Source organism: Oryza glaberrima, chromosome 8 (genome assembly GCF_000147395.1).
Source record: "Oryza glaberrima chromosome 8, OglaRS2, whole genome shotgun sequence".
Classification (NCBI taxonomy): Eukaryota; Viridiplantae; Streptophyta; class Magnoliopsida; order Poales; family Poaceae; genus Oryza; species Oryza glaberrima.
Genome location: NC_068333.1, coordinates 17,251,816 through 17,312,763, shown reverse-complemented (window position 1 = coordinate 17,312,763; position 60,948 = coordinate 17,251,816). Strand labels below are relative to the sequence as shown.

Below are 60,948 nucleotides of genomic sequence, written 5' to 3'. Positions count from 1 at the left end.
GCTCTGCCTCAGCCGACCGCCGCCCGGGCGAGCTTCGCTTCCGCCCCGACCGCCTGGTCCGTCCCCGCCGGCAACTCCGACTCCACCTCCATCGCCGCCGCCGCCGCCGCCTTGAGGTGCTTCCCCTTCCCAATGCTGTTCACGGGGATAGCTACAGCAGTGCCGTCTCGAGGTGCTTCCCCTTCCCGATGCTGTTCACGGGGATAGCGGCAACACACAAGTCGACCAGGCTGTTCCAGACACTCCCCACCATCGTCAACGCTGCGGGCGGCTGACTCCTCGCGCATTCCCCTTCCTCACCGCCATGACCACCCCCCCAACGGCAGAGAGCTTGCACTCATGCTCCGCCTGGACCACCGCCGCCGCAGCGGCCTCACGCTACCGTCCGGTTCCCCCTCCTCGTCTCACGCCGCGTGCCGCCATGCGTGTCTCCGCCCACGAGAGAGAGAGAGATAAGGAAGAGGTGAAAAGGAGGTATGACAGGTGAGTCCCACTAATTTTTTAAAAGAAAATACTGACTATATTGCCACAGGTACGCCATATAGGACAAAACTACACTAGATTGGGTCGAGGGGGGTAATTCGTCCGATATTAAAAGTTCAGGGTGAACGATATCTGGTTTTCGGGTTTGGGGGGTAATTCGATTGACCACGATAATTCAAGGGGTAATTCATACTTTTTCCTAGTTAAAAAAATCGAAATAACATATTTATAATAAAACAATATTTACAAATAGATTCTCGGTGCCAATGACATTGGCACTGAGGACATTTTGTAAATATTTTATTATTATAAATAAATCCGTTTTCTAAAATGTTTTTATAAATAGATCATCGGTGTCAATGACATTAGTGACGCTCCATTTATATAAGGACTTATCTTCCATGGGGAGACTAGGGGGATAAGCCGAAATTGGCACCGTTATATTGGACCATGGTGCTTTGCCGCCGTGAAAAGAATTCATTCCCGAAATAAGTTTTATCACCGATCTATTTGTAAAATAAATTTTCAAATGGAAAAAAAAGAGAAAAAAATCCAGTCGTTTTGTAAACCTTGCACACACACCTAGGCTGTGTTTAGTTACTGAAAAAAGTTAGAAGTTTGGGGAAAGTTAGAAGTTTAAAAAAAAGTTAAAAGCCTATGTGTGTAAAAAATTTTAGATGTGGTGTGATGTGGTAGAAAATTGAAAGTTGGGGGTAGTTTGGGTGAACTAGACACAGCCACGGCCCTAGTCCCTACTTACCGGAGCCCCTCTCTCTCTCTCTCTCTCTCACGGACAACACAGTTGGACGAGACGCGTGTCGGCGTGGTTGCAACTTTCGCGGACACGCATTCGCATCATTGCTTCGAGGCGGGGACCAACCGGGTCGATCGATTAATCGAGCCGGGCCAAACGAGGGTTTGGGATGAGGAGCTCGTGCAAATGTGCAAGTGCAACGCGGTGGGTGGGTTGGGCAAGTCACACACACAGCCAATGCCGCCAATATGCCATTGCCAATTTGCTATTGCCACTGCCATGCCATGCCATGCAAGCCATGGAAAAGGTGACCTCGAGCCAACCCATTTATGCATCATCAAGTGATCAGTCCCAGCCCCATGTCAATAATTCATACGAGTGTTAATAAATAATTCAGATTAGCGATGTTGACGTCTTTAAGCCTGTTGGGTTTGATGAGCTGGGGGTTTAAGAGACATGAAACTATTACTCCTGAGCTTCAGAGTTAATTTAGGGTTATTCATCATTTATTTCCCGAGCTTTCGTTTTTAAGACCGCCAAGAAAAGTCTTACCTTCAAAATATTTTCTTGATGTGTTTGATTACGTGTGTCTTCGGTTTATAAGCCACAGTCATATAAAAAAACATTTGAAACAAGCCCTTTGTTAATTGTTGTTCAATTGATCTGATGATGCTTCTTTGTTCATCATCATTGAGCGTCAGCAGTACTGCCATGGTGTTTATTGGTATGCAGAAGTAGCAGTGATAGTAAATTGTGGGGGTGATCCACTGATGGCTTGTAAAGTGCAGCAAATGCGACTCAACCAAACCAAATCTGGCGAGGTACAACTAGGAGTAATACCAGACAGCCAGGCATGGATGCAGACATATATGTTTCAAGGCTAGGCTTCCATCTTGAAGAAGCCAGTCAACAACTGTTGGGCATTGCTTGCCTGCCTGCCTTTCGTCAACACGGCGATTTCAGTTTCAGTTTCGGTTTCAGTTCAGCCACCATTTTGTAGCTCCGGAGATGTGCCTACCCTTTCTTTAACCCATCTATCTGATCAGTTAGTGCGATATCATCTGTTTTTGACTTTTTTCCTTTCTGGTTTCTCACCAGAAAATAAGAACATTGTTCAGTTAGGTTTTCAAGAAAGGCAGGGTTATGTGATATGTCAATGTATGAGTATGTGTATTTACAGTTGCTGTAATTTTGAGTGCAGTTATTTTGTCCTGATTACTAGCACTGGTTCTTTTATTCAGGAGTACTCCACTACTATAGGGCACGCTTGCAAACAGAGGCCACCAACTCTGGGATGGGGTCCAAGGCCTCTCCTCTCCAATTGCTCACTGTATCTCACTCACAGCTGCTTAAGTAAATCTGCCAGGCCATAAAACATCCATGAATGATTGCTGCCGAAGCTTCACGGTGCTCACCATGGATGTGTTGGAATCAGAACATCATTACAAAAACACTTCCTGAATTGCTGAATGCAAGATACTATTGGTCAAAGTTAAAAAAGAAGAGGCAAAATTAACAGAAAATTAGCTAGTTTCTTATCAGTTAGCTGTGTGGAATATAATGCTGATACGCTTTTCTGCATTTGCCAGTTATGCAGAAGCAGAACAGCAAGCTGATGCTGATCAAGGGGCATCAGAACAAGCTAGGCTAGCTATCCCCAAGGATCTCGTGATACTTTTGTGAAAGCAGAGGTCTTTTCCAGCCGAGAAGTACAAATCCTCTTTAATTCCCCAAACAACAACAGCTCACCAAATTCCCATACTATCATTAATCCCCATTACACCCACTCCTCTTTCTCCATTAATTTCCTAAATTCCATGCAAACAGAGTAACAATATCACTCGGATTATGCATATCAGCATGTGAACTGAAGACCATTTTCTTCAGAAGTGAACACCTCAATTTTTCAACAAAATTCTAGTACATTAGCACGCTGCCTCGGGAGATTTTTCTCCTCCGGGCACCACAATTTCTTGATCCTTATGTAATAATATCTCGTGAATAATAATAACTTATCCCTTATTTTGCCACCATTGTGGCAATTTATCCCTCTGTACTAAAACCAATCAATATGAAAAAGGAAAACATAATAATGCTAGTGCAAGGGAGAAAAAAAAAGAAAAATGGCAGTTTTTTTTTCATCTTGTTTTCCTTTTCTGAATATTTGTTTCCACCAATCCTAAATCTTCTTACAACCATGCCCTTCGGCTTCCACCAAATTGCGAAATTTGCAGATGAGACCCTGAAGTTTGTGTGTATTTTGCTCAGCTCTTCTTCCACTCCTCGGCGCCGCCGTCGGTGCCGCCGGCGAGGTAGGCTTTCTTCCTCCTCTCGGCGCGCGCGCACGCGCAGACGACGACGAAGCAAGCGGCGTACACGGCGTACACGCGCCAATTCGCGCGGGGGGCCTCGCCGGCCGCGGCGCGGTGGAACACGGCGGCGTAGTAGTGCAGGCCGACGGCGAGGCCGACGACCATCTGCGCCAGGCCGAGCGCCTTGGTGGCGTCCCCGTTGCCGTCCTCCTCCGGCGAGGCGGCGCCGGAGAAGACGGCGACGAGGTCCACCATCTGGAGCATGAGGTAGCCCATGAAGCCGAGCGACTGCGCGGCCTGCGTCCAGGCGTACGCCGCCGGCGAGGCGGCGTGGAAGAAGCGGAGCGGCTCGAGCCCCGTGGCGGCGGCGGCGAGCGCGAGCGTGGCGAAGTAGATGGCGAGGTACGCCTGCGCGAGCAGCAGCGCGCGGTGGAGGAGCGGCAGGTACGGGGCCATGCGCCGCACCAGCGCCGTGAGCATGAACAGCGGCAGGAGCAGCAGCGCAATGGAGGCCGCCGACGCGGCGGCCGCCGCCCACCGGCCCCCCAGGATCGGCCGCACGCCGTCGGCGATCCCGGCGTTCGCCGCGGACAGGTACAGCTTGGAGGAGTGCGACAGCCGCGCCAGGTCCGGCATGAGCGTCTCCTGCAGCCGCGCCGGGAGGCCCTTGAACTCGGAGATGAGGTCGTCCGTCCCCTCCGCCGCCTCCGCGAACACCACATCCTCTTCCACCTCCGCCGCCTCATTGCTCGCGGTGGCATTCACCTTGCCACCACTCGCTTCCCCATCAACCACCGCCTGCGCCGCCTTCTTGCTCGATTTGGCCTGCTTGGCACCACCATCCACGGTCGAATTGGACGCTTTCTTCGCCTTGGCGGCGACACCGGACTCAGATTTCGCCGTCTTCACCGGCTTCACCGGCTTCACCGCCTTGGCACTCCCCGCCTTCGCCACCTTCGCCGGCTTCGCGGTGTCGGTTCCCTTGGACTTCGCCGTCGCCGCCTTATCCGTCTTCGGGACCTTCGCCTTAACAACGGCCGCATCCGCAGAAGCTTTCGCCGCCGCCGCCGCCGACAACTTCTTGGTCGCCTTCACCGCACCAGCGGGCTCCGATTTCTTGCCCTTCACAACCTTGGTCTGGTTCTTGCCGTCCACCCCGACGACCTTCTTCTTGATCTTCCCCACCGCAGCCGCGGCACCCTTCGCCTTCTTCACCGGCGGCGGCACCACCACCACCTCCTCCTCCTCCCCACCATCATCAGCCAGCAGCGCCTTCCGCCCCCCGACACCCTTCCCCTTGGGCTTCCCCGACGCCGCGGCGGAGGAGCAGAGCGCAATGTGGGAGAGGAGCAGCACGGCGACGAGCAGCAGCAGCAGCGCTGGCCTCGGCCACCGCGCCATCGATCTCCGGCAGCCGCAAGCACTCAAGATCCGGTGGGGTGTTTTGTGCGTTGGCGGTGTAGATCCGGTGGAGTGAGGGAGGGGCAAGGTATTTTTGGGGGCGTTTTATATATAGAAATCGCGGTGGAGAGAAAGGCGGCGTCGCGGCGACGACGACGAGGAGGAGGAGGATAGTGTGTGTGGGTGTGTGAGTGAGTGGGAAGCGAACCCACACCACCAGCAGCAGCAGTGCGGAGTCGGGGACGAAACGGCTGAGGCGGGGGGGTTTGACGACGCGGGGAAGGGGGGAGAAACGGGGGAGAGACGAGACCGACGCGGGATGGAGGTGGACGACCTGGGGCGTGGGGTTTGGTACAGTGGGTGGGGATGGTCACATGGGCAAACGTCAAACGGCCAAACACCCTACGACTACGAGCAAGAGCAAGCACCGCTCTAGCTCTACTGCTGCTGGTCTAGTGATCTGCCATTCCGCTACTAAAAAGAAGTGCTCTGACGTAAGAGAGGGTTGTGTTTGTGTCTGTGCTGAATGTTTGTTTAGGAGTTGGATTGGGTAATTAGGCAGGCTGAAGACTTCCTTGCGGAGATCCTTGTTATGATCAGTCTTGTTAACATTCTGTATTCTGTGGGTCCTTTACGAAAGCCCAAACTCCGGCCACCAGGGAAGAGAATAATCCACAGGCGCTGTCAAAGTGTCAAATGTCAACCTGGATCGGACCGTCTTAGGTTCATCCCATGTATAACTCTGAGCCCAGCATGTTATTTGGTCTGTGACTGTAGAATGGCGTGGCATCCTCGTGTCTGCCTTAACCAATGGAAAATTTTAATTTCTCGCGACAGATGCATCGTCTAGGTTCACAATTGGACATATGGTCTTGGACAGCCTGATCAAGCAAATGAAGATCATCAAACTTGAGCTGATCAAGCTCAAGGTGAGACTACAAACAGTTTCTGTAATTTCATTAAAATGATACCATTGGTGTCATTTGATAAAAGCACTTTTTATAACAAAGATTTTTTTTAGAAGTTCATTGTATATTGTATATGACTGCATCCTTGTTTGTATAGTTATATCTTCTACCTATGCACTTAAAAATTAAGAATTATATACACAACCAAACTCGTACAAATTTCTATGCCTAGGCTCATTTAGTTTATTTATCAATAAACTCGTACTTTGTTGACAAATATTACAAGTCTCTATGTCTAGGCTCATTTAGTTTTGATACCAATACTCGGGAATATTAGGGATATTCGATAGGTAAGCCTACGACTGCAACGGCTACAGCCTGTTGCTTGCCACACTATTCATGTTGGTTGTGGCTAAGCCGCAATCCCAGGCAACCGACTATAAACAACCCTAAGTACTAGAATCTTGACAAGAGGATCTTGTTACGCGTTATATTTTAGTGCCAAAGCGATGGTTTGAAGGGTAAAAGATATGTCATCAATTATAGCGAGTTTGTATGCCTTAACAAAAGTGAAAGTGTGAAACACAATGGTAGGATTGATTTATAGGGACGTCTTGTGGCTACAATATAGGAGTAGTTAGGAGGGGAGAATAAGAAAACTTTTTTCTCCATAGGAAAAATAAAGAGAGCTAGAGGAAGAAAAAGACCATGAGCGCTAGTTGGAGTGGGTCCTTTTGGGTCATGGTGGTGCCTCTATAACCAACTGTCTTGAGCTATTCATGATGGCTCAGATTGATTACTATTAAAGTTGCATTTGCTATAGCCGCTACAGTTAATCCTTTGTTCTAAAGATTTTATACCCATTTCTTTGGACTATTAGCTAGATGTTAATCCGAAAACTAACCCATTGAAAGATGCATTTGTGCCTAACATTTTTTTTTCTAAATTCGTAGTTGGCCATGGTTTTGGCCTCACTTTTGGTTTTCAAGCATACCCTGAACTTCCTGTCCATACACATTACACCGTTCTGCATCAAGGGTCAAACTTGAAGGACAGCAGTGTCACGAACTCACGATCCATTGGGTCCAACGCAATAGGCCAATTTTAAGACAGTACGTGAATTGCAGATAAAATTGGCTACACAAACACAAGTACGATTTGCAATCGTGAATTAAATAGGTTTAAATTTACATGGGTAGACTTGAATTGAGTAATCTTGAATAAAAGATTGTGCTGAAATTGACTTCAAACATGGAAAAGTTAATCTATATAGAGATATTGATATTATTAATTACAAACTAGTAACCCTCCCCATCAATGATTGTCCGATACACTTGTATGTTAGAAATGAAATGCATTACACTTGATCAATCGTGATAAATTTAATATTTCATTTTAGTTTGATATCTCAAATACCCTTTCAGCAACACATAGCATGAATGAAGGGAGAGATAGATGCGGCAAAGTTGTTTATAACTCATGAAACATAAAATTAGGTTTTTTTAAGGGAAACTATAGCGGGTGTCAGACGCCAGCCTGAACTTTTATTGATTTGAAGAAATCATATATAGGAGAAGGGTTAAGGGGGTGAGAGAGAGGATTAATTAAGAGCTAATTACAAAGAGTTGCGAGGCCCAATTACGAAGCTGCTGTTTGCCCTCAACATTGTGACATCGGTGGGACCACAAGTCGATGTCGCTAGTATAACACCGGAGAACTGACGGTGCAGAGTCATCTAGGGAATTGAAGACCTTGTTGTTGCGCCGTTTCCAAATATTCCAAATTGCAGCGAGAAGGATGGTGCACCAGACTCGAGGAGTGATGAAGTGTTCGTGTGGAGGGATGTCCCAGACGTCTTCGAGTCGTGGTAGGGAGGCGCTGGTGTTCGTCTAGGCCGAAGGCGTGCTAGATGGCTGCTACACCGGGACAACGTAGGAGAAGAGGTGCTCCACATCTTCATCAAAGGTGCATAAAGGGCAGCATGCGGAAGTTGCTAATCCATGTCGAGCTCGCCTTTCATTGGTGAAGATGTGGAGCCATTGCCTCTTTCTCCTTTAACTTCATCCTTTCATGTAATTTCCATCTATACCCCGACCCTCCAGCTTCAAATTATTTTGCTTTGTTACTTACAGACTGCAAATGCTAATCAACAACTTGAGTGCGATAAGCGATCACGATTAAATAGCTGCATGCCACCGAAACTGTTACGGAATATTATTATCTCCCAGGGAGATAAGATCCTTTCTTGTGTACCAATTCGAACCGAAGTAAAAATAAGATCTATCTCCTCCTAAGACACTTATATATGTACAGAGTCATGGTGAAACATCTAAGGTTGGCTTATACTACACATCAGATCTATAATAAAGAGAGAGCTCCACACTATATCTGTGTTCATTGTCTACTTCTGTAATGTTCTTGAGGGCAAAAGGAAGGGTGCGGGTGTTCTACATTATCTCACGCCTCTACTACTATGGGAGGGACAGGTAACAGATCCGCTGATTCACTAATAGGTTGGTTTACAACAGAAACAACCTGATGTGTGTTGGTATTTCTTAACGACATTACTAGAAATATAATTCCTAGCAATGACGCAGAAATATTCCTGGTATATTATGGTTACGGAGTTTATCCGCAAGTGCACGTATGTACCATTGTAGTATTTCACCTGAGAGTATTTCAAGGGTATCGTATTTGTTTAATCCTGTGGGAAGATTATAGTAGAGAGAACCGTACTAATAATTTATATAATTTATATGTTACTTGTAATAATCATAGTCTAAGCAGGGGTTAATATAATTCATAGGGTAGGATGACACATAAGCATAAGACTTCTCATTCTCATATTAAACTATCTAAGATAAGTGGAAAGAAAATAGAAAAGAATATATTCCTATACTTCTAGTGTACATATTATACATACACCCTAGTTATAAGATTAACTGGCTAATACCCTCTTTCCGATGCCCTCCTGGTACTTCAAGAAGCCACCCCTGACTGCCGAGTTCCTTACGACAGTTCGTCATGACCATACAACCAGGGCTAAATACGGAGGAGTACCCTCCCCAGGAAATTAACTTAGGACTATATACACGTGCAAAGGATTACCCGTACTACTGAGCTGTCACCATTAGCGGCCCACCTCTCTTCTGCAGCATATAACCCCAAATAATGATACCCAGTAATCTAGACACCACGCCTAAACTACCAGATACTACTCTAATATCATCGTCATGACATAGAGTAATTGCATAAGCAAACATTACACCCGTACCTATGCATCTCCCAGATAAGCTAGCAGTATAATCAATATAACTTGAATATAAAGTAAAGTTGGCATTCATATACTTAGAAAGTATTTCAATACCAGAATTGTATAAAGAAGAATATTCTAAATAAAGTACAAGTCTTACAAAAGAAGAAATGAGAGCTACTAGAGCTATACCCGAACTCTTCCGAAGATCTCCGGACTCTGATTTCTATTCTATTCCTACTCCACTAGCTTGAGACTACTAAACTAAGCTTGAGAGAATATGAGAGAACTTTGCTTGAAGTGTGTAGAGGAAGTGAGAAGATGAGCTCCTTAATAGGCTGCCAATGACGGTTGTGGCAGTTGGAATGGTCGGAATTTCCCTCCAACCGTCATTGGGGAGTGATCCACGCCGTCCAGCCAAAACCTGGATCCAACGACGACCAGGGTGGTTCGGCCGAACTCTGGGCTGGCCCAACCGGCCCAAGCTCTAGCAGGTGGCCCCCACTATTGTTCTTCTCTGCAGACTTGTGAATTTTGGCCCAATTCGTTGTATCATTTCTGAGTTCTTGGCCCATTCATGCATAAGTCTGATTCTCGATATCGTCCGATTGATTGATCGTCTGGTTTGATGTCGATTCTCCTCTATTTTGTGTTCATTCTCTGCAAGAGGTTAGTAATCCTAATACTAGTGGAATATTATTATTCTAACACAAATATGCATTGCAAGCATAACTAGTTCTCCTTTATTTTAGTAGTATTGACGGTCGAAACTGATCGCTAACGACCGTCAACAATGTGTTAGTTCCTTAAGTCATTCATCTAGCCAAATGGATATAATTAACACGACTTTATACCTAGTTACCACTTACCAGCCCCTCCACATGGTGAACCATGCAACAATGAGCCTTGAGCCAAAGCTTCCGCCTCCAGCGAACGCCGTCGAGTGCAGCACGCGTCGTCCGCGCAAGCTCACCCTCCCTCCCTCCGCTCCTCCTCCGCCTCGGCCTCCGCGCTAGCGACCTCGCCAGCCTCCCGCGCGAGTGGCGCCTCCTCATCGGGGAATGGCAGTGGCAGGCCGGGAGCGCCGTTCGTTGCATCTTGTCACCGCGTCACGTATTCTAGCTGTGGGTTAAGTGAAAGAGGTGGGCCGAAATTTGGAATGAGTTCATTTTAAGTCCCTCAACTTGTCGTCGAGTCTTAAATTCTTCCCTGGACCGCAAAACTGGATGCAACGTATCCCCAACTTAAAAAACTAGTGCAAACGAGGTCTCTTGGCAGTATTGTTTTTGGTTTTGGCTAACGTGGCGCCTAGGTGGCTCATTGACTAGGTTTTCGTCCCACGTAACATTGATGTGGCGTTTACGTGATAGTTTGATCTAGAAAAAACAATCTGGTCTCCACCCTCTGCTCTCCCCATGGCCATGGTGGCTCCTCCTCGCCTTGGCCACCGCCTTCTCCTCTAAGCTCGTCAGTCTCGCTGCAAAGACCGCCGCATATGGTCTTGATTCCTCCATTCCCTTTCCGCCGCCGCGCTCCTCTCCCGGCGGCAACGACCACCGTACTCGATCCCCACCTCCCATGGAGGAGGGGCCCTCCTCCTCCTCCTTCCTCCACATCGTCGTCGTCATGGTGGCGGCGCAAGCGCCTGGTGCTCCACAACGTGCACTAGGGGTAGCATGACGCGGCCACCATTGCAGAGAAAACGAATAGTATGCTATATGTGGGGTTTCGATGAAATGCCACTCAATAAAATGCATCAGATAAAATACCACTTAATACATTGCCTACCGGATGAAATGCCACTTTGGAAAGTTTTTATCATTTTTATGCCCGAAATACCCCTGGCTGTGGCTGTGAAGAGAGGGGGAAAGGGGAGCATCTAGGGTGGACTGGTGGGCGGTGCCGGAGGCCTCGCCAGGAGGCGGTGGCGGAAGGAGGACAAGGTGGCGAACGGGCGGGTGAGCAGCGGTGGGGATGATGGACCAGAGGAAGAGGCGACGACGCGGGAAAAGGAGGACGGGGCATGCAGCGAGCGCGTATTGTCCGATAGGCCGATACATTTTACCGAGTAGCATTTCATCCAGTAAGCATCATATAGAATGGCATATTGTCCGTTTTCTCCACCATCGCGTGGCAGCAGCAGGAGCACGCCGCCATGACTGTCTTGCAGTCGCTCTTGAGCACACGCACTTGCCCCCGAGCTTCCACATCGCGAACAGCACCGCATGATCATATCGAGTTGGGATTGTATCAAATCATCGATACATCAAACACGCTGCTAGCTGGCTAGAGCAAATTAAGGACAATACTGCCGAGAGCTCTTTTGTACTAAGTTTTGTAAGTGGGGATGAATTGTATCTGGCTTTGCGGTCTAGGGTTGAATTTCGGACTCGGCGACAAATTAAGGGACCTGAAGTAAACTTATTCCTCGAACTTTAGGTGGGCCGAACTCTTTCCTCCGGTAGCCCAAGTACCCAACCCAACACGGTGGCCTCTGGACTGGATACGTCCAATGGATTCGGCCCGCACCACTCCGCTCAGATATCATCTCGCTCGCTGCGCAAAGGAGCGACGGTTCGTGGCCACTGTGTTTGTTCGTCGGCCACAGCCTCCCGTTCGTGGGCATCGTGGGAGCCCCGCGCGCCGCACACCCCTCCTCCCGCTCCTACGATCTCCAGACCTTCGCCTTCGCCTCCTCCTCCGCCGCGGCGCTTCGGCTCCCGGTCGCCGGCGATGTGGTCGCGCTGCTCCGCAGGCTCCGCCGTGGCGCTCTGCGGCGGCCGCGGCGGGCACCGCCTGCTGTCCTGCGCCGCGGCGCCGGCGCAGCGGCGCGCGCCTGGAGCGTCCGCCTCCGCGAAGGGCATCCCGCGCTCGGCCCTGCGCGCCAGCGTCACCCCCGAATTCGTCACCGCCGCCCCCGACGAGGCCGTCGAGGTGAGCGTGCCCTCTGACGCATTCCGTCGAACGGGTGGCGGGCTCGACACTCGCGCGCGCGTGCTCCTCGGATTACGCGCTCTGCGCGTGTCCCAGGAGCTGGAGACGGGACGCGAAATTTCGCTGCAATATATGTTTAACTGCAGATTATGAATGAACGATTGATTGCGCAGGAATCTTCGGTGGAGCGTGAACCGGCGGCAGAGAACAAGCTCAGAAAGCTGGCATGCCCAATCTGCTACTACCCCCTCATAAGCTCGAGCGATCAGTCCGCGTAAGTGGTATTTTTCCATTTTCACATCAGCAGCATATCGAGGCATGCTAATCGCTTCGCTTCCCCGTTTGATAGTTAATTTGTTGAATCTTTTCAGGCCGGTCAGTGCTGCTTCTAGTTCTAGTCTTGAGTGTTCTACCTGCAAGAAATTTTATCCCAATAGAGGGGATTACTGGGATATGACTGTAGCAGTTGGTTCTACTGAGTACTCTGAATCCACGACAGTGACAACTGAAGTTTTCAGGTAACAGATTCTTCTGAAGTTTGTTAAGCTGGTGAACTTAGATGAACAGATCACATTACGAGAGGAACCAAACCTATCGTGCTTAAATTGACGTATTCCTGACTTATGAATTGTTGGCAGAATGTAGCTAAGCATCTCGCATTAGTTGTTTGAGAGTAATTACAATTAACTGCCAAAATCATGCTTTGTGGTCTGTGGCTGTAGCCTGTAGTTATGTAGTGAAAGAAACCTCTGCACCTCTATGAAACCTTGAAAATGTTCGACCATCTGGGAGATGTGGTATGAAATATGCCTGTCTTTCACATAGGTATACTTGTTTATAGATTATTTCTCTTTAGACTATTTATTTCCTGTTGATTATGGAACAGGACTCCGCTGGTATCATTTCTTTATGAGAGGGGATGGCGCCAAAATTTCATTTGGAGTGGTTTCCCAGGCCTAGAGAGAGAGGTCATGCCACTCACTATTTTGTATGCTTCAGGATTTTATTGCATTTGTAAAACAGCTATCTTGCGACCATCATTATTAAATGTGCTGCATAGCTTCTTTCTTGCTTTTTAGAAATACATAGCTATAACTAATCAAAACACTTGTGTGGTAAATATTAAGAGGGATATGATCAACATATATGCGCAAATGTTCACACAACCATTTTCGTTAAGGCAAGCCAGAAAAGTCCTATTTGCATCCAAACTGGGTCTAGCTCAATCAGGTGGTTGGGTTAACTGATGGACTGGGAACCAGCCCGTTTTTTCAACACTAGAAACTAAATAAGTAAGCCACCAGCTGAGTTTAGGAGATGATGTACTCAAAACTCTCTACCTATAATATCAATCTTGGTGCTGAACACAACTTGTAGCCATGGTTAATTTATTAGGTTCAATTTTCTTTGGTATAATTAAAGCATTTATGTATCATCTTGTGCATGCAAGCATAATTTCTTCACTTTCTGAAAAATATTGCAACGCGACTGCAGTTTGAAATGGCTCAAACTTATTTGAAACCGACAACTGGAGGGATTATAGTTGATGCAAGTTGTGGAAGTGGCCTGTTTTCAAGATTATTTGTTAAGAGTGAACTATATTCTCTTGTTGTGGCACTAGATTTCTCAGAGAACATGTTGAAGCAGTGCAATGAATATGTCAAGCAGGAAAACATTTCAGATAAGTATGGTCCTCAGTTCCCCAATCACCAACATTTGTATGTAATTCCTTTGTCATGCTTAATTCATTAAGTCGCAATACTCATTTGTGTCCTTCGCATTGTCTTTTATGCTTCATAGCATTTTTTCGTCATTATTGATTTCTTCTAATGTTGAATGCTATACTTGATGCTAACGTTGAATGCTATTTATTACTTCTGTTTCAGGACATTAGCCTTGGTGAGAGCTGATATATCCCGACTCCCTTTTGTGAGCGGTTCAATTGATGCTGTCCATGCAGCTGCTGCGATCCATTGTTGGCCATCCCCAGCTTGTGCTGTAAGATTTCTACTTGAATAACAATTTTATGTCTGTAAAAACTCTTACGACCTTACTGTGTCTTTCAGTATTGTTGAGTTCTACAAGCTGCTTGAGTTGTTTCCTATATTATGCATTTGCTGACTTTGTCTTTCTCAGAAGAAAAAAAACAGAAAACCATACTCATTTCCTCAGTGATGTTCTTCTATGCACTCAAATACACGTGGATGGCATATTCTCTTTTGTCTAATTCCATCTGTAGAGCCCATTGAAATTGCACATAGTGCTAGAACAAGAAAATGCTCATACTTGTTTGGTTCCAACCTTCCCATAGCCACATGTATGTGATTACACAAGCACTAACCATAGGATAAACATGAACCACCACTAGGATACATGAAAACTTACTCAGGGTACTTATTACACATGTATTAAGGTTCACTTGATAACTTACTGAAGAACAAGGAATCATGTTTTTATGAAAAATCACAGTACATTATTTGTGGCTTTTCTGTGTGTAGAATGTACAATATGTAGACTTCTCCAGCAACAAATACTTTTTAGCAAGTTGTCAATCGATACCTTGTGAGGAAGCGTAACATTATTATTTTCTTCTTTCTTTTCAGGTTGCAGAAATTAGTCGAGTCCTTAGACCTGGGGGCGTTTTCGTTGCTTCCACTTTCGTTGCAGATATTCTTCCACCAGCTGTACCGGTATTGAGGATAGGACGCCCGGTAATACTGGAACCTAATTATCCACGACTGATGATTCGTTTTAAGAAGTTAAATTAATTTGCTTCCTAATGATGGTAGTTATTTAAAATTGGAGTGAACCTTTAATGCTTGAACATGTAGATATTAGCATATTTAAGTTAACCTATGGAGTATCTGGTCCTGCTATCTGTAGTATCACCTTTTGGAATCTGTTTTGTTTCACACAATCACACTTTTCTCATGAAATTATCTTGCAGTACATCAGCCAATTTACCGGCAGTAATATCTTCTTATCAGAAGCGGAGTTCAAAGATCTTTGCAGAGCGTGTGGGCTTATTGATTTCAAGTTTGTCAGAAATGGATTCTATATAATGTTCTCAGCTACTAAAGCAAGCTAATTGATCAACTGGACAGTCCTCTCAACCTTGTCCTGAAAATCATTGATTATGCACTGTAAGTGAACACACTGCATTCTAATTGAATCTTGTGAAGTTCACTACATTTTATCAAGTCTAATCCTTTACTGAATGTTAAAATATATTGTTACAGGATTCTCCGCGCCCTTTCTAGTTGGACTAATAGTTTTACCTGAGGGAAATGTGGTATAGAATAGTGAGTACATACATATATTTTGCTTTACCTAACCATTTTGGTTGCTTGTACCTCAATTTTTTTGTGTATAGGACTCGGCGACTCGGCTCTTGCAATCCTGTAACTTTTGTGTATCGACTCATGCTGCTACTAGTAGTATATACAGAGCATAAACAAATTTATTGTGTTCACTATTTATTTAGGTCCCCTTTGATTCAAAGGAAATTCATAGGAATTTTAAAGGATTTCATTCCTATAGGAATTTATCCTATATAGCCCTTTGAAACAAAGGAATGGATCTTATGGAATCCTATGAAATTCCTATGGAATGCCTAATGCCATGCAAGTTTTGAAGGAATTCTAACATGAGATAGAACCTCGTGGAAACTTTCCTTTGAGTCTTTATCTCTCTTCTAATTTCTGCGTTTTTCCTGCGGTCCAATCAAACGGCCATTCCTGTGTTTTGCAATCCTCTGTTTTACACTTACATTCCTATCAAAATCCTACGTTTTTTCTATTCCTACGTTTTCTCATTCCTGCGATAGTGTAGGGTCCTTTTGAATCGTAGGAATGGAAAAACAGAGGAATAGGAAAAATACATGATTCTGATAGGAATGTAGGTGTAAAACAGAGGATTGGAAAATACAGGAAAAACATAGGAATGACCATTTGATTGGATCATAGGAAAAACGCAGGAATCAGATGAGAGAGATAGACTCAAAGGAATTTTTCCAAGAGGTTGGACCTCTTGCTAACTTTCCTCCAAAATGTGCATAGGTTACCTATTCCATAGGAATTTTTAAACATGTATTAATTATTCCTCGTAAACAAGCGATTCATTAATATTTACATTTTTCGATGCTCATGTAGCCAATCTTGTGTGGAAGAATAGAGAGTCACGCATTAAATTCAAAGAAAACCATTAAGATGATAAGTTGTTGGATTGAAATATGCCTATCAAAAATAAATTTTTTCAGATTTGGAAATATGACTATCAAAAGTAGATGGAGGAAGTACTAAAATGGCTTCTTGGTTCCCATCAACAATTTAATTTAACATATAATGACTATAAATAGGACTTAGACTTTTGGAAAAAACCAAAGAATAAAATAAGTCTTAGACTTTCGGAGGGAGGGATTATTAAGATTTCAAGGACGAGATTACATACACCGAAAACCTAAGAAGATTAAGGCGATGTCCCGCGAAACAGAGGAAAATGACCGACGCCATCGGTGCAGTATAAGCTAACGCACTCACTGTCACGCCAGCCAAACTCCATTGTTTTGCTGCTTCTGCGATCTCCGCAAAACGCTAGGGACAGGATTTTGTACCACGTTTAGAGAAGTTCTTCACTGATCTCGCAAATGTTAGATGCCAACAGCACTACAATCGATACAAGTAAGTTTTCCTCCTAGATGAGGTTAGCTATTTTCATATTTCTTTCAGGCTTAGCGGCAAAAATGTCATTATTTGCTCATGTCAGGCAAGTTGATGAAACAAGGTAAGGCAACATGGAGCTCAAATCATTGTTGTTGCTACATACGTATCTTGTTGTATCTAGCAGGGGTTGCAAAATTTTTCCATTAAGCATTGGGTTGTCTTGATGTCGAATGAGGATGTATGGCATTAGGTATGCGAGTTTTTTTATTAGCTATACCATTTTTTGTTAATACAACAAAATTAGACTCCCCATTTTGAGATATCACAAAACTGTACTGCTGTCGCCATTTGAAAGGGTTATAGAATATATCGACATTTCAAATGGAGATATATTTCAAACGCCTAGTAAACAATAAATCACTACTAAGAGTGGACATCTGCATGCTGCATCGCTTATCATAGAATAGGCACGAGGCGGGCGTGGAGGTTGACTGCTAGTGCGTGGTGGCTAGCTCTTTTGCCTGTCCTTGTTTGGCCCGATGTGGCGGAGCCATAGTTAGTGCTGACTACCGAGAGAATACCCCAATCGGCTTGCACTGGTGACTCCAAGTCGACAGTGGCAGTGTTTGTCGAGAGTCACAAAAAGGGAACAATGACAGAAAGATGAGTTCGTTTTCACAATCAGATCAACGAGATGCAAAACAAACCTAGGAGTTCTTACCGTTGTTCTTCCTCGGTCTCTGATAGAACTTATGCTGATAACGTATTATGCTACTCCCCCTACTACAAATTAGGTATTATGCAACCCTTCATGCTACAAAGTAGTTTAAGAGGGATTATATAATGCTTACAAAAATGGAGTCACAAAGATATGAGGGTGTGACATGCTTTCTTACTCATTCTCTTTTTAAATTGTACAATAGTGAATCTTCTCACTCTATTTATAGGTATAGCTTCATTCACCTTTCGTATTTAGTGATAGACTCGATTAGTAAGTAATCAAGTTGGGTTTTTGTGGGCTGCTGGTTTCGTAACACACCTCACCAAAGAAAGTGCATGGGCTGCTCATATTTGCAATGATTGGCATGTGTATGTGCGTTTAATGTCATAACATCGTCCTTAACAAACGGTTAGAGAGAAGTAAATACTACTAATATCTAAAAGATATAGTCGCTTTGAAAGGGAGAAGCAACAATTAGGAGGGATTCTATAAATTAGGAAACAAATACTAAATAAGATATATTAAAACCAATGCAAACGAGTGATCACCATGAGGATTGCTACGGTCCAGCAGGTTGTACCAGGTGGTACTGGTACCGCGCGGTACCAAAACACATCTAACCATTGAATCCGGGATGGGTAGGATTGGGATAGAAAAGATGAGCAAGGGTGGATGCGGCGTTCGAGTCATTGTTCCCGGCGATGGCATCATCCAAGTCGTTGTCGTTTCCGGTGGTGGCGGCGTCCAAGTCGTTGTCGTTCCCAGCGGCGGTGCAGAGCAACAAGGGAACGCTGGCGGCGCGGAAGAGGATAAAGTCCGGTGGCGGCGCGAGAGAGAAAAAAGAGAACAGCGGTGGCGCGAGAGAGGAACAAGGGAAGGATGACGGCGTGGGAGAGGAACAAGTCCAGCGGCGGCGCGATGGAAGACGGCGGCACCGCGGGACAGGACTAAGAGAGATGCGGGAGAGGCAAATTCTAGGGTTTCTGAGCATCTACCGTCTGCTCTCTCTATCATTGGCACGCGGAATTACATTACTGCCCTTCCACCTACATTCAACACGAGGTACCGCATCAGGGTTAGAACTGGTACCCCACAGTACCAATCTCTGCCAGCCGTTGGATCTGCCCGGATCCAATGGTCGAGAATCGGTACGGTACCGCTGGATCGTAAAAATCCTTGATCACCATAGGTAGTGTGAATTGTGAAAGTCACAACAATGAGGTGTGGCCTCCATGAGGAATAGAAATGGCAAGCTCATGAGAAGAGGACACTGCTAACATATAACATCATGAATTAGTTGTCATAAGGTACATATAAAACTTATATTAGCACAAATAGGAAGACAACCATACAACAAACAATATACGTGGGGAAATTAGCATGCTAGAAATGGCAAGAACCAGGCAAAGATGTTGTAACAAAAGGGATTATACTCGTACCATTTTTTTTTAAAAAAAAAGTGTTTCTGAATGCTACAATTCTAATCCCTCCATATTATACTCAAATTAGTTTATTCATCAAGAATATTGTCATTGAGTTATATTACATAAATAGTATGTATTTTGGCTTTAAATCTTTTTAATATTTCGGATCACCACATTAAAAACCTATATATATATCCCTAATATTAAGGAATATTCTGAACCACCTAATTAACATCTTTGATACAGCAATAGCGTAACAAATCTAGCCACATAAATACACCGATCACCCTGCTGCATATATAATGACAAACATAGCACAAGGATCATTGGATCAAGTCAAGATGGGGCAGTCATCGATATTTGTCGTGCTCTCTTTTCTGTTCTTCAGCAATGCTGCAGCAAGAAGCTTGGTGCTCTCCAACGAAGACGACTTAGCACTGGAGAGAGAACTCATGATGCTTAACAAGCCCTATGTGAAATCTTTCAAGGTAATATTGATATCCACGTGAAGAAACTTTGGGACACCAATAACCAATTACCATGCTCCATTCAATATTTCGTTCTTTTATTACTCTGCATTTGATGAAATGGCAGGATAGCTATAGTGTAGTTTTTGATTGCGTGGACATCTACAGACAGCCTGCATTCGATCATCCTCTTCTCAAGAATCACAAACTTCAGGTAATAGTCAGGATAAAAAAATTATATTCTCATGTGCACTTATTTTTTGCGTTTTAGTATAGCTATTTCACTAGCTGTGGTAGAGATTTGCAACAGAAGATTATTGCATCAAAGAGATTTGCAAAACAAAAAATTACACAACGGTAATCTGCACCAAAAATGAGATCATGGAGTGAAGTGTACCCTGGAGAAAATAGAAAATTGATCGATGTCGATTTCAAAAATCTATTTTTTCTAGCAATTGTTCTGTTATCACGGTATGATTCTAAAATGTCTTTCTAGATTTGTTTGTACCTGTTCTTTACAAGGCATACACATCAGATTTAGATCGATGGCGAATTATAATTCATAGAGTTCAAAAGGAAGTCATCTGTTTTGCAGCATGATGTATTCCCTGTACTACATTACAGAAGACAAACTCTGTAGAATAGAAGCTCAAAAAAAAAAAAACTCTGTAGAATAGTATTTATTGGTTACTAGCAGTGAAACCTGTCAGCTTATAGGTTTACTATGTGTAAATTCCCAATATATTTTATGAAGAAGCCTCATTCACTGGACTAACTGTTTTTTTACTGAAATCTGAAACCAGATTCCACCGCGCTCATACTCCAAAAGTTTGATAACTCATTTTGGTCTGCAAGAAAGTTGCCCTGATGGAACGGTTCTCATTCGAAGGACTCTCAAGGAGGATCTCCTAAGGGCACGCGCATTTCGTGGACCGTTGAAACCACAGAAAGACCAATCATTTACGCCAATGAGTTACACTAGTACAATTCCTGGACAACATGTAAGTTGGCATTTCAAAATTCGAATTTTCTCTCAGATTTTATGATTCTCTACTTCGGAATATTTTTTTTTTGGTGATACACCAAATCATCACCAAATGTATCCATTTTGCATTTAATCTAGGACAACATTCCTCTTACTTTATGGATATTAAATGGTCATTTACAACATTCAAAAGCAAAAATTGATGCTAATTTATTATGCTGTAAAATGAAGGACAATGATGCTTCCTTGAGTTAGTAATAAACTTGGCAAAATATCGAGAAAAACTGCCTCTACCAGCAAAAGTCCAATTTCAAATTAGATTTGGCAATAGACCTATATACAGGTTTTGTATTTTCATTTTGAAATGGAAGTTAAGAAATACTTCAGATTTTGTTTGCGATTACATGGAAATAATTCAGATTTTTTTATTGTATTTCGTTCAAATTTTACATAACATCCATACCTGTCTTCCAAATAAAATCTATTAAAATGATATAGTACTTTGATTCATGTAACCATTTTATTTTGACGCATGCTATATTTATATGTTTTATTGCAAATTAAAACGAAGAAAATGATAGTGACATCATGGCTAGCACGCGTGATTTCAGCAGATTGCATGCCAGCATGATTTACTGAGAAAAGACAATGTATTTATGGGAGCAATCAATGTTTCTTTTAATTACAAATCATGAATCAAATATTTAGATATTGTCACAGCTCTTACTCCTACATCAGATGGATGGAGGACCAAAAAAAAAACTCACTTGTGAAACCTATAATACACATCCACAGTATTGTCCATTTGAATTCAGAGCTACTCGTTCTACAACTGTCCTGCTCACGAAAAGAAAATATTGTAGTATGAACAATGTCACATTCTCATTGTTCATGCCATGCCTTCCCTCTAGTTCGCCCTATTGTTGATCAACAGCGAAGAAGGCTCAAAATTCCAAGCTACGGGCGCAGTGCTCGAGGTGTATCCGCTCAATGTTCAACAGGGCCAGTCTTCGTCGGCTCAAATACTGCTTGTTGATGATAGCTCCAACGCAGTTAGTGTCATACAATCTGGATGGCATGTGAGTTTTTCTTTTCACTTTTGATGATTTTGTAGGCATTTTCTGCCAAACACCTTTGCACTGTATTTTTACCCTTATCTATACTATACACCAGGTCGATCCTGACCGCGAGGGCGACACCCAGACACGATTGGTGACTTATTGGACGGTGGGTTTTGCAGGATAGAAATTTGTGTCCTTCTAATTGGAAAGTGTTTTGTATTGGAGTACCTCTTGGTAGCTAGTCTACATATTGACAGCAGAAAATCTCCTGTAAACAGGCCGATGACTACCACAAGACCGGCTGCATGAACATGCTCTGCCCAGGCTTTGTGCTGCTGAGCAGAACTACCTCTCCTGGGATGGTACTTACAACAGGATCTATTGCACTGAACCTTTTTAATGTTAAGAAAGGTGAATTACATCCCCGCGTCCTACGTATGTATTCTAGGGGCCTGTTCAGTTTGTTGCCAAAATCAACCTTACCATTTGTTGGTAAAGCCAAATTTCGGCAATGCCAACATTTTGGTAAGTTAGAAATGTAAAGGTAATGTTTAGTTTGTTACCTTACCAAATATTGGCATAGTTTTGTGAGGAGAAGTTTCTAGAATCTTGCCAAATTCTATGGGTATTACCAATATTTGGTAGCAAACCAAATGAAGCCAAATTTTGGCAACTTGCCAAATAATGGAATGGTTCAAAATGACAACAATCTGAACAGCCCCTAGGATGCACACAATCAAGTATTGCATTGAATTGAACTCATCACCTGCAGAAGTACATCTCAAGTAGCGTAAATGTTTCTTAGATATACTACCACCAAATAGAGGGAAAAAATTGAAGGTGAAAATGATGATAAATAATATAACCCTAAGATTTTACAGCGAGGATAGTTTTATTTTAATTTTTGAGGCTTTAGAGTGTGCTATGTGGTTCTCTACTATTTAATTCCCGTTGCAATGCATGGACATTCAGCTAGTATTATGAAAAAAAAAATACACGTGGTTTCTGATGATACATATTTTTGCAACATGTGTGGTCTAGGATGTTGTCCAAACCGGGAACTGGCAGGTGGTGGTCGGTGACGAGGTCGTGGGCTACTTCCCCAAGGAGATCATCAACGGGATGAGCGGCGGGACGGAGGTGCAGATGGGAGGGATCGTGTACGCGTCGCCGGGGCAGAAGAGCCCACCCATGGGCAACGGCATCCAGCCCGTGCACGGCGGCAACTACCGCGCCGCCAGGTTCACGTGGGTGGCGGCCCAAGGCGCCAGGATCGCCAACTGGACGGTGGCGAGAGATGTCGCCGACATCAACATCTACGACGCCACGGTCACCTCGAGCTCGGGAATAGGCCCGGAGGGAGTTGTGTTCGAATATGGCGGTCCTGGAGGCCAGCCGTGAGTGAGTGACTTCAGCGTGGCCTCTGTCTTTGATAGTGCACTCACCTTATTTGGAGGATGATCATGGGTGAATTTGGTTAGAGGAAATTGATATCAGCCGTAATCTTAGCATTTCCCTTCCCATGATGATTTTTTTTAAGATAATGGAATAAATCCCGGCTTTCCCGTGACGAAGACTGTCCATGGGAACTGGGGGTTAGTAGGGAATGCAACATTTCTGGGAGTGGATGTGTCAAAATGGTTCAATGAATGGGGTTAATAATTCAGGATTGATGCCTGTTTAAAGGAATCTTTTTTTATAATAGACTATATTTCCAGTATTTGCTTAACGAGTTATAGCCAATTATTACACCAATTCGCTCAGAAGCGTTCACACACCAATGAGTCCAAAAAACACACCAATGTAACATAAAGAAAACACAAACTAATAAACACCAACACAAAATAAAAGACCCGCAATTATTGAATCTTATTCGTGAACCTATACTCAAAGTTGTGAAAATCTGCACTCGAGTTTACGACATGCACCATTTATTAGTTTGATGTATTCATCAAACCTTTGTATTTGAGCCCAACACCGGAGACAACACGTTACCTTAAAAAGTATTTGCATATAAAATTTTGATGATGATTTATTGAAGACCACATCATTTTTATTAAGTCATAGAGCTCAACATATTGCTGATGCTCTTACAAGAATAAGTTTCTTAGTTTTTTTTATCAATACACACAAGCCAAATCCCAAAAATATGAGATATAATATGTGGAGGGTATAATATAAAAGCAATATGTACCGCTCTCCAGAGAAATTTGGGAAATTAGCAATCCAAGAATAAATGATAAATCTTCTTATTTTTCATTAAAAAACAATATCTCCTACTACCATTTTAATCCCTCCTAACCAAATTATCAATGCTAAATATTTATGGAATATTGGCTTCGCCGTAATCCTGTACTTATAAGACAACCATATAAGACACGTCCCAAAAAGATGAAGGATACAAAATGGACTTATTCTAGCTATATAAGACATGGCCCAAAGAGATGAATGAGGCATAATAGCCTTATTCCAAGGAGGAGCGTGGTAGACTTGTCGTGCCTTCGGGCCGACCCGGAACGACTCGAGTTTTATTAGGCCGTGCCTGGGCAGTTGGTGTAGCCCGTGGGCGAGCACGACACGACCCGGTGTGTCGGTCGAGCCATGCCAGCCCGACTGATCTCGGGCCATGCCTGGTCATGCTTGGGCCAGGCCAGTCGACCCATTTAGCCATCTATACTACCACCCCACCACACAAGTATATTTTCAACAGGTGTGTTCGATATAGGTATCAGCTCAACCCCTGGGGTTAATGTCTGGGCCAAAGACCCTGATGCTCAGATAAGTTTCTTAAAGATATTTTTGTAAAATATTTCTAGAAATATCTAGAATGTTAAATATCCAAATTAGACTATATATAAAATGATTGTTCATACATTGAGCCATTCTGAACTTAATAGTTTTATTATGAACCGGCTATTGGGGTTACTCTCTAGACCAAAGAGCCTGACGCTCAGATAAGTGTTCTTAATATTTTTGTAAAATATTTTTAAAATATCTAGAATGTAAAAAATTTAGAATGTAAAATATCCAGATTAGACTACAGATAGAAAGACTGTTCATACATTTGAGCCGCTCTGAACCGAACGGTTTTATTATGAGCCGGTATAGATTAGACTATAACTATAAGACCGTTGATACATTTGAGCCGCTAATGGGCCTGCTGGAGGCCCACTCTGTGTCAAAGGCCGACAACATCAGCTTTAATTGCAAAAGGAAAAAGTGCACTGAAGGTCCCTCAACTTGTCATTGGGATAAAAAACATTCTCGAACTGTAAAACCAGATATGCGGGGTCCCATAACTATAGAAAACCGTTCACTTCAGGTCCCTCGGTGGTTTTGACCCCGGTTTTATCTGACGTGGCGGCTGCGTCAGTGTGGGACCCACGTGGGCCCCACATGTCAGGGAGACCACGTCACCACCCCTCTCTTTTTCACCTCTTCTCTCCCTTCCTCTCTCATTTTTCCTCTGCGCGTGGATGTCGGCAGCGTCTTCGATGTGGCAGGGAGGAGGGCCCGCGTGGCCGGAGGCTGACGGGGAAGGAGCGCGGCGGAGAGGAGGGCCGATGCGACGGGCGGCGCCGCCGATGGCTGTCGTCGCGTGGGGAGGAGCGCGGCGGTCGTCTGCCTTCCCTCCTCCTCCTCCTCCGCGTGCCGTGCGGCGCCATTGCCGTGGCCGATGGGACGTCGTCGGGGTGAGGTGGCAATGCACGGTGGCGCGGGCGGCACGGCGGAGGGAAGGGCCTGCGCAGAGTGGCCGACGCACGGTGGCGCGGGCAGCGCAACGTTCCCTCCCTCTCGATCTTGGTCACGAACCGCGTCACGTCGCCGGCGTCGTCCTGGATGCCGTTGGCGAGCACCTCCCCTGAGGCACAAAATCAACAAACAGATCAACAAATTGGGGAAAATGTGGAGGGTATTGAAGGTGAGGTGAGACGTACGAGCCATAGGACGGCGAAGAGCGCGGTTTTGTTGCCGGTGAGGAGGATACGGGCGTTGAGGATGATATCGGGAAGCTGCAGGAGGTTACGGGCACCACCGATGCCCGGAGCCGAGTTGAGGCCCATGGTGTTGAGGGTGAGCTCGCACTGGGCGAGCGCCTGAGGGTGGGAGATGATGTGGGTGAGGAGGTCCCTGCGGATGCCCGGAAGTGCGAGGAGGCAGTGGTGGACGGGGAGAGGAGGAGGTCCGGCGTGGCGAAGTTGACGACGAGGACGAGGGCCTGTCTGTTCGCGGGATGATGGGCTCGAAGTGGCGACGTCGATGACGAGGGCGAGGGCCTCCACGCGTACCTCCTCCACCTCCCACGCCGGCCGCAGCCGCGCGCTGCCATCGCCGACGGCAGCGACTTGATGGCGGCGGTGTCGAGTCGAAGATGGCCACAGCCGCGCGTCGCCATTGCCGACCGCACGAAGGGGACAGGGAGGTTGGCGAGCTCGTGCCGCTACCCGGGAGCCGCCGTCGCCGCCCGCACAACCCTCCGGCCGCGCGCGTCGCCGCCCGTGCGAGAGCAGACAGCGAGTGGAAGGAAGGAACGAAGGAAAAAAAGAAAGAGAAGAGGAGGGAAAGAGAGTGGTGCTGGCGTGGCACCATGACATGTGGGGCCCACGTGGGTCCCACGGTGACTCAGCCGCCACGTGGGGCAAAACCGGGGTTAAAACCGCCGAGGGATCTAGTTTGCACTGGTTTTGTAAGTTAGAGGATGCGTTATATCCGGTTTTGCGGTTGGGGAACGATTTTGTAACTCGATAACAAGTTGAGGGACCTTCGGTGTACTTTTTCCATTGCAAAAAGGAAAAAGTACACCGAAGGTTTCTCAACTTGTCATTACAAAATCGTCCCTTAACCGCAAAACCAGATATATGACCGTAAAATCTAAACGGAGAGGCCTCTCCGTTTAGGCTTAACACGCGACGCCCGTGCCAGCCGTCCATTGGCGCGCGGGCGACGTGGCGTGCATCCGGCGCGCGCGCTTGTCCCGACCGCGTGTTGCTTATCCAAACCGAGCTGCTCCGCTCGTTCCGACCGAGAGAGAGAGAGAGAGAGAGAGAGAGAGAGAGTGGTTTTACTATTTAAAAATTGTGGGTGGCGCGAGAGAGAGAGAGAGAGAGGGAGAGAGGCGGAGGCGGCGAGAATCTCCGGCGAAATCGTCGGCGGAGGTGGTGGAGATGTCGCCGCGGCGGCAGTGTGGGAGGGGGAAGGTGCGGTTGTTTCGTCCCGTCGCGCCGGCGGCGGAATCGGCGGTGGAGGCGGCGGAATCTGCGTGGAGGCGGCGTTTTTTCTCTCCACATCGTGCCTGCAGTTGCGGGGGGAAGCGGAGGCTGCGGCTTAGGTGGTTTTCTCTCCACCAAATCCGGCGCCCGTGCGGTAAGTTGCAGCGTGCAAAGAGGTGGTTGCGGTTTTTTTTCAGCCGGAGAGTGGAGCGATTTTTGTGTGTGATTTTTGTGCTAGGAGAGGTGGAGAGATTGGGCAGTTTTCACTGTGCAAATTTGTGTGCCGGGAGAGGTGGAGAGATTGTGCAGTTTTCACTGTGCATATGTGCGATTTTTTGTGCTCCACAAACCTCTCGGTTTGTTTTCTCCCCTATAATAGCTCTATCCCCTCATTTCCCCTCTCTCTCTCCCTCATCTAGGTGTTAGTTCGTCCTCTCCGTGGAGCTCCTCTGCGTCCTCTCGGCGAGTGCAAAGTTTGTGGTGGTGGATCTCCGGCTTGATTTGAAGGTATTTCAATTTTTCTCTCCATTTGGCATTTTATACATGGCTTGGGCTGTTGGATAGTTCATGATTCAAATTCCATGTTGTGTAGCCTCAGTATAATAAAAAGTTGGTGTACTTCTGCTGCCATTTACTAGGATTTTTGTGTGCCCCTTGATAGCTTTAGGTTTCCATGCTTCATGTACAATGTAAATTTGGGTAGCTAGATAGGTTTCGAGTCGTAACAAGCAACATGTATCAAATCGATTGACATTGATTTGCAGAGATCGAGGTACATTCAAAGAATAGAGGCTGCAGGTAGCAGGGGGGAGAGCATGCATGTCAGCATGTATATGCATGCATGCTACTGATCAGTGGTGACAGGCAGATGAGTGCTGACCGATCGATTGATCCCTTGATTGGCTAATCTATGTCGTCTTGGATTGGCTAATCCAATGTGATTTTCAGTTACCATGTTGCTAATAATCTGAAGCTCTCCCTAGTCACTGATGTTATTACCTTTTTTTTTTGCAAATATTGTGGCATGTCTAGTAACATTTTCCTCTAGTAGCAAATACTGGTTGTCTCAAAATGTTCCTTAAGTAACACATTTGATTTATTGAATTACATCTAGTCTAGTTAAAACTTACTTTTTCCCGTGGCATGTGAGTAACATTTTGAGAACAATGAAATTAAGTTTGCAATTTTTTTGTACTTCCTACTAGTTGTTAAGTTACTTCCAAAATGTACTGACTTACTTCTAAATACATAAATGTTACTTTCTACTAGTTGTTTAGTTGTAATTGGTTAGATTTTGGTGAAACTAATAGTCAAAATGATTTTCCAGGAATAGCTAGGAAGAAATCCCATGTAACGAAAGGCGCGTTGGACAAACTAGAGTCAAGTCAGAAAAAAATGAGTGTATCGCAACGCAGGAAGAAGAGAGATCATGGTGGAGATGATGCAACGCAACCTCCTCCAAAAAGGAGTATAACAAAGGTATTGAACAACCATCTATCTTTCTACCCCCGAACCTGTGTTTTGCCTTTTTTATCACTGCACTACACTTTTTCGATGATGCTGCACTAGACTTTTATTTGTATTTTTCTAGAAGTAACTTAATATGTTGTGAAAAGTAACTTAACATGTTCTAGAAGTAACTTACAGTACTTTGAAATGGTATTTAGATGTTGAATATGGACTTGGACATGGGTATTTTGATTTTGATGTTGAATACAGTACTACACCTTATTGAAGTTTTATTTTTTATTGGAAGCAACTTGCATGTTCCTGTGTAGAAGTAATTTGTACACAACTCTTGGTCATGATCTAGTATATGTTGTACACAACTCTTGGTCATGATCTAGTATATGGCCAATCTTCTTTTGAGCATTTTGCATTATATGCCACCGGCAATTGCGATGCTTAGCATTTGGGAAAACTAGCACAATAGCTGCCTTCATAGCTAAGTCTTGATCAGTTATTATGTTTGTTGGCTCTACACCTTCCATAGCCTCAAGAAATGTTTGGAACAACCATACAAAGGTTTTTGTCTTTTCATTCCTTAGGAACCCACAACCTAACTGAATATAAAAAGAAGTAAGTTAGTTACTGTTTGGAAGTAAGTCCATACAGTTGCAAAGTAAGTAGGTTCAGCTTTTTGTTGCTGAAAGTAATTCAGTATTGTTATCAAGTAATTCAGCACATATTGTCATTCTGGAAGTAAGTTAGTACAGTTTGGAAGTAACTCACACATTACTAGGAAGTAAGTTGACACAGTTGTAGAGTAATTAGGTACAGTTTTGTATTGCTGAAAGTAAATCAGTTCTGTTTTTGAAGTAATTCAGCACATATTGTGATTCTGAAAGTAAGTTAGTGCATTTTTGGAAGTAACTTACACATTACTAGGAAGTAACTTTGCATAAAACAAATACCAAAAGAAGTACCTAAATAGATTGCCCATATCTGTTTATCCCAATGAATGGTGCACAAGGCATGTTATACATGTTTGTCATGTATGTGTGGTCAAACGAGATGCAATCTTTGTAGTCCTTGTATGCTTTTCTTGCTGCTCCATCAACCCGGAATATGTTCTGCACCCTGTCTTCCTTATCAATTTGTGGGAAAGTAATTCAGTACAGTTTGGAAGTAAGTTAGTATAGTTTGGAAGTAAGTCAGTACAGTTTTGAAGTTAGTAACATGCAACTGGACAATAACTTTTTAGACAGTTACAGTTAGATGCCTCTAAGAAGCAATTTTTCTCATTTTTTGACACCAGTGGCTATACTTATGGTTTTTTTTTTCACATATTGTTTTTGATGCAGTACCAGAAGAGAAAGAGAGGCAACTAGGGAGAATGCATCATGTTGTGTACACATACAAGGTACAAAATGGATACAGAAGTTTTTCACTGAATGTAATTAATGGATACAAAAGTTGTAACTATGAAATTTTAATTCAAGATTATTTTGGAAGCAACTTGCATGTTCCTAAGAAGTAACTTATTGAAGTGTTAGAATTAAGTTTTCTATTAAGTTTGCTCTGAGAGGCAACTGGGGGGATGCATCATGCTGTGTAACTAGGGAATGTAAATTCAAGTTTTTCTGAAAGTAACTTTTATGTTCCCAGGAAGTAACTTATTGAGTTGATAGAAGTAACGTTCTGTTCAAATTTCTTTGAGAGGCAACTAGGGGGGAATGTATCATGTTTCTAGGAAGTAACTCATCGAAGTGTTAGAAGTAACTTTCTATTAAAAATGCACTAAGACTTTCTGTTAAAATTGCTATAAGATTTCAACACCGGTACTCATGCCTATGTAACTACGAAATGTAAATTCAAGTTTATTGGGAAGTAACTTGCATGTTTCTAGGAAGTAACTTTATGTTAAAATTACTCTGAGATTTTTAAACAACAGCACTCATGCCTATGTAACTAGGAAATGTAAATTCAAGTTTATTGAAAAGTAACTTGCATATATAGGAAGTAACTTATCGAAGTGTTAGAAGTAACCCTTTTGAAATTGCACTGAGAATTGAACACCAGTACTAATGCCTTTTTTCCTCTATTTTTTTTCAGCAGCACTTCAAAAGAAATTTATTCGATATACGAAGGAAGTCAGAAAGGGAGATAGATTCATAATATTCGTATCTCGGGGAAGACAGGATTCATAGAATTCATTTCTCACAGAAGACAAAAAGAACCTAAAAATTCTAGGTTAATTTGTATGTTTTTTGTCGATAGATCTGAAAAGACAGTATTGGCTATGTAGTTACCTGTGATCTGCTCTTCTTTTCTCTCTCTTCGTGCTTCCTCCTCCTCTTCGTGCTTCCTCGTTTTCTTTTTCTGATTTTTGTGCCGCGGCGGTTGCGTTCTGGATTGACACTCTTCGTTCTTCTCTCTCGTTTTTTTTCTGATTTTTGTGCAGCCATAGCTACGTTAGGGATCGGCGCTGGTCCGGATTTGTTAGATTGGAGGGAGGGGGGGTGAGGCGCGTAGCGCGCTTCCTTTAGGTGGGCCCACGCTAGCTATCCCACGCCAAGCACGGTGTGCGTGGCACGACGCGCGCGCGGCTTTCCTTTTTTGTCAGGGGCGCGCGCTAAAAAGGAAACCGTGTTTTCCTTCTTTTTTTTTTTGTCAGGAGCGTCGCGCGTTAGCGCTATCGCGATAGCGATCTCGTTGTAGTCTCGTCCATATATGACATCTCTTAACTTAGAAAACCGTTCACTTTAGGTCCCTCTATGGTTTTAACCCCGATTTTGTCTGACATGGCGGTTAAGTCAGCGTGAGACCTTACGTGGGCCCCACATGTCAAGTCACCACCCTCTCTCTTTTTCCCCTCTTCTCTCCCTTCCTCTCTCCTTTTTCTTCTGGGCGTGGATGGCGGCAGCGTCTTTGACGCGGCAGGGAGGAGGGCCGGCGTGGCCAGCGGCTGACGGGGAAGGAGCGCGGCGGAGAGGACGACCGATGCGACGGGCGCCGCCGCCAATGGCTGCCGTTGCATGGGGAGGAGCGCGTCGGTTGTTTGCCTTCCCACCTACTCCGCGTGCCGTGCAGCGCCATTGCCGTGGCCACGCGTCGTCGTCGGGTTAGGTGGCAACGCCCGGTGGCGCAGGCGGTGCGGCGGAGGGGAGGGCCAGCGAGGGAGGAGCGCCGCAGAGAGGAGGGCCGAGGGCCGATGCAGCGGAAGTGGCATCACCGACACGGCGGGGAAGAGGGTTGGCGCGGCCGACGGGGAAGGAGTGGCGGAGAGGAGATCGACCGGTCGGTTCCCCACCTGGCGAACGCTAGCACGAGTACGAGGAGCAGGAGCATGCACAGGCGATGCACGTGTAGAGGAGCAGGTTGGTCATGTTCGGTCATGTTCGTGCTGGTGCAGGCACTGGTCTACCACATCCTCCGTAGCTCGTCGAGCGTCTTCTCCAAGGACAGCAAGCTCGGCGGGGCGACGACGCGGCGGCGGAGACACGGGAGAAGGGGAGGGCGGCGGCAGGGCGAGGTGGCGTCGACAGGCGAGCGCGGTGGCGGAGGCCGGAGAGGCGGCGACGGTGGCAGGCGAGCACGGCTGCGGATGGGGAGCAGCGGCGCCGACGACTTCGCGCCGCTCAGCCTCATCGTCGTCGGCGGCTCCAGGCGCGGGCGGAGGACTCCTCTGATAGGCGATGGCGACCGCGATCACCGCGCCGCCGGCTTCTCGTCGCTCGTCCGCTGGGCCGCGGCGCCGCACTCGCGCCGGCCGCACGCATGTCGTCGTCCTCTGTGACTGTGAGTAGTAGTAGTAGTAGCACCCACAGCATCACGGAGCTCTCCATTTCTTCTTCTTATCCACTGTCTATGCGACGGGCAGCGGCCGGACGGACCGAGGTGGCGAGCATCGACGACGACGAGGCGTGCGAGCTGGTGAGCGGCGCGGACCTTGTCATCGGTGGTGACGTCGACAACGAGGGCGAAGGCGTCCGCGCGTACCTCCTCCGTCTCCCCCGCCGGCTGCAGCCGCGCGCCGCCATCGCCGACCGCACGAGGGGGATGAGGACAGTTACAAATGCCTCAGATTTGTGATGGATTAATTGTAAGAAGCTGTGCACTTTATTGAAAAAAGCTCAAGAACCAACCTAGCTCGATCCAAAATAAATAAATAATACTAATAACTCAACCTAAAAGTTAATTTCCTCTACTAATTAGCAAACTACGAGCTGCAAACTATCCATCAGAAACGGCAGCTGGAACTGCCAACGCCGGTGGAGAGTTCATCCCAGCCGCTGTAATCGCTCGCCGTCAGCCGATGCCTGGGCGTGGTCGCTTGACCTGTTGAAGAGGAAAAATTATGATTAACCACGATTCACGCGCCAAGAAGAGGATGAACAGGGAGAGGTGTTGCACACCGTCGTCGTCGTCTCCGCACAGTTGGATGTGCGTGGCGTTGCACGTCGGGCAGGCGAGGTTGACGCGCAGCCACCGCCGGACGCACCGCCGGTGGAAGTGGTGGCCGCACTCCAGCGTCTCCGGCAGCTCCCCACCTCCTCGCACGATGTCGTAGGCGGAGCCGCACATGCCGCAGCAGAGGTCGCCGCCATCCCTGGCGGGGACGGCGACTTGCGCACGACGCCGCGTGTAGTCGCCTTGGCCTCCGACCGCCGCGCCTGCTTCCTGAGCGCGGACGAGGGGCGTCGCCGCGGCGGCCGGCGGACGCAGAGGAGGACTCGCCGCCGCCTTCAGCTTCCTCCGATACAGCCAGTACACGAGCGGGGCCAGCAGCCCGACAACCACGACAACGGCGCAGACGGTGCCGGCGATGGTGCCGGCGCTGATCGGAGCTCCTCCGGCAGTTCCGTCAGCCGCGTCGCTCGGGACCGCACGGTGGAAGCCGCGGATATCGCTCATCTCGAATGCACAGGAGAACGCACACACAGATACGCAGATACCCATGTTATAGCCGCGACGGAAGACCGCCGTTGAGGCGTGCACAATTGCGGCAATGACCGTTGGAAGGAGGCGGGAGTCGCCATTGCTGCTGCTGCTGCGCACAATGTTAGAATAGGTGTCGAATATACTAGTTCTATTTGGTTACAGTTGGACTTGTAGTTGTAATAGGTGTTAAGGGGTGGAGTTAGAGTCGGAGTCTGTAACCCGACAACTCTCTTAAATAGAGAGAGGGACACCACAATGTAACCATGGCGACTACAATATAGCATAGACACGCAGGGAGAGGATGGCGGCGTGGCCATGGACTAGTAGCGGCTAGGAGCTATATTGGTTGGGGAGGAGCGCCCATAATCAGAGCCCCGGGGATGTAGGCTTCGGCTGAACCTCGTTAACAAATATCGTGTGTTCCTATGTCGTCATCTGGCATGTCTTGGGTGATCAATGACTGAAGCGATCAGGAGGGTTAGTCGTCTTTCCGCTATATCGACTAACTTTTATAACAAGTGGTATCAGAGCAGAAGGTTTCAACATTGGATCAAGAAGACATGTGGAGAAGGAAACACGAGGTGGGATCGCGCATCGATAGGAGATCGTCAGTCGTGGCGATGAGATCGATGGCGACAACGAGGACGTTGCGGAGGCGACGACCTCACTCGCGATCAGACCGACGATGGCGAAGCGTGACCGGAAGACGAGGCCGGGCGTGGCCGAAGGCGTTCGGAGAGATCGGAGGGGTAGCACCATGGACGGCGCGCCCGACGCACGCGGCGAACGCGGATCCGCGGCGGCAGGGAGGCCATTGATGGAAGGGCGAAGCTGGCGAGCGTGACGCGGCGCGGCGGACGTGCAGGGCCGATGACGACGGGGTCGTGAACGGTGAACACGAGGGCTGCGACTGCTGGGCGTGCAGGGGCACGGACGTCGTGTATGGAGGCATGACTTGTGCACACCTACACATGCATAGGTGTGGTTTCCAAGAGCAGAACCAAGACGGATACAGTGTGGAGACGTCGACTTAAGCAGGGAGAGGTGGCAGTGGGCTCCATCGTGGAGGAGTAGCTACGGACTCTAGCGAAGAAGTTTCTCTAATCCAAGCGGTGGCAGTTTCGGCTTCGGTGTCTGATGCAGGCGGCGGCGACGACTCAGAGGAGGCGTAGGCTGCGGCTTGTAGCAGGAGGAAGCGGAGACCGAGATCGAGTCGGGGTTTGGTTTTTGGCTCGTAGGAAGGCAGGCATGTGTAAGAAGTGCATGGACCGGTGTTAACCTCCACAAAGTCAGGCGGTGGACCAAGAAAAAAGGAGAGAGTAGTAGTCTTTTGCTGGTCACGTTAATTATGTTAGGGTTACATGTGTATGCAAGCATATGTTGGCTGCCATACTGTGCAACATTGGTTTACGTATGGCAGGGAGCCAGGAAGACCAATAAGCTAGCTGTGTGGTGGTGCTAATTAAACGTGGGTCATCAAGCTGGGCGTGGAGATCAAAGCGTGCAAGGCTACCAGGAGTCTAGGACGCATTGGTTGACGTAATTAAGGTGGTGGTGATTCAGTAGAGAGATGCACAGGCGCAGGGGCAATTGGTGTGGTGCTGCCATGATAACCAAGACGGAACTTATATGGTCTACGGTGACTTAGGAGATGGTACATCATGTGGCATTCGGTCCAGAGAGGATCGAGGCTGGTTAAGCTGGGCCGGCAGGGTGGTTAGACCGACGGACTGGTTAGACTGTGGAGCTTGGACGGTTAGACCGGATTCAACGGACCGGTGGTTCGTTGCAGAAACTTGTGAGCGGATTCAGAAGAAGGGCAAAAAGGTTATACGGTCTAGATAGTTTGCAAGTGACAATGGTGAATAGACTGGCAGCGACAGGTCGGTCAGGTCGCATATGGAATTATCTGGCAGACATGATATATATGGGACTCGACGAGGAGTTGAGATATATGGAGTTAGACCAGAACTGAAGGGAAAAAAAGATTCTGGGCAACAGCGGGTCAAATATCGTTGATGGGGTCGACGATACTATTTGGCAGTACATGATATATCTAAGATATGCAGGTTGGCATGATGGGGATATATGAAATCTGCATCACTGAAGAGGAAAAGCAAGCGCTATGGTGTTAATTTCTTCAAGTGATTCAAGACAACAGTGAATTTTCTCAAAGTATCATAGGTTCAGTCTACGGATGCGGGAAAGCGAGGATGTTGGATTTATTAGCTTGGTTCATAAGACAACAAGGAAGAAATGGTTCTCTTCAAGTCTGGTGAGTTTGATTTATCTATTTGGTGATGACGCAGGCTATCTGGCCATGGACTAGATCAAGTCAAATTTAAGATGGAAGATGGAGGTGAACATGGTCTTCGGGGAGTCTATGATGTGACAGCTAGGAAGAAATCCAATTTCGCTTGGCAAGACGACTGAGATGATAGGTGAGAAGGTGGAGCACTGTTGCAGGTGGATTCAAGAGGAAGAAATTACAGGGATAGCGGAGTCTCTTCAAGGCGGTGGGTCTAGCGCAGGCTCGTCAGGCGGCTCGTGGTGAAGCTGCAAAAGGAAACAACCCAAGTCTGGAGGACAGATGGATCGGCATGGTGATTCTACTACTTCTGGGTGGCGTATATTCGCCAAGGTGGAGTTTGTTAGAATAGGTGTCGAATATACTAGTCCTATTTGGTTACAGTTGGACTTGGAGTTGTAATAGGTGTTAGTGGGTGGAGTTAGAGTCGGACTCTGTAACCCGGCAACTCTCTTAAATAGAGAGGGGGACACCACAATGTAACCATGACGACTACAATATGTAGCATAGACACGCAGGGAGAGGATGGCGGCGTGGCCATGGACTCGTAGCTGCTAGGAGCTATATTGGTTGGGGAGGAACGCCCATAATCAGAGCCCCAGGGATGTAGGCTTTGGCTGAACCTCGTTAACAAATATCGTGTGTTCCTGTGTCGTCATCTGGCATGTCTTGGATGATCAATGACTGAAGCGATCGGGAGGGTTAGTCGTCTTTCCGCTATATCGACTAACTTTTATAACACATAACAATTACGGCAAGAAGCCGTTGTGAGGGCCGAGTCTGCGGGCCACGCCGCCCCTGGGGGGCCATCTCCCGCCGATGAGGCGATGAGCCCTTCGCTGCGCCCGCGTGCCTCCTCGGCGTCGCGTTCGCGCGTCGACGCCACTGGACGCCGGCAGCTTTCCTGCCCTCGCGCCGCTTCTCAATTTGTCGCGCCTCCGTCCTCCTTCTAGCACGTTCCCAAAGAAGCTCCCTGCTCGCCGGCCGCTTTATCTCGTCTCTCGCCGTAGCGCCCTCGCCGCCGCCGCCGCGTAGCTTCGTCGCGCGGCTGTTCCCGGTGACCATTGGTGTCCGTGCCCACGCGGCGCATCGCGAGTGCGTACCGGTCTTGTTCGGTCCCGCAGGCGACCAGTCAAACGACGCCTCTCCCCCGCGAAAAACCTATCGCGCGATCGATCGCCCTAGAGGATTTCCTCCCATGCAGTTTCCTTTTTTTTTTACACCACTTTACTTTTCTATTTTAGTAAATTTATACATCTAAAGTTTATATGTATCTAAATTTTACACATCTAATATTTATACATCTAAAGTTTATAGACCCATAGTTTATACGTCAAAAGTTTATATACTCGATTCAAATTTAAATTTGAATTCAAATATTTTTATATATAGTATTTCTGTACATATAAGTTTATACGTGTGAAGTTTACGGTATAAAGTCTATACATAAGTATAAAGTCTATGCATATATATAAGAGTATTAGATTTTTTCCCTATTTTTAATTTTTTTTCTAACTTGTGTTTTTTTTATTTCTAAAAATTTATAGTGTAGTAGGAAGAGAAGAAGGGGAGAGAAGCGTGTTAGGGGAGGGATGTGGGCTTTCCCGATCGCGCGCCCTCGGCGTAGGCGATCGATCGCGCATTAGGAAGACCCCTCCCTCGGCCCTTGTGCTCCCGGCCATTTGGGCTGTTTTGTCGCCTCTATCTACTTTAAGTCGACTTTGTATGACATCCTTAATTCCGAATACCAGAAATCTTCACCCCTAAAATGTATAAAACCGTGCAATTTAGGTCTCATGGCAGTATGGATCTCTAATTTTACTGATGTGGCACCCTAGTCAGCAAAATAAAAAATAAAAAAAATATGTCACCCACATGTAGCATCTTTTCTTTCTCCTCTCCTCTTTCTCTTCTCTTCTCTTCTCTTCACCCACATGTAGCATCTTTTCTTTCTCCTCTCCTCTTTCTCTTCTCTTCTCTTCTCTTTTCTTTCTTCTCTTCTCTTCTCTTCTTCAGTGAGCTGGGAAGCTAGGGCGGCGCGGCAGAGGCGGCCGGCGAGCCTGGAATAGGGGAGGTGGCCAGTGAGCCCTACTCAAGCCCATGGAGAGCCACCAATGCCGTCTCCGGCGTGCTCATGGAGATCCTGGCCACACGGGTGATCAGCGCCGTCGTCATGCTCCGCGAGTTCGCCGCATCGGCCTCGCCCGCACTTACTAATATGTGACCCCAGTGGTACATTGTTGAATTGATCTGCCGTGTTGCTTGTCATGTATCCATCGAGCGATGTCCGGTGCTCTCTACTAGTAGTATTATATTACCAGTATTATTAGGAGTAAATTAGTAATTTACTAATACAATAATTCAAGAGTTAATTTGTCATTTATATTTTTTCCAGCTAAATCGATATATGATCATTCATTTGCATTGACATTGATCATATTCCATAAAAAAGCCAAAAAAAAGAAGGAAAAATGTTTAGTCACTGCTAAATGAAAATTATACCCTCCCCCACTTTTTTTTTTGACAACAATGCATCTCCATATTTTTACTACTGCTAACTGGTAGTATAAATAAACCTGAACCCTTCGATCAAATAAGATCAATGATTTATATTGTTTTCTAGTACCCGCAGAAAGCATCGTAGTGGGGCTCATATCGATAATGGTGTCCATGGTATCATATGCACGATCGTCATCAAGTCATTTTGTGTTTCATAAAGCAATGCTCTTATTATAGTTTTTAGGATAACTTTTTTTTTTTTTTTACCAATTCGTCAGAACATCTGGTAGTTAAATTGATTAGAGAAATCGTACAAGACTAAAAAGAACGAGAAGCTGAGTGCCAATAAGCCATTACACTGTTTTCCTCCTTTTTTTGGTAGCTCCTGAAAACAATCAATTGCAGCACTTATTCACAGGATGTTGTATAAATTACATCTCTCGGGTACTATATATATCTTCCAATACTAGTTGATGAGCGCGATTCTGCTCAGGCAGAGCTCTCCAATAGTTGAGAATCTGAAAATGGAGAGCAACAGAGTGCAGACTCTGGAAGATTGCGAGACCTTTGTAAAACAGGCTGCCCCTCTTCTGATGCTACTCTCTTGCATGTATTAACCTCTGGTTTATGGAACCAACAGCAAATTCTTCATCCTCCTGGGTACGAATCTCACTTGAGTCACTCTCACCTGCTTCTTGGCAGAGCTGGTCATCCGATGCCATCAGAATGTTCCTTCGAGCACGATCTCTGTCCCGAGGATACGTGCAGTACAGGAAGGTGTATGTCAGGCAACAGATGGCCATGGGCACGGCGATCTCCGTGTACACTGCCTTGGCCAATGCAGCCGCATTTTCTCTGTCCGTTTCGACGCTTGCGTCAGAGGAGACCGGCTTGTAGCCGAACACTTGCTCTGCTAGAACACCGACGATCGGTGGCGCGAATGAAGCGAACACCGCTTCAAAGCATTTGTCGAGAGCGTAGACCGTTGTTCTCGCCTTCTCCGGTACAATCTCCGCAAAGATTGGGCTGCATTGCAAAATGTAAATTGTAAGACATATCAGCATTGCATTGGAGATTCAGATATGAAATTGTTTCAGTGTCGAGCATGGTACTTGTTTGTGGATGACGCGTTCCAGGAGATGGCGAACCCCATGATGAAGAACACGGCGGCGTGCGCGACGCCGGTGGACGGGTCGTTCGGCAGCGCGAGGAGCAGGACGGCGGCGAGCGGGAGCGCCGACGCCGAGCTGATCTGCGCCAGCGCGATCCTTCCGGTGTTCGGGAACCGCCTGGAGACGGGGTCCCCGACGAGGCCGCCGAAGAGCGCGCCGAGCGCGGTGGCGAGGAGGTAGAGCCCCGTGATGACGCTGGTCTCCCAGTGCGTGAAGCCGACGAGCTCGAGCCACATGGCGGAGAAGTTGAGCGCCGACCAGGGTATCGACCCGGCGATCCCCTGCGCGACGATGATCTGGAACGTGGGCACGCCGATGACGCCGCGGGCGTCGCGGAGCAGCTCCCGGGCCTCCTCGGCGGCGGAGGCGGCGGTCTTGGACTTGGCGCGCGGGTCGGCGGCGAAGCACCACATGAGGATGCCCAGCACGGCGCTGACGAGGGCGACGGCGTGGAACGCCAGGCGCCAGCCGGCGACGCCGAGGAAGGTGACCGGCGCGAGCAGCACGCCGAAGGATCCCCCCATGATGGAGCCGAGGTTGCAGGTCATCTGCAGCCACCCGAACGCGGCGCCGCGGGTGTGGTCGTCCGTGTAGTCGGCGACCAGCGAGCTGATCGCCGGGAGCACCAGCGCCAGCCCGACGCCGTTGAGCCCCCGCGAGATCGCCATCTGCGCGCGCCACGGAATTTTTTCAGTTCATCCAGTTCCCTCTCTCCCTTACAGGCGGGACCCACAACGTCAGTGGAAGAAAAAACTGAGGCTGACAGTCTCATCTTTTTACTTAAACCTATCTTTGTAAGTCAAAATTTAATTTTTTAATTTCTAATTTAAAGTTAACTTTATCATATTTTATTTTTCGGCCTTTATTTCTTATCGCTAAGAACACTTATATAAAAGTTTTATTCGTAAATTATTTTTCGTTTGTAAATATATGTCCATAGGATGCCAAACGATGGAGCTTTCTTCCTGTTTGTCTGGTTTTTCTTATCGAAATGGAGTTTTTTCGAAGATAAAAATTGGGATGGAAATGGAATATTCGGATAATCCAAATTATATAGGAGTTGGTGCGTGTAAAACGGGGAAGGTGGAGTGGGTCCCGCAGTCAGCGAGAGGGGAGGAGGTGACCTGGAGGAAGGAGCCGGAGACGGCGACGAGGAGCGTGGCGGCGGCCCAGAGGAAGGCGCCGACGGCGATGACGCGGGCGCGGTCGTGGCGCGCGGAGGCGTAGGCGGCGAGCGGGTACGACGCCGCCTGGACGATCGCGCGGCACAGGGTGAGCGAGCCCAGCGCCGTCGGCGACACCCCCAGCTCCGCCCCGACCTCCCGGTACACCGCCGGGAGCAGCACCTCGTCGGCCTTCTCCAGCACCGACGCCAGGTTCACCAGCACCAGCGTCCACCGCCGCCGCGCCTCCGCCTCCCTCCCCATCGCCGTCGCCGGTAGCTCCTCTCCTCTCCTCTCCTTCTCGCTTTGCTTAAATGTGGGGAGCAGAAGCGGAACGGAGTCGCTGGAGCATGCGTGTCGTTGTGAATTTGGGGTTTGGATGGGGATGTTGACCTGGGCGAGCAAGAGCAGGAGCAGCCGAGCTGGAGCTGACAGCGAGATCCGCCGCGAGTGTTGGGGATTTTTTTTCACCACGAGAGCTTTTGCTGCTTTCCGTCTTAAGATGGTTCGTTGGCAACTGGGACTGCATCTCTGATTCTGAATGGACTGGAGTTATGTCACCTTGTTTTCGTATAAACCGCTAAAAAAAAGAGGAGATTGAGGAGTCTACTTCAATGCATAGCAAAGTTAGCGATTGCCGTTTTTGGGATTTGTTAGAAGTGTAGCGTGGCTCGGCTCCTTCCCGTTGTTTGGAGTTTTGTTTTAGCCGCCGTAGTTTTATAAGCTTCAGCTTTTTATTTTACTTTTTCTCCCTTCCCCTAGCATCATAAGCTGGTCTGGCTGATTGCGTTGTATAGATATAACATTTTTCTTCTAATATATTGACGTGCAATTCTTTTACACGTTCGGAAAAAAAAACATGGCAAAGTTAGCACCTGATTAGGACGTGCTCGAATTGGATCACTGGAATACAAATCTAGATTACTTAAGAGATAGCACCAATCGAGCCTTTTGGCAAAATCAACCATGGCATTTGATGTCCGCTCTCTATCTCGCCATGTAGCGGGACAGGCACAGCCCATGTGGAAAGCGTGGTTGAGGGTTAAGTTACTTGACAGAGACATCAAACATTGTGGCTTGCGAGGCAGCAGGAAGAGAAAACAGTTGAGAAATTAAAAATCGGCTTAAGCATCAGCGGCACAACCACATTTCCCCTTCCTACATGGAAATTAAAATTTGCAGCTGGAATTAAATGGAGGGAGAGAGCAAGTTGTCCATGTGCTGACTGCTGAGCAATGTTTAACATGCTTTGGCTTCTTTCCATGTCAATCAGGGCGAAACATAAAGCACCATGTCAACCCTGTCCTAGTAAAAGGGATTTGTATGTGTGTGAAACTAAACACACACATCAATTGGTGGCAAAAGAGAAAAGTACGCGCCCACCGTGGGGCTCGAACCCACGACCACAAGGTTAAGAGCCTTGCGCTCTACCGACTGAGCTAGACGGGCCAGGATGGTAAATGTTACATTTTCATTTCTCTATCCTTTACGTTCATTCCTACCGGCACAAATGTTAACACTAGATAGATATTTAACCATTTTCACTTTTATATGTTACGTTTAACAAGATATCACTAAACCTACGTATTATAAACACATAAAATCCATATAACATAAATATGTAATACTACATTCGTTGCATTTTAAGTACAGCCGTGGGTTTTTATATCAAACGTTTGATGGTCCATTTTATTTATAAATTTTATGAAAAATTTTAAAATAATTAGTTATACATAAAGTATTATTTATGTTTTATAATAATAACAATAATAATAATAATAATAAATATTATTTTTTTAAATAAAAGGGATGATCAACATTGGACGTAGACTGTGTAAAATTATGGTCTGTTGACATACGTAAGTGAACTGTTAACAACATTCAAATGAAGACAAGGGTCGCGACTCTCCAACATCCTCTCTCCTGGTAATTGCCCCCCGACACGCGCCGCTTCTGCGGTTCTCTTCCCCCACTCCCATATCCCTCCCTCGGTCAGTGCTGGAGTATACTGCTGCTCTTCCCCGGCTGCGTTGGGGTTTCAGGTTGCCCTCCTCCTCCTCTGCATTCTCGTTCTCATCCCTCCCATTTGATTCTAGGCGATTTCTTTTTTCGAATTTATATGTACTATTTTTGGGATTTCTCGAGTATATTCTATGGATTTTTCATTTTTTTTTAAATCCTCTAGAGTTTGAAATAGAACCTATACTTCTTCCGATCCGCCATTATCCAAACAAACAAACGGTTGGAGGGGAATATGCAGCCAATCCCCATGGGGTTTGTTTGTTTTTCCCATTTGGAAGTTCCCACCCAAAAGAAAAAAAAAAAATCCCCATTTGCCTCGGTGTGTGCTGTGGCATTGCCCGTGCACGCGAGGTGTTCGACGTATTGCCCTCGTGCGCACCGCACCGTTTCCTTGTGGGGTTTGTTTGGATCCTGACGCGTTCGTTCCCCGTGGTGATGTAGCGCCTAACGCTCGCGTGATGTCTCGGTGTCTTTCTTGCTGTATGCAAGGTTTGACCTCGGCAGGCGCGCCATGGCGGAGGACGAGGCGACGGCGGCGCGCGCCAGGCAGCAGAGGCAGCCGCCGTCGTGGGCGGACATCCCGCGGGACCTGGCCGTCCAGGTGATCCGCTTCCTCCCGGCCCAGGTGGACAGAGCCTGCTTCGCCGCCGTGTGCCCGCAGTGGCGCGCCGCCGCGCGGAACGCCCTCCTGCCCGCGCCCCTGCCGCTGCTCGCGCTCCCGGACGGCGCCTTCTACTGCCTCCCCTACGGCAAGCCCTTCCGTTTCCCTCGTGCCGGCTGCGCCGGCTACAAGACCGCCGCGTGTGGCCGCTGGCTCGTCTTCCCGCACGACGACGGCTGCTTCTTGGTCGACCCCTTCGCCGGCGCCACTGTGACGCTCCCCGCCCTGTCCCGTGTCCGGCTCCGACCCCCAAATGCGGTTGCTAGGTATGTAAATGTTGGGATCGCAGGGCGTGATGCACATGTCAGTATGTTCTACCCTCACGCTACTTGGATGCATATCAAGACTTCGGACAAGATGCCCATAAACAAGCTACTCTTGTGCTCGCCGAACCTCGTCGCCGCATTCATCGGCAGCTCACTCGCCAATGCTGGACGCAACAGCCAGATTCTAGTGTGCCAGCCAGGGGCGTCCTCATGGTCGGTACGAGCTTACGACAAGTGCAAGCTGTTTGAAGACATGGCATTCTACCGGGGGAAGCTGTACGCCCTCACTCATGATGAGAACCTCCTTGTCGTCAACATCAGCCAGGATCCAAACACCGGTGATCCACAGATCTCCCAAATTGGACAGGTCATCAAGGACGATCCCACCTGGTCTTCAGTTCTGATTCCGGATGACGACGACACAAGCACAACGGACAAAAAGAAGCTCTACCTAGTTGAATCATGTGGTGTATTGCTGATGGTACGCAGGAAGGTTTGCTGCAGAGTGGTAGGCAAGACCGTCGTGGCTGGACAGAACGAGTTTGAGGTGTTCAAGGCTGATTTGGAGAACTCACGTTGGGTGAATGTGACAACCCTTGGGGATGATCAGATAGTTTTCCTCGGACGGCCATGCTCTAAGGCGGTGTCCGCGTCTCAGTACGGGATGCCAGGTGACCAAATCTTCTTCCTTGATGATGTTATGGAGAATAACAAGGAGTATGCCTATGAGGAGGAGACCACTTCTGTCAGTGTCTACGACATGAGGAGCGCCGAGGTCTCTTCCCCTCTGCCGATGGCCTGGAAGCATGAGATGATTTCTGCAACTTGGCTGTTCCCTTTGGATTGAAGCGAAGGTGTGTTGCCGTGCAATCTCACAGTGATTATTAGTTGTCCTGGACCATTGTAGGTTGATTGATTTACTGATGTTAACTTCATCCGAATTCGTCAGGCCTCAGCCTTAGTGTGGTGACTAAGTTCTTTTGGGGAAACCTCAATTATCTGACTGTAGTTTGGTCCATGTCTAAGTATTTTGGAGTTGATGACACAATGCTAATGTTGTGAACTTACAATGAATCTTTTGCCACCAGCTGGGCTTATTTGAATTGTGTATGTTTTTATCAGTTCTTCAGTGTGCAGGTCATATTTGAATAGTGGGCCGTTCAATCATGGTTACCACTTATCAGTAGTAACCATTGATGTTCTCCGTATCACGTTCCAGGATGCTTTTATTTTTGAGCTATCTGTTGCTACTGAGAAAGGGTCCCTGCCATCTTCCCGTACCCTGGTTTGTTCTTGCCTCCTGGTTCATCCCTGATGCCATGTTTGTGAACATTGCTTGCTGCTGCTGGCAATTTCTCGTGGATATCCTTGTCGATTTTGACCGAAACCCATGCTGATTATCGCATTCTGGCACCAAATCAGTCGCTGGAGCAAGGCACCAGAACTGATGGCAGGTTTCTATTTTGTGGGTTGAATTGGAAGTAAATCTTGAAGGGAAAGCTTGTTTCCCAATGTTTTTTGCCGCAGTAACTACTGTTTCCCAGTATATTCAAGACAATGTTTTCTTAAATTAAGTAGGTTGTCTCATACTCTCATATAAAGGAAAATTATAGCTAGCAGTGCTCTTCCAAATCATGCCAATCACTAAGGTCCCAAACATATAATCAATTAATCAACATTCTTACCTGTACATGTTAGCTGTTGAAGAAAACTATTCACCTTCAGAAAATCAGTACTCCCAGAGATTACTGTAAAAAATACTGCTGGTATTACTGTAGGTTCACACCGACCTGGAGATCTGATAAATCACATTGTTTGTCTGTAGTCTGTTTAGTTCATTTGGCAGCTGCACTTTGTTCAGTTCGTAGTGCATTAGTGTTTTGTCACCGTAGTCAGCATCCAAGCCTTCCTCCTCATACTCGGCCCTGTTCTTTTCTCTAACAAAAACTGGATAAACTTTTTGATAAAAGTGACACGCTTTTCAAACTACTAAACGGTACGTTTCGTGCGAAAACTTTCTATATGAAAGTTGTTTTAAAATATAAGATTAATCCATTCTTCAAGTTTGTAATAATTAAAACTCAATTAATCACACGTTATTACCACTCCGTTTTGCGTGAAACACTTAATCTTTATTTTCATCTTCATTTTCAAGAGATTCAAACACCACTGTATCAATCACCAAAACATCTTCCCCGTGTTAGTAACATTATTATCTTACTAAACCATCCATGTCAATCAAGGCCATGAACCATGAATGTCAACTGTCAAGTACTCAAGTCCTCAAACTCAATTTATAGAAAAAACTATTAGAAGAGAGAGAGAGAGAGAACGACGCCAATCAGGGCCGTGAACTATGAATGTCATGTACTCCAGTCCTCAAACTCGATTTATAGACAAAAAAAACGTATTAGAAAATGTGTTAGTAACATTCTTATCTTACTAAACCATCCATGTTAATCAGGGCCATGAACCATGAATGTCAACTGTCAAGTACTCAAGTACTCAAACTCAATTTATAGAAAAAAAATAACTATTAGAAAAGAGAGAGAGAGAACGACGCCAATCAGGGCCGTGAACTATGAATGTCATGTACTCAAGTCCTCAAACTCAATTTATTTATAGACAAAAAAACGTATTAGAAAAGAGAGAAAAAACAACGCCCACCGTGGGGCTCGAACCCACGACCACAAGGTTAAGAGCCTTGCGCTCTACCGACTGAGCTAGACGGGCCTGCACGACTGAGAAATTATAAGTTCTAACCAGTAATATTTCTGAATCTTACAAAACTGCTGTATGATTCCATCAAATTATAGACTCAAACAGTAAAAACAGTAGACAATAGAACTGGTGACCAAAGATCACATACCATTTTCAACCTAGAGTCTCCCTTCTCCTGGCCCACAAAAATCTTGCTAATCACTAAAGTCCGACGCATAAAACCAATTAACCAACATTCCTTCCTATATACGTTAGCTATTGAGGAAGCTATCATCTTTAAAGAATTTGTGCTGTCAGAGATTTCTGTAGATAAAAAAAACTGCTGGTATGATTATCCTGTAGAGTACGAACACAGACCTGAAGATCTGCTAAATCACATTGTTTGCCTGTAGTCTCACACTTCTCACGTCTAGGTCATTGATCACCCGCGCTTTGTTCAATTCGGAACTGCACTAATGTTTTCTCATCATCATCAGCATCCACCCCTTCCTCCCCATACTCGATATCGATCACCGACACACCTTCCCCGTTGTAATAATCCCTGGTCCGCTGAGATCTTTCCGGTTCAATCTGCTGCAGCTCTGACGTTATCAGCGAATCCATTCTTGCCCTCTCCCTGTCTCGAGGATATGTTTGGTACAGCAGGCAGTAGATGAAGCAACAGAGTAGCATCGGGATGGCTATTGCCGTGTAAAGAGCCTTGGCTAGGGCAGCGGCATTTTCCTTGTCCCTCTCAACACTGCTTATGCCAACTCCATAAGTGATTGGGTTGTAGCCGTATGCATGCTCTGCTAGATACCCGACAACTGGTGGAGCGAATGAAGCAAATAAAGATTCAACAGAACGGTCGAGTGCATAAATACTTGTTCTTGATCTCTCAGGAACAATCTCTGCAAATATAGGGCTACAGGAAAAAAACAACTTAGTAGTAATAATCACAAACACATATAATCACAAACTGCTATTATTCTCATGATATGATATATAATGTGATTCCTCCTTTTTTAAAAAACTTATGCTATGCCTTTTGGCTCTAATCAAGAAATTGTGAAAAGGCTGGTACATCATCCAGAACACATAAATTTTGTAACATATCTTTAGTTTTCCATCTCAAGATTATATTTTATCTTCGGAAAGAACTAGTACTATTTTTTCCAAAATTCTAAAATGGATTACGGTTTTGCACAAAACATGACTTTAGAGTATTGAAATTTTAGTTTCTTTTGACAGAATCTGCAATATCAAAGAAAGCAACGAACTGGTATGTGTTGCTTACTTGTTTGTAGCAGGAGCATTCCAGGAGATGCAAAATCCCACAATGAACATGACTGAACCATGCAAAAATCCTGTAGACGGGTCTTCAGGCAAGCCTAGCAGTAAAAGAGCCGCAAGAGGAATTGCAGAAGCGGAGCTTATCTGAGATATGACTATTCTACCAAAATTTGGATAGTGCTTAGCAAGATAATCCCCCATTTTCCCACCAAACAGTCCTCCCAGTGAGCTTGCTACTGCAGATGTGACCATGAGACTTCCAGTTCCCTTATGTGTAAAGCCCATCAACTCCAGCCACATTGGAGCAAATGATAAGGCAGACCATGGAAATGAACCTGTAATTCCCTGCGCTACAATGATTTGAAAAGATGGTATTTTCACAATAGCCTTAGCTTCCACCACCAAATCCTTCATTTCTCTCCAAGCAGACTTGCGGACATGCTGCTTTTTGTTTCCAAAATTGATATAATGAGGATCCACCGCGAATAGGCGAACCAATATACCAACTGCGACACTGATGAGAGCAACAACATGAAACGCAATGCGCCAACCAGCAATGCCCATGAATGTAGTAGATGCTAGCATGATGGAGAACAACCCTCCGATCAGAGATCCCAAATTTCCAGTAAGTTGAAGCCATCCAAATGCTGATCCCCGTGAATTGTCATCAGAGTAGTCTGCCACCAAAGATTGAATAGCAGGGGTTACAAGTGCTAGCCCAATACCATTCATTCCTCTTGCTACAGCTACCTACACAAAATAATTGTCACTTCAAGTAAGATAAGGTCATGCCAACTCTTAATTCTATAGGCAGAATAGTTTTCTATATTTAACTGCTGTAACTTCACAACATTATTGGTTGCACCAGCCTATTCTAATATCAGATCTCAGCTAGTAACATAACAAGAAAAATAAACAGACAGGAAAATCATGCCTGAAAATTAAAGCTGGATTTGAAATAGAGGTCTGCATCGTATAATTCGTCACAATATCCACGGAATCAGCTCAGATCGGTGTGCCCAATACATTGATGTATTTCTAGCACACAAGCTTAGAATAGTACGGTCAAATACTCACATGTTGAATAATCTACAAAAATGGCCGCTGAGACTACTGAATCCTAGAGGTACAAAATGTGTCCATCCTTCGATCCGGAATGCGATCTGGAGTTCTGAACAGCAGAATTGGACAAATTTTGCTACGAACGGTCCTAGATCTTCGGCAAGGTAAATTCAAACAGACTGGAATATTTGGTAACAACTAAAGAAAATCAGAAATCGAGATATTCCGAGGGGAATTGGGATGCTCAGTGCTCCAGACCTGCGCGAAGTTGTCGGAGACGGCGACGAGGAAGGTCGCGGCGGCCCAGAGGAAGGCCCCGAGCGCGACGACGCGGGCGCGGTCGTATCGGACGGCGGCGTAGGCGGCGAGCGGGTAGCAGGCGGCCTGCACCGAGGAGCGGCACAGCGTGAGGGCGCCCAGCGCCGCGGGCGTGGCGCGCAGCGCCTCCCCGACCTCCCGGTACACCGCCGGGAGGAGCGCCTCGTCGGCGCGCTCCATGACGGCCGCCAGGTTGACCAGCACCAGCGTCCGCCTCGCCGCCTCCTCCATCGCCGGCGGCGCGGCCTCGCCTCCCGATCTCGAAACCCTCGCCGCGTTGTTTGAGTTTGGATCTTCTTGCAGTGGTACTCTTGCTGGTAGAGGGAAATTGGTAACGGCCAACGGGCAGAAGATGCTACTCTTGCAAATAGGACCTCAGTCGATGAGCAATTTTAAAAAATCAAGTACAAAATATATTTTTAAGACAAATTTATCCAAATAATTCTGTCCAATGTAATATACGAAATAATGTTAATCCTTGAAGTTTTAAATTTGACTAAAGGCGTGACTAGTATTATGCCCATGTTTTACAAGGAACCAGACTCATATAGTTAGGGAGTAACTGGTTGGGTGGATTAAAAATAAAGCACGAGCATATGACTTCTTGTGCATGATGAGAAAGGGATGAAAAGATGACGACTGCACTTTTATCATGACAAAAAGAAGCCACTGTCACTCACATTTACAATAGTCCAGATGCTTAGAAAAAAATTACGTAAGCATCTGTTGGAGTGAATAATTTTTTAAAAAAATCTTCATCTATCTAAATAGTCTAGATTCTCACAAAATTTGTATTATAGAATTTAAAAATTAAACTGAAGCTAGAAGAGGGGGATGCTAATGCGCGGGTGATCGCTCTGCACCCCCCTCCCCCTATACGGCCTCTTCTCCCCTTTTCTCCTCCCCTTCTTCTCTTTCCTACTACAGTACACCAAAAAAAATTTTAAAAAAACAAAAGTTAAAAAAATTATATAAATAAATATTATATATAAAAAATTTGAATTCAAATTCAAATTTGAATCGGGTATGTAAACTTTTGACTTATAAATTTTGGATCTATAAACTTTAGGTGTATAAACTTTAAATGTATAGAAATACTATATATAGAAAATATTTGAATTCAAATTCAAATTTAAATCAGATATAATTCAAATTCAAATTTGAAACGAGTATATAAATTTTTGACTTATAAATTTTAGGTCTATAAACTTTATATCTATAAACTTTAGGTCTATAAACTTTAGATTATAGAAATACTATATATAAAAATATTTGAATTTAAATTCAAATTTGAATCGGATATATAAACTTTTGGTTTCTAAACTTTAGGGCCTGTTCACTTTGATGCCAAAATAAACCTTACCAAATTTTGGCAATGCCAAAATTTTGGCATAGTTGCCAAAATTTTGGCAGGATTTCTTATATAGTTACCAAAATTTGACAGCAAACTAAATGTAGCTATTTTTTTTGGCAACTTTAGCAGAACTTGGTAAGGTTGAAAATGACATCAAAGTGAATATGTCCTTAGATGTGTAAACTTAAGGTGTATAAACTTTAGGTGCATAAATTTATTAAAATAAGAAAATAATACGGTGACAAAAAAAATAAATTTATTAAAAGCGAACTGATCGCTACCAGATCGCCCATCAGCTTTTACGGCTAGAAGATACAAGAAAACACAGTAGTTTTTCTATATTCTCAACACCTAACTGTAACAATCTCGAGTTTCGTCTTATGGCGCTGCGTACACTCATGGAACACAAAAACCGTGAAAAGCAGGGGGCCGTGCGCAAGAATCCAACAGCCAGAGCTCCGGAGATCTCCCGTGGAGGGAGGAGGAGGATATTGGCGAGGTGCGGCGGAATATCCCGCCGCGTAGGCGACGGACGTACGTCGTCAGGTCAAGTCTCAAGCCGGCACACCGAAGCAGGCCATCGCGACCCACTCACCACGAAAATGAAGAGGTCACCAGCCCACGTCTATCAACTAACGGAGAAAGTCTACTTTAACACCTTAAAAGTACGCCGAATCTAATTCATACCCTTTAACCAGAACACCGGATAGAATGACTCCATCAACTATTAAAACCGGTATAATTTGGCTCCCTCAACGGTTTTGAAAGGCGGTTTCGCTGACGTGGCGCTTTGACTCGGTCCAACTGGCTGACTCAGCATGTGGGACCCACATGTCAGTGTCACATTTTCTTCTTCTCTTTCTTTCTCGTTTTCCCCTCTTTTTCTCCATGGCGCTGCGTGGTGGCTGGCGGTGACGTCTTCTTTGCACCCGTGCCTCTACCGCTGGTGGAGTACGCCGAGCGCGCCACACGAGACGGCATATCCGTGAACTTCAACGCATTGCAGTTCATCGGTGATGGCGGGGAGGAGGTAACTTTCCTGTTGGAGCGAGGCGGCGCGGCGGGGCTGTTCCTGTGTCAGCTGGGGTCCGAGTGGGCCGAGCCGCAGCCGGCGGTGGAGGGGACCTGTTCCATGACCACCCCTCGGCAGCAGTAGGGTGTTTGGGTGCACCCCGCCACCGCCTCGTCTCCAAGCCGGCCCATCACCGCTCCCCCTCTAGGTCTGGCCACCGCCACTCCGCTCAAGGCCGAGGCAATGCTGCGCATCAGGAGATCCAGCCACCGCTTCGCCTCAAGGCCACGGCGTCGATTCGCCTCGGCCCATGTCGTTTTTAATGATGGCACATATGCAAATTTCTCCTCCACTTCCGACGCAGGTCGCCACCGCGCTGCTTGAGGGCGGGCCTGGTCCTCGTCCCCACTCAGCTGTGGCTCTACCTGGGTAGTCTCGGCTAGAGGGAGTCAGTGGCATGCCGCCACCGCCACTGCCTCCTCATCGTCGTCATCCCGCCGCGAGCCTCAGCTTCGAGTCGTCGCCGGCGCCACCACCTACGAGGGAGATCGACATTGCATCGCGGATGAGTGGTGAAAGCCTAAAAGGGGGAGATGGGATTCAGAGGCGAGGCGTGCACCGAGGGGGTTCTTCTGCTTCCTGGTCTCGCGGCGGTGATCCTCCATCTCCTGTCGAACACCGTGGTCGCCTCCATCACCATCTCCCGCGGCAACAATCCTGTGGTGTCCGTCTCGTGTGGCGGCGCTCGGCGTATTCCACCAGTGGCAGCGGCACGGGCGCAGAGAAGACGTCGCCACTAGCCACCGTGTAGCGCCATGGAGAAAGAGAGGGGAAAACGAGAAAAGAAAGAGAGAAGAGGAAAATGTGACATTGACATGTGGGGTCCATATGCTGAGTCAGCCGGTTGGACCGGGTCAAAGCGCCATCTCAGCGAAACCGCCCTTTCAAAACTGCTGAGGGAGTCAAATTATACCAGTTTTAAGGGTTGAGGGAGTCATCCTACCCGATTTTCTGGTTAAGGGGTATGAATTAGATTCGGCATACTTTTAAGGGAGTCAAAGTGGACTTTTTTCTCAACTAAACCAGCCCACTCATGCAGCGCAGGAAAAAAATTCTGTGCAAACCGGCTGCAAAACCCGCAGCGTGCATACCCGACTTAGATGGGCGGCACGTGGACGAGCGAGCAATCCGACGGCGCCCCTGCGCGGCTCCATCAACACCAAGAGAAGGCTCAGCTCGCTCATGTCGACTCCCACAACCAAAAGCGCGCATCGAGCCGAGCGTGAGGAATGGACTGGCTCTGGCTTAGCGACTCGCTCGCATCCTTTTCTTCCGATTTTCTTTCCCCCGCCGTCGTCGTGATCTCCTTCCCCATCTTGCCTCATCTATCCGGATCATCTCTCCTCGGCACCGTCGGCTAGCCGGTAATCCCCTCCGTTCAACAACTGATGCGGTCACCTCTCTCGCCTGCTACCGTCGTCGCCGCCTCCCCTGTGTTCCCCTCCGCGCGCCTCCCCCTGGCTATGGGCGCCATTGGTGACGGCGGCGGCGGCTGGGTCAGCTAAAGCGAGCACGAGGCATGTTCCCCTCTACCTCCCTCCTGGCCAGGAGCATCGGGCGCCTTTGGTGAAGGCCATAGGCCCACAGCGGCTGGGTTGGCGAGGACGAGCAGAAGGCTGTGGAAGAACATGCATCGATCTGAACTGCAAATCTGCAATGCAACGCGTCGCCGGAAGTCAAGCAACGAAGAAAGTAGTAGTTGCTATGTCTGATCATTTGCCCGTGTCTTTCTGTCTTTCATCAAAATGCTGGGGTGTTGGTTTCTTCAATTCTGCTATTGTTTAACCAAATTAGTTCCTGAGACCTCAGCTAGTCTTGCTGAAAGTGATGGGATGTCTGATGTATCGCTCACACTGAGTGGACTGTTTGCAGCAATGACAAAAGCTTATGAAACTATACGACATCTTTGGTGTTATGTAATCTAGAATGTGATGGATTGATGTGTAAAAAAGATTGTGATTGTTTGTCTGGTTCCTTTCAAATTAAAATGAAAACTGAATTATGTAATCTTCAGTCCAACCTGGAATGTGATGTCCAGAAGCTAAATCATTCTCAAACAATATTGTTGATCATGCATAAGTGTAACCAGAAAGTATTTTCTACACCTGGAGGCCATAGCATCTAGGTGTATGCATGTAATTTAATCGCTCATCTAGTTATTTGATCGATAGTCATGTTTCTTCCTATTAGTTGATCTGTGACTATATATATGCTATAGATTGCACAAGTTAGCTTTGATCATTCCTCAAGTTGGATGGCTTTCGATTTTATTTCCATTTACATGTTGCACTGTACTCTTTTATTATGTTACACTATAATTTATTTTCATTCGCAGTGTCTTCCAGAAAATACTTTCGAGGCGAGCATACATGTATTTGTATTTTCTGCTCCTCATCGGCTCCACGATCCCAGGCGACTACGTCGTTCGCACGCACAGGTGAGAGAAACGGATATCTGGCTCTGTCGTCCACTATGGCAGGCGAATCCCGGCGGCTAGGTCGACCTTCTCCTGTCTTCGATCTGGCGCTGGAAGATGAAGCCGAAAAAAGGTCGCTTTTGCTGGGAGCTGAGTCCGCGTCAGGCGCCGTCCTTGCCGCCGCAAAGCGAAGCCGGCTGATCGCTCGAGTGGGAGTCGACGCGAGATCACGAGCGAGCCGAGCTGAGCCTTCTCTTGGTGCGGATGGAACGCGAAGTCATGATTGAGCTGAGCTGAGCCTTCTCTTGGTGCGGATGGAGCCGTAAGGGGGGCGCCGTCAGATTGCTCGCTCGTCCACGCGTCGCCCATCTAAGTCAGGTATGCACAGTGCTTCGTATGCAGCCGGTCTGCATTCATGCATCCGCGCCCGCGACAGCGCAAGGAGCCAAGGCCTTCACAGTTCAGCACCGCGCGCGGTGCACGACGCGCTGTTGTGCTGAGCACCGCGTGCAGTGGTGGGGTGGGCGCGTCACGCCAGGTGCGCCGCCGCACGGCTTGTCTGCTGTGTGTTTCCGGCTCCACCGAGCGTCTCGGCGTCGGCGTCGGCGTCGGCATAGGCTGTGGCCTGTGTCTGTGCCGCCGCGGACGACACGGCTTTCCTGCTTCGTTTTGCGGGCGGATGACGGCATACATGCTCCTGTACACACCCGAATCATATCCCACGGCGTTGTACGATCTGAGATCGCAACAGTAGCCTGCCCAGTAGCCACCGAATAGAAGTTACTATGCCACCACGCCACGAACTGATCATATCGAAATTGAACAATTATATTTACATTTTAATTCAAAATATTGTGGCCAAAAGAAAAAAGAAAGAAAGAAGATTGCCCCTTCGTTTTTTAGGGAGCTGGGTTGCGTGATCCCATCCTGATCTTTGCCAAATGACACGCTCCAAAGAGTTAAAGGTCGCCTTCTTTACGTCGAGTCGTGTCTGTCCGTTTCAGACAAAGAAATCTCCGGCGAACTCATCTACATCCAGCTTGGCTGGATGGTTTTGCTAGCAAAAGAGGAGCATCCCGAGGACAGCATCAGCAACAACCGTCCATGCAATTGGTCATCATCATCGAAAGGCCGGCCGGTGCTGTCCACGGCTTGGCACTTGGGCTTTTAACCTCTTTGCAAGGGGAACAAGCTGGGATCTGTCATATGTTGGTGTCTGACGTGAGTGAGGTACAAAGGCCTCCTATGCTTGTAGTACCCTCTAGCTACCCTATTCCTTTTTTCTTGCTCTTGTTTTTTCAACTTTTTTCTAGTGTCCACTGCTACGTACTAGTTGTAGTATGATTGTATCTTTCATGCATAGATAGATAGCCATGGTACAGTACAACAACTTGTTTACCGTCTATTATTTCATATTGAGGATGCATTGATTGATTTGTTCATTATTCCTCTTATGATGGGAAATTAATTACACCTTTGCTATTCATCAAGTGATTAAAATTTGTGCAAATTACAAATTACCTAGCCCCGGTCATTAGATTAAAATATAATGGTCAGAGCATCATCTTCAATCTTGAATTGTGGTTTACTATCTCTCTTTGGACAATAAGAGAGGAGAGGTTGGGAGATGGTGGACTGATAGATTAGATGGTTGCGGCAATGAAACCTCTGATAGGCTACCTATGGACTAAAGTTTTTGTGTTGGGGAAGGTTTAAGACATAGGAAACGGTGAGAGGGCTTCAAAGGTATGGCTTGGGTGGTGAAAGACCAGTGGTAGGCAAAAAAAAAAAACGTGAAGGTAGTGAGTGGATGGAGGAGGGTATCGGACGGTGTCACGCCAGGACTGATGCAGAGGCGCAATGACAGCGAGACAATATGGTGGCAATGGTAGAGGATGAGAAAACAGTCGACGATTAGAGTGTGGCATGATAAATCTAGGTAGTCCTAATAAGGTGGAGGGAGGCCGACAGATGACGTGTATGGTGGTGACGTTGTGTGAGTAATGAGAGGTGTTAATCAGTGCACGTTAGAAGGAAAGAAATGCAGATTATAGAGTAGTACGAAGCTTGACTGCTTGAGGTATATTCCTAGACATTCAAAAAGAATTAACTGAAATTTAAAGAGAAATCGACCGTTGACTGATGAAATAGCAAGTCCAATTAATTACGTGTAGCATTAGAGGACTGCTCGTGGTTTAATTTGCTACTTCTCTTTCGACAATTGATGACTTAGACTTGGACGTCGATTGATGCTTAGACAAGCACAATGTACATTAACGGTGACTATCCCCGTATAGTAGGAGTATATAGTACGATCTGGATCGAATCTTTGGGTGTTCTCTTTTGAGCCCAATCAGGTAAAGCAGCTAAGAGCGCTAGCTAGTGAGCTACGGTGTAGCTAGTCATGGTGATATGTGACTAGCTAGTGTCGTTGTGAGAAGGTGACTCGATGGATCAGCTGGGTCGATCTCATGCCTCTCTCATGAATGTACGTGCATTGCTTGAATATTCTTCTTGTACAAACTGGAATTAATACTGCTTCAAAGTTCAAATTAACCGGTCGAGTTACCCCGGCCACTTCAATCTAATGGATAATGGCCCGTTCAAATGAACCAAAATGCTCAGCTAATCGGTGGCACGTGAATCAGGATAGATCATTAGCGCATAAATAATTAAGTACTACATATTACAAATTAGAAAAATGATTTTTATAAAAAAAATTTATTCATAGAATTTTTTTCATAAAACACACCATTTAATAGTTTGGAAGTCGTGCTAACGGAAAACGAGAAATTTATCATTTGGTGTTGCTAGAAAGAACTCGACCATTTGGTGTTTTTTTAAAACTGTTAAAATTTTTCTCAGTCTTTTGACCTATGTATCACTTATGTTGTGTTGTGGCGTCCAATTAGCTGGAAAAATAAAAATGGGTTAACATGTTATCTTTCTACTAATGTGCTTCTTTCTCCTCCATATAGTTGTCTAAAAAAAATCAACTTTTTCATATATTTTTTCATCTCAACAAACTCTGATGAGCTTGGTTCTTCTTCCTCCTAACAGAGAGCGTGTTTACACACAATGGATGGCTTGATGACAACATGAGAAGTGAGGTTTGTGGTGAGTTCATATGGAAGGACAATCTGGGTCAGCACCCTCGCGGGGCATGGCACCATCTTAACGTCCTCATCTCTTTCACCTCTGTGTTTCTACTGTCACTTCATCCACAAGCTCCTCCGCTGCAAGCTCCGCTTACACAACCGCCTCCTACCTAAGTTGGCCTTTAATTTGTCGAACAAGCGGAGCTTTGTCTTTGCCACGTGACACCTATCCTCTATGAAATCAATTGGCTAAGCTCATGAAAATATGTAGTGGGGGGTAAGCTCAAGGAAGATGGTAGCAGGGTGAGCTCAAGAGGATGGGAGGATGGCAGTGGACATGCCAATCCACTGCTGCTTGTAGCTCTATGTTCACTGACCACAACTACAAGAATCCATCCAAAATTTGTATGAGTGATGCCCGATAGAGACAGAGTTGGTTCATTCGATAGTCATGATAGTCCTCCAGCAGTCAGCTCTCCACCACCTGTGTCATCCTCCTACCATCGTCTCTCCCAACCCATGCGTTCCCCTACTCTCGGCTCTGTGCTGTAGTCTTCTTGACACGTCCTCACGTCCTCGCCCTTCTCCGTTTGCCACTAGATTGACACAACTGCACTTCTGTACTGTGTCATCCTACTGCCATTTTCTTTGTCTCTCTCACGACGACTTGCTGGCCTAGGTGTAGGAGCTCGACAGCGGCATCCTTAGGGAGCCTACCAGTGGTGGCCTGTCATTGTATTAGGAAAAGAGAGATGAAAGAAGAGAGAGAAAGAGGGGCGGAGGAAGAAGATCGATGGCCAAAGTAGATATTGACAAAGTTAATCTCTGTTTTTTTATGTCACTGTACTACGTACCATGTTATAATTGAGAGGTAAATTGAACAGTTCAAAAGTTAAAAAAATGGGTTTGATAAATGATTTTAAATTTGAGAGTTCGTGTTCTAGACAAACACTACACTAGGTTATCAATTGGACTTATCCCTAGATTGGCTGATTTACAGGCATGCGTTAGCTTGTCAGACGGTAGTGATCGACGCGAGGATATCAGATTGGCCTACCCACCTACCTATTCCCTCCATAAAAAAACTAATTTCTGCGTACAAATATGGACTTCACATTCATCCCGGAATTTTTTTTTGGAATAAAGTATTTAGTTGTGCATGCGTCTGCATGCCACCAGTCTCCAGCTAGCTTGCCCGTAGAGGTTTTCGCCGTGCACGGGCGAGCGACGGTCATCGGCCAAGGCAGCGAGAGTGAACGATCGATGCGCACGCGCGGTGTCTCGTGGCCGGTCGTGCGTACGTGCGTGTAGCCATCTACTACCATACTGGCTAGTGTACGCGCGCGTCGGCATCTCGATCGTTAACCCGCCAGTGGGATGTGGCCCTGTGCGGGGGCGATAGCTAGATCGGTCCATATCTCTCGCCTGCTTGCCGGCCTCTCCTACGACTCGTCGGTCCCTCAGAGTCACTTGACAGGCATGGCCGTGGCGTGCAGGGTGCGCGCATCGCTGCGCCGCTACTGGCTGGCTGCAGCCAGCAATCATCATGCCGTGGCGTATTGGGGGTGTGCGTGCCTGCCTGCGCTGCGCTGAGCCCCTCCTGCTGACCCACCCACTCTAGCTCCGCGGATTAGCTAGGAGGCGATCGATTGTCACCTTTATACTACAACGTTGAAATATTTTGATTGTTCTTGCAGTATCTGGTAATCGACGTACAGTACGTGGTTTACAGCTTTTACAGCGCACAAAAAGATCAGTGCTACTCCCTCCATTTTATAAAATATAAGTATCTTTTTAGTCTATCACAATCTTCGATATATTACTTTAACCAACAATATCATAAAAATAACATGTTTTAAATAAAAAATTATATATTAAGATAGATTGTTTAATGATAAATCTATTAACATCAATTTAGATGGTTTTTTTTATTTTTTTCTATTAATAGTGAAAGTTAAAAATTCTCCCTCCATCTATTTTTGATAGGCATATTTCCAAATTAAAAAAAATATTTTTGATAGTTATATTTCAATTCAACAACATATCATCTTAATTACTTTTTTGGATTTAATGCATGACTATCCATTTTTCCACACAAGATTGGCTACATGGGCATCTAGAAATATAAATATTAATGAATTGCTTGTTTACGAGAAATGACTAGTAGAATGTTTAAATGGATGATAAGTAAAATTACTTATCCTTATCCTTGCTCTGTGTGCCAAGATAAAGTATAATTATCAAAAGTAAATAGAGGAAGTATTTGACTTGAGACTATGCTAAAAATGCTTATATTTTGGTACGAAGGGAGTATCATTTAAACATGGAAAAGCCCCGTACCTCCAGACGTGAAAAAGCTACACACCTCTGCATGTGCGATTTGTTTGTTGACGCTGTGTGCTCCATTTTGTTGCAGAGCCTGCGCTCGCTGCGTTCGCCTGGCTCGATGGGCGCTTCGACGACCGCCCTTTGCCTGCATCCCTCCACTTTGTCCCCCTTCCCCCTCCGAAAGCCCACTGCATGCTTAGCTCGATCTCCGCTTCAATTCACGGCTTTTACCTTTTGTGTTCTTGTACGCGCTTTACGGCTTTTGTTGTCTTCCACATATCGGGACATTCACAAGACACCACATGCACCAGCAGCAATGCATTGCATTTGCATGGTGGAACATGGCTTTAAAATCACTGCACCACTAACTATCTAGTCGTTGGCTAACTTTCAACCTCTATTTTATTACTTGAGCTTGACTTTTATTTACGCATGTATTATTGTTGGTACGGAGACAACTAGATAATCAGTAAAAAGTCACATATATAAATCACACTACACAAATATCAAATATATGGACCCCTGAGAAGGGTGGGCATCGGGGTGAGTCGAGGCTGATAAATTTGGTTTTACTGATGGTTACCGTACTTCCTTCATGACTCTTAGGAAAAAGCATGACTCATGCAGCGCATGTCCCAGCCATTCTCTCGGTCTCAACCCTAAGCCAGCAATCGTGGCAAAATAGAGCTTATCCTTGTTCTCGGGATCTTTGAATCCTTATTAGGCTATCGTCAGGTCATACGTGTTGCAACCAATGAAATTAAAAAAAAATGACGCTTGACTTGAAGGCTACCTTGCACATTGTTGCTATGGATGGATGAATGGTGACGAGTGGCAATGTGGGAGCAAGAACTAGAGGAGGATGGACGACGGCGGTAGGTTGGAGGTCATGACTGTGAGGAAGTTGATTTTGTGGCGTGCATGGATTTAGGTATAGGGATAAGGATTTTGAGTGCTAGGCAGGGTTTACCTATCCTTTTTAAGTAGAAAATTGTTCCCCACCAGTTTATCAAAAACCGATCAAAAATTGGTGACTTTCCGTCAACGCCATATAGAAACTGGCTAAAACTAATCGATTTTCACAAACCGACACTTCACATTTTAACGAAAACCGACCGATTTTTCACGAAAACTGATCATTTTTTAAACCCTGATGCTAGCGTGTTGCCGTTTGTTGTTGGGCCTGGTGGGTATTTTTGCTATTCTCAAAATAAACAAACATAGTACGGGAGATGTGATGCATGTGTGTATAGTTCCATGCTTTTTGTAGTTTCTCGGTCCTAAGGATCACTCAATGATGAAATTAATAACCTGATTGTTACCTCTAGAAGAATTATGAGATCAATGGGTGTAAAAATACCCTAGAGAGGCGGGGTCCTTGTTAGGGCAAGAGCAATGCGAGACACGCGTGTCTCTGCCCTCCTGAAACTGTAAAATCGGAGTCAGAGTGACAAGCTCTACAGCACATGCGCAAGGGGATTGTGGCTTCGGTGCGGTGCGAGGGGACGATGAATCAAAGCCACGAGCTCCACAATGCAAGCGCCTCTACGTTTTCTGGGCCCGGCGTCGTCTCGTGACGGCGAAGAACGCGTCTCCTTGCATAGGGGCTAGAGGCTCAACAGAGATGCGCATTTAGTCAACACTTAGGCGAATATCTGAGCTGGTGAACGAAGGAACTTGCCACATCCTCAGCACCATAAAGGCCCTTAGGTCCATGGCCCCAATGGGTAAATTTCCTCTCTTTGTATTAGGCGGAGGCATTCTTCTCACACGCTCTGAGGGCAGTAGTACTGCAAAGCATGCTATGCGTGCCTCTGGTCCATTTGTGCGATGAAATTGGCCCAAAAGCCATGCACCCCACATTGCTCGTGACCCAACAAAAGAATCCTCGAACCAACAAATCCTTGACCCCACATCCACCTACCCCTTCGTGCTTATCCTCACGCACCAATCAAAAAAAATCCGGCGCTTCTCCTTCCCATCCCCCGCGCTGCTTCTCCCTCCCCCCATCCACCGCACGCTTCTACCCCCAAATCCATCGCCCCGCTTCTCCTTGCCACCCACTGCGCCGCTTCTCCCCCAAATCCATCGTGCCATTTCTTCCCCAATCCACCTCGCTCCTCCTCTCTTGGCCGACGACGAGGAGACGGACCGTCGAGGGCTCGAAGGATGCATGGTGGCAGCGCGCAGATCCATAGTGGAGCAGTGACAACATCCTCGTGCTCGTCTCCGGGAAGCGCTGAGCGGAGTAGCGATGG

The 60,948-nt window shown here is 46.4% G+C and overlaps 8 protein-coding genes, 1 long non-coding RNA gene and 2 other non-coding genes across 11 annotated transcripts; 5 read left to right on the top strand and 6 right to left on the bottom strand.

Annotated features, from left to right (window-relative positions):
- Positions 1-3,239: 3,239 nt before the first annotated feature.
- LOC127783288 (uncharacterized) lies at positions 3,240-5,367 on the bottom strand. The gene has a single exon (XM_052310530.1). The coding sequence runs from the start codon at positions 4,948-4,950 to the stop codon at positions 3,502-3,504; it is 1,449 nt and encodes a 482-aa protein (XP_052166490.1). The 5' UTR covers positions 4,951-5,367; the 3' UTR covers positions 3,240-3,501.
- A 6,329-nt stretch (positions 5,368-11,696) lies between these two features.
- On the top strand, positions 11,697-15,513 carry LOC127781516 (uncharacterized methyltransferase At1g78140, chloroplastic-like). The gene is made up of 9 exons (XM_052308478.1): positions 11,697-12,045; positions 12,219-12,319; positions 12,417-12,563; positions 12,932-13,013; positions 13,540-13,730; positions 13,932-14,043; positions 14,649-14,756; positions 14,993-15,188; positions 15,285-15,513. The coding sequence occupies exons 1-8, from the start codon at positions 11,845-11,847 to the stop codon at positions 15,131-15,133; spliced, it is 1,083 nt and encodes a 360-aa protein (XP_052164438.1). The 5' UTR covers positions 11,697-11,844; the 3' UTR covers positions 15,134-15,188; positions 15,285-15,513.
- Positions 15,514-21,545: 6,032 nt separating this feature from the next.
- On the top strand, positions 21,546-22,765 carry LOC127781227 (uncharacterized). The gene is made up of 2 exons (XM_052308159.1): positions 21,546-21,765; positions 22,406-22,765. Exons 1-2 carry the CDS (start codon positions 21,670-21,672, stop codon positions 22,763-22,765), a joined length of 456 nt encoding a protein of 151 aa, XP_052164119.1. The 5' UTR covers positions 21,546-21,669.
- Positions 22,766-27,975: 5,210 nt separating this feature from the next.
- On the top strand, positions 27,976-30,209 carry LOC127781645 (uncharacterized). Its single transcript, XR_008019036.1, has 3 exons — positions 27,976-28,053; positions 29,379-29,437; positions 30,130-30,209. It is a non-coding gene; the product is annotated as an uncharacterized LOC127781645 (long non-coding RNA).
- Positions 30,210-31,228: 1,019 nt separating this feature from the next.
- On the top strand, positions 31,229-31,813 carry LOC127781373 (uncharacterized). Its single transcript, XM_052308319.1, has one exon. The coding sequence runs from the start codon at positions 31,229-31,231 to the stop codon at positions 31,811-31,813; it is 585 nt and encodes a 194-aa protein (XP_052164279.1).
- Positions 31,814-32,257: 444 nt separating this feature from the next.
- Positions 32,258-32,976, bottom strand: LOC127781510 (probable E3 ubiquitin-protein ligase ATL44). The gene is made up of 2 exons (XM_052308472.1): positions 32,433-32,976; positions 32,258-32,355 (listed from the first exon to the last, which is right to left on the bottom strand). The coding sequence occupies exons 1-2, from the start codon at positions 32,974-32,976 to the stop codon at positions 32,258-32,260; spliced, it is 642 nt and encodes a 213-aa protein (XP_052164432.1).
- Positions 32,977-38,101: 5,125 nt separating this feature from the next.
- Positions 38,102-40,787, bottom strand: LOC127781300 (uncharacterized). Its single transcript, XM_052308240.1, has 3 exons — positions 40,062-40,787; positions 38,878-39,605; positions 38,102-38,791 (listed from the first exon to the last, which is right to left on the bottom strand). The coding sequence occupies exons 1-3, from the start codon at positions 40,362-40,364 to the stop codon at positions 38,362-38,364; spliced, it is 1,461 nt and encodes a 486-aa protein (XP_052164200.1). The 5' UTR covers positions 40,365-40,787; the 3' UTR covers positions 38,102-38,361.
- Positions 40,788-41,476: 689 nt separating this feature from the next.
- On the bottom strand, positions 41,477-41,549 carry TRNAK-CUU (transfer RNA lysine (anticodon CUU)). Its single transcript has one exon. It is a non-coding gene; the product is annotated as a tRNA-Lys (tRNA).
- A 489-nt stretch (positions 41,550-42,038) lies between these two features.
- Positions 42,039-44,158, top strand: LOC127782802 (uncharacterized). The gene is made up of 2 exons (XM_052310071.1): positions 42,039-42,142; positions 42,612-44,158. The coding sequence occupies exon 2, from the start codon at positions 42,634-42,636 to the stop codon at positions 43,894-43,896; it is 1,263 nt and encodes a 420-aa protein (XP_052166031.1). The 5' UTR covers positions 42,039-42,142; positions 42,612-42,633; the 3' UTR covers positions 43,897-44,158.
- A 1,464-nt stretch (positions 44,159-45,622) lies between these two features.
- Positions 45,623-48,732, bottom strand: LOC127782801 (uncharacterized). Its single transcript, XM_052310069.1, has 3 exons — positions 48,363-48,732; positions 47,047-47,792; positions 45,623-46,674 (listed from the first exon to the last, which is right to left on the bottom strand). Exons 1-3 carry the CDS (start codon positions 48,651-48,653, stop codon positions 46,185-46,187), a joined length of 1,527 nt encoding a protein of 508 aa, XP_052166029.1. The 5' UTR covers positions 48,654-48,732; the 3' UTR covers positions 45,623-46,184.
- On the bottom strand, positions 45,710-45,782 carry TRNAK-CUU (transfer RNA lysine (anticodon CUU)). Its single transcript has one exon. It is a non-coding gene; the product is annotated as a tRNA-Lys (tRNA).
- Positions 48,733-60,948: the final 12,216 nt, after the last annotated feature.

Bases quoted from the DNA above. Each gene is read 5' to 3' on its own strand.
- LOC127783288 (XM_052310530.1), bottom strand. From the start codon at position 4,950: ATGGCGCGGTGGCCGAGGCCAGCGCTGCTGCTGCTGCTCGTCGCCGTG.
- LOC127781516 (XM_052308478.1), top strand. From the start codon at position 11,845: ATGTGGTCGCGCTGCTCCGCAGGCTCCGCCGTGGCGCTCTGCGGCGGC. The intron at 13,014-13,539 runs GTCATGCCACTC...ACGCGACTGCAG, and splicing joins TCCCAGGCCTAGAGAGAGAG to TTTGAAATGGCTCAAACTTA. The intron at 14,044-14,648 runs GTAAGATTTCTA...CTTTCTTTTCAG, and splicing joins GGCCATCCCCAGCTTGTGCT to GTTGCAGAAATTAGTCGAGT.
- LOC127781227 (XM_052308159.1), top strand. From the start codon at position 21,670: ATGAACATGCTCTGCCCAGGCTTTGTGCTGCTGAGCAGAACTACCTCT. The intron at 21,766-22,405 runs GTTAAGAAAGGT...TGTGTGGTCTAG, and splicing joins TTGCACTGAACCTTTTTAAT to GATGTTGTCCAAACCGGGAA.
- LOC127781373 (XM_052308319.1), top strand. From the start codon at position 31,229: ATGCAGCGGAAGTGGCATCACCGACACGGCGGGGAAGAGGGTTGGCGC.
- LOC127781510 (XM_052308472.1), bottom strand. From the start codon at position 32,976: ATGGGTATCTGCGTATCTGTGTGTGCGTTCTCCTGTGCATTCGAGATG. The intron at 32,356-32,432 runs GTGTGCAACACC...CCTCTTCAACAG, and splicing joins GTGCGGAGACGACGACGACG to GTCAAGCGACCACGCCCAGG.
- LOC127781300 (XM_052308240.1), bottom strand. From the start codon at position 40,364: ATGGGGAGGGAGGCGGAGGCGCGGCGGCGGTGGACGCTGGTGCTGGTG. The intron at 39,606-40,061 runs GTCACCTCCTCC...TGGCGCGCGCAG, and splicing joins TCTCCGGCTCCTTCCTCCAG to ATGGCGATCTCGCGGGGGCT. The intron at 38,792-38,877 runs GTACCATGCTCG...TTTGCAATGCAG, and splicing joins AACGCGTCATCCACAAACAA to CCCAATCTTTGCGGAGATTG.
- LOC127782802 (XM_052310071.1), top strand. From the start codon at position 42,634: ATGGCGGAGGACGAGGCGACGGCGGCGCGCGCCAGGCAGCAGAGGCAG.
- LOC127782801 (XM_052310069.1), bottom strand. From the start codon at position 48,653: ATGGAGGAGGCGGCGAGGCGGACGCTGGTGCTGGTCAACCTGGCGGCC. The intron at 47,793-48,362 runs GTCTGGAGCACT...TATTTTGTGTAG, and splicing joins TCTCCGACAACTTCGCGCAG to GTAGCTGTAGCAAGAGGAAT. The intron at 46,675-47,046 runs GTAAGCAACACA...TTTTTCCTGTAG, and splicing joins AATGCTCCTGCTACAAACAA to CCCTATATTTGCAGAGATTG.